Genomic DNA, 72,089 nt, shown 5'->3' on the forward strand with positions numbered 1-72,089 from the left:
GCGCAGACAGAACAGCGCAGTCGACCCCCCCGTCATGGCTCCCTTATTTGTAACCGTTGCCAGCAGCCTGGCCATATCGCGAGAGATTGTGATGGCCCCCGTGTTCCCCATGCACAATCTCCCTTTCTGGCACGGCGTCATTTGGATCAACAGCCGGAAAACTAATGCCCACCGTGCTGCAGAGCCAAGGCTCGGGGGGCATTCTTAGGCTCAACCAGTGCCCTTCAGGGTATGACGGATGCTCCAAAATTGATTGCATTGCAAACCTGATCACTCATGACATCCCCCTTTTGGATGATGTCCTGGTCCGACAGCGGTACCGCCGTATTCCTTCATTGGAGTATGAACTGGTTAAAGAACATACAAATAAGCTCTTGGAAGCACAAGTCATAAGAGAGAGCTTCAGTCCGTATGCTTCACCCATTGTCTTGGTCCGGAAAAAGGACGGCTGCATTCGTCTCTGTGTTGACTATTGCCAACTCAACCTTAAGACCCAAAAGGATGCTTTTCCACTACCTCGGATCGAAGAGTCACACAATGCAATGACAGGGGTCCGCTGGTTTTCCACCATGGATTTGGCCAGTGGGTACAACCAAGTCCATGTCGCAGAGAGCGACTGGCATAAAACCGCATTTTGTACTCCCTTCGGTCTATTCAAGTGGAATCGCATGCCTTTTGGGCTCTGCAACGCCCCTAGCACATTCCAACGCTTGATGCAACGAGTTTTTGGGGACCAGCAATCCCAGTCTCTCCTCCTTTACCTGGACAATATTGTTGTGTTTTCGTCCATGGTTCAGCAACATCTGGAGAGGCTGGGAGTGGTGCTGGGGAGGTTACAGAAAGAAGGGCTCAAGGCAGGAGGTGCATTACCTGGGCAATGTCATTTCGGATCAGGGAGTGGCCACGGACCCCGACAAGATCGAGGTAGTAGCAATCTGGCCTACACCATCCACGGCCTCAGAGTTGCGTTCCTTCTTAGGATTCGCAAGCTACTACCGATGTTTTGTTGAGGGGTTAGCTAAGCTGGCTGCTCCTTTACATCAAAGAGTTGTTGAACTGACTGGTAAACGGTCCAAGAAAAGGCCAATCCAGAGTGCTGCTGGACCCCGGACCACAGAATGTCAGCAGAGCTTTGATGCACTAAAGGCAAAGCTCACCAAGGCCCCATTGACTTCTCCCTCCCATTCATTTCGGAGATCGATGCAAGTCATGCTGGATTGGGGGCAGTGCTCTCCCAAGAGCGGCCTATTGCATACGCCAATCGTGGGTTGCGACCGACTGAGTGTAATATGTCGAACTACAGCTCCATGAAGCTGGAGCTGCTGGCTCTTAAGTGGACCATGACAGAGAAGTTCAGGGAGTACCTTCTAGGCCACAAGTGCGTGGTCTACACTGACAATAACCCCCTGAGCCATCTCTCCTCTGCAAAACTGGGAGCTGTAGAGCAGTGTTGGGCCTCCCAGTTGGCCTCTTTTGATTTTGTGCTGAAATACGGTTCAGGTAAGTGTAACAAATTCTGACGCCTTGTCTCGCCAGCCCAGGCCTTGGGTACATGTCTGCCAAAGCAGCTGCAGCAAATTCTTCAAGGAGTAGAAACACAGGCAACCCAGTCTGTGGTGACTGTTTTCCCAAATTTTGCCCCTGCTGACCTCCATGACCCTGTCCTGCAGGAGGTCCTGACTTTCTGGCAACAGAAACGACAGCCCACTCAAGAAGAGCGACTGGCCATCTCTCGCCCAGCCCTTTTAGTGCTGACCCAATGGCATCGCCTGGTTGAGGTTGAGGGGCTGCTGTACCGTCAGGTGTTTCGTCCTGATGGAGGTGGGGCCGTGTACCAACTCCTTTTGCCCAAAGCCCTGCTCAAGAATGTCCTCACCCAGGTCCATCAGGAACATGGACATCAAGGGATAGAAAGGATTTTGGCCCTGCTGTGCTCCAGGTGCTACTGGCCAGATATGTCCCGAGAGGTTGCTCAATGGTGCCAGGCTTGCAAACGTTGTCAGCATGCTAAAGATAGTCAACCAGTTGTCCAAATATAATGTGCCCAGAAAAAGTGCAGGATTTCAACAACGTCAGCTTATCCAGAAATACAGTGGTGCGGAGAATCAAGGACTTGTCAGCTAACTTTAAACTTCAGCTAAGAGACAAAGCGTGTGCTTTTGATTTTTACTCAATAGCATGTGATGAGAGCACAGATGCCGCAGACACCGCTCAGCTATTAATTTTTTTTGCAGGGAGTAGACGATAACTTTTGCTGTATGGAGGAGCTGCTTGACATGATGAGCCTAAAAGGCACAACCACAGGTAAAGATTATTTTTGAAGCTGTGTCAGAGGCAATTGAAAAAATGGGGCGTAAATGGGACAAGCTCTGGGGTGTAACAACGACTGGAGCTCCAGCCATGAGGGGCGAACGCAAAGGTATGGCGTCACTGTTGTGTGATAAGGTAAAAAAAAAAAGAGCGGCAGTGAAGCTGTTAAAATGCACTACATAATCCACCAAGAAGCACTTTGTGCCAAGATGGTCCAGCTGGGTGATGTGATGGACACTGTTGTAAAAACTGTCAACATAATTCGAGCTAGAGGACTACACCACAGAGAATTTCAAGCTTTCCTAGCTGATGTGGATTCTGAGTACGGGGATGCACTCTACCACTCTGATGTGCGCTGGTTCAGCCGCGGCTCTGTGCTCCAGCGGTTTTACATGCTGAGATCAGAAATCAATCAGTTTTTGAAACAGAAGAGCCGTCCTCTTCCTGAACTGAGTGACCCTCTGTGGCTGGCAAACCTTGCATTTTTAGTTGATCTTACTCATCATTTGAATACATTAAATAATAACCTACAAGGCAAAGAGCAGCTGGTTCCACACCTTTACGCGCACCTGAAAGCCTTCTGTGTAAAGATCCGCCTGTTTGAGATGCAACTACGGAGCTTTAATGCTGCACACTTCCCTGCACTGACTGAAATCAGATCTGCTTTTCCAAACGCGGACATTACTGCTAATAATGAGAAATATGTGTCTGTGATGGCATCTCTTATGATAGAATTCAACCAGCGTTTTCAAGATTTTTCTGTTATTGAAAAACAAATCAAACTTTTCTCGACCCCCTTCCTGGTGGATGCAGAAAAAGTGGAAAAGAGTTTGCAGTTAGAACTGATTGAAATGCAATGTGATGATTCTCTGAAAAGTCAACATCAGCTTCTCTCCCTCCCTAACTTCTATCAGAGTTTGGATAATGTCAAGTTTCCTCTGATAAGACGTCATGCAAAAAGAATGATGAGCCTGTTTGGCTCAACATACATATGTGAACAAACATTTTCTCTGTTAAATCAGAAAAAACTGACTGAGAACCAGAATAACTGATAGCCATCTCTGTGAAGTCCTCCGTGTCTCAACCACCAAATTTTCTCCTGACATATCAGCCATTCTTCGATCCAAAGGACAGCATCACTGCTCCCACTGAGTTCTTCACAGAGATGAGTTACAATTACACACTATCTTATAGTCAATATGCCTCCGCTATAGCATGCGGCCCGGCCCTTGGTTAATTTTTCTGTATTTGGCCCTCAGTGAAAAAAGTTTGGACACCCCTGCCTTAGGCTTAGCTTTTTATATTCTCCAGGTGAAATTCCTGGGGTGGTGCTGTTGGACATTTATTATTAAATTATTTAAAGTGAAGACTGAATCAAGGATTTGCTCCACCGCTCCCGCCACACATACACATGACATGTCTGAAGGCTCTGTCTCCATCCCAAACGAAACTCGTGGTTGTTCTACCTTTCTAACTGTAAAAGTTCATTATCATATGGGTGTGAAATAAAAGTCACTCTGCTTTGAAATGTATGTAGCATGGTCATTCTGGTATAAAATACTCATGACTTAGACTGGGGATTGGACTCAGAGGCTAGGAGGCTAACAGTCTGGGCCCTGTCCTGTCTGTATCTGCTGTAAGAAAGAATAAACCTTTTTTCTGTATTTCAAAACTCACTGAGCTTCCCAGATGGATTACTTTTCATGTTATTAATACAGAAAATTCCATCCAAAATGCAGAGACAATTTACCCGCAAGGAAAAGGATTTTCAGCATTCATTAAACTAGATGAAAGTGTATTTTTGTCATCAAACCTTAACTATTGTGTAAATTAGATGAACATTGGTCCTTGTTTACTCTAGGATTTCTATAGGCAACAGTTATGGAATTGCCTTTATATGTCCAACCAAGAGGTAAAATTATAAATCTCACTGGAATGGTCAAAATATGGAAAATGGTGTGATTTTGAATAAGGTTTTAAATATGGTTGTTAATGAAATGAGTAGTCTATCATATACTCATTTAATCTACCTGTGTATAGATCTTGGTGTATTTAGTCCTGATTCAGCCCTGTTTAACATTTTCCTTTAGTTTGCTTTTAACTCAATCTTCAAAGTCATTTTACATTAACTTAAACTATGAATCAGTCTCTTCTATAGTTGTGACTGTGATATCCCTCCTGCCAAGCATGCTGGTGTCGTTCTTTTGTGTTGGTCATTGAACACCACACAAACCTCTACAGATTCATGGCCAATCCACAATGCCATGTTCACTGCCTCTGCATCTCTCTTTACCTCTGTTTAAACTGGACAAAGAGCGCTATTGTGACTCCAGAGCACCCCCCCCCCACACACACACACACACACAACAGCCCCACCACCAGCCCTTCAATCAACGCCAGCCGCCGGACCCACATAACCCCTAACCAGGCTCCAGAGTGCTCAGAAGTCTGGACAAGAGAGCCCGGATTACAAACTATGACCATTCATGCTGTAGGAAGGAAGTTTGGATTGCCACTGCTTTAGGTTAATTGTGTTTTACCCAAATAGTTTAAATGTTATATTTTTGTAAGCTAAATCAGCTAAATAAAACAGCTAAAATAAAAGCCTGTTTTTTCATTTGGGATGTTTTTATTGCACTAAAACAAGCATATGTTCTTGGGCTTTTGTTACTGGACATGTTATTGGGCTCCACAAGCCCAACTCTTACTTGGCATAAGGGCATCCAACTGCTTGTCTCCATAGAAATGTTGTTCCTTTGGTTGAAATATTCTACAGTATGGCATTAAACTTCAAGAATGTTTCAATAATCCAACAAATGGTAGATGTTATTAGAATCAAAATCACAGTTTGAAAAGACACAATTATCAAATTCACATAACATTGTGTTGAGTTTACCTTCACATGTTTTTAACGTAGACTTGCATCCTTAATTGTGAGTTTGCATGTGAGGTTTTGCCGATCCACTCACAGTCAAAGTTGAACAAAATATAAATGCCAAATACAATGGAAACCGCATGTCTGGAAAATGCAAAGAGTTAATGAGGGTGTAAACATCATAAAAGTTACACAAAAACTCAACCAAACTATGGTTCCATTTTATTTATTCAAGTTGTACAGGTCGGCATAGGCAGAGATCATTTACACTGGAGCGTATGGTCTCTATTCTATTCAAAATGTGAGATTGTGCATATGCCCAGATAGGCTTTTTAAAGGTTGTATGATGTAAAATAACAAAATGTATTAGAATTGCATGGCTACAATCGCTTAATATCAGGACACAATTGATTTATGGATAACTCCCTTTTTCAACAGCTTTTGCCTCAAAGACCCAGTCAGCAGAACATTAAGTGTCGAACTTGATCTTTTATAATGAATTGGTGTTGTAACCTCAGATGGATGCAGATTTTTTTTTTTTCCATTTGTACCATTATGAAAAGTTAACACTTTGTTGTAGGCTTATAATAAAGGTCAGGACCTTGTTATAGGTTTATGGTTAAATTTAAGGTTTTGTGTAGAGTTAGAGTTAATTAGAGCCTTCTTGTAGGTTTAGGGCATAGGGTTGTAAAGTGTGGTTATGAGATTTTGAGTAACTGTACTCAGGGACAGTTACTCTTTCAATAGGTTGCATGCAAATTTTAAAATTTGATGGTGACAAAAGATGGATGGGCCTATGTAGCACTATGTGGGATTTACTGTTCTGAAAGAAATATCAAAAATAAAAATCTACAAACATTAAACCTTATCATTATTAGTTAATTAGAGAATAATGACACTTTTGAATGATACCACTTTCTGAAGTTATTGTGAAAAAAATATGAAAAGTGAAAAAAATTATGTCAAAGTGTGCTCTTTGACATAATAATTGATATCTTGTATCAAGATGACGCCACTGTGTATGGCTTGTCGTCTATCTCTGCTCCGTGTTTTGTTTACCGTTGTTATCACTCTTCGTGAAAAATATGTCACCTTTACTAACCTACGATCGCCAGATTTTCCTAAAAATGCGGGACTCCCTTCAATCCATGGCTTTAGTGGACAGTCAAAGACGCTACCACCACTCCTGACGTACATACCCCACTACCTGTGGCATCTACCTGCCCCGTTGCCTCGCAAAAGTCGCCACAGAAGACGCAGAAAAAGAAGCGGGGTTCTTGTCAGGTTGAGAGCCTACCTGTCCCGGTCCTCAGATTATTATCCTTGTTCCCCGGCGGAGCTTCCTCGGGAGTTCAACGGCTATGTTGTGCGGCATTCCTCGGAGTCACGCTGGCTCTGGTCAACTGTCCCGGACGTGTCAGAATCTGCAAACGGGGCTGTGTGAGGGAAAATCTTCGCCTGGTCCCTTCTCGGTCTCAGCATACTGACTGCCCTGATTAATACCAGGCAGCACGGTGGCTGAGTGGCAACACTCATGCCTCACAGCAAGAAGGTTTGGTTCGATCCCCGGGTCGCCCAGGCCTTTCTGTGTGGAGATTTGCATGTTTCTCCCCGTGTCTGGATGGGTTTCCTCCGGGTACTCCGGTTTCCCCCATCAACCAAAACATGAACGCCCTTCGAGACAACTGTTGTTGTGATTTTGGGTGTTACAAAAATAAATGAATTGAATTGAATACCAGATCGCTCACAAATAAAACTTTAATCCTAAATGATTTCTTCTCAACTAATTTTCTGGATTTTCTGTTGTTGACGGGAACCTGGACTAAACCAGGTGACAACACTGTGTTCATGGAGCTCCTCCCCCTTCGGTGCTCTTTCTTCAGCTCACCTCCAGCATCTGGCCGTGGTGGCGGAGTTGCAGCAGTCTTCAAGCAAAATTTTAAATGCAAGGTTTTACATGTTAACAATTACTCTTCCTTTGAAATGCAGTTGTTCACAATAGAGCTTGCTCGTCCTGTTTTATGTGCAGTAATCTACCGTCCACCTAAATATAATAAAGACTTTATTCAGGACTTTTCTGAATTTTTAGCTGTCATGGTCCCTAAATATGAACATACTACATAATACTTGGCTGTGGGGATTTCAACATCCATGTATGTTGTCCATCTGATCAGTTCGCAAATGATTTCAGACCCCTTCTGACATCTTTTGATTTAATTCAGTCTGTGGATGGACCTACTCTGTGGATGGACCTACTGCAGACAGGCAGAACCACGGTGGAAAAAGGAAAATCTACATGTTTCTCTGGATATACTGAGGGACAATCTTGCTCATTATCAGAGAGCTGTGAAAGAGGCTAAGTCCCAATATTTGTCTGATATTATATCTAGCAATGGTCATTCTCCCCGAGTGCTGTTCAGTACAATTGATTCTGTCGTGAATCCAGGCACCTTTCCTTTGACTGACGCCTCAGTTTCCACTTGTGAAGATTTCCTTTGCTCTTTTGTTAACAAAGTGGTGTCTGTTCAACAGCTAACTAGCTGCAGCATTAGTTTAGACCTGCCTATTGCTGCCGCTCATTCTGCAGTGTTTGACCATTTTGAACCGGTCTCACTTTCATTCCTCGCTGATGTAATCAAACATATGAGCACAACAAACTGTCCTTTGGACCTTGTACCAACCAAAGAAGGTGTTCAGCACTGTTGGGCCTTCCCTCTTGGTTTTAATCAACATTTGTCTTAGTTCAGGGTGCTTTTAAACATGCCATAGTTAGGCCTCTACTTAAAAAAACACATCTGGATCCTTCTGTTTTATCTAATTTTAGACCTGTTTCTAACTTGACTTTTATTTCAAAAATTCTTGAAAAAATTGTTTTACACAATTGCAGTCATTTTTAGAAGAAAACTCTATTCTAGAGAAATTCCAGTCCAGGTTCACATCATGCCACAGCACGGAGTCTGCACTGCTGAAAGTGCACAATGACATTACCCTTTCTGTTGATGCCAAATGTCCTGTTGTATTAGTGCTGCTAGATCTAACAGCTGCTTTTGATACAGTGGACCATTCGGTCCTTCTGTCCCGGCTAAACCACCATGTTGGCATTCGCGGTGCAGCACTTGAGTGGTTCACCTCGTACCTGACCAAAAGGATCTTTTCAGTACAGATAGGTGAACTATCATCCTCTACTGCTTCCCTGTTTTGTGGAGTACCCCAGGGTTCCATTCTTGGGCCTGGCCTGTTTTCACTTTATATGCTGCCCCTGGGGTCAATTATAGCCAAGTACAAACTTGCGTTCCACTGCTATGCAGATGATGTTCAGATTTATTTACCTGTAATGTCAAGGAAACATGACGCAGTTGAATCGTTGTTCGATTGTATTGCAGATATCAAGCTGTGGCTAGGACATAATTTTCTTCACTTAAATGAAGAAAAAACAGAATATATTTTGCTTAGTGATTCTGCCCCCTTAAATCTTGGCTCACTGTCCTCAAGGCTCAGACCAACTGCTAAAAATCTTGGGGTCATTCTTGACAACACTTTTAAATTTGACAAACAAATTGACAGCGTGGTCAGAGCAAGCTTTTTTCAACTACGTGTTTTAACTTTGGTCTTTTTAAATCCAGGCTTAAAACATATTTATTCAGACTGGCTTTCAACACTTAGTAATGTTGTGACACATTATCATTATTTATATTTTGTTGTATTAATGTATTTTATTTTAATTTATTCTCCTGTTTTACTTTTTTTGTATGATTTTAACTTGTTTTGAATTTGATTTTACTGGAAAGCACTCTAGTGTTGTAAAGCACTCTATAAATAAACGTTGACTGATTGATTGCTTTTTGTAGAGAGGATGCTGATCTTTCTGTCGGTTTTTGTTTTATGTGGATTGGCCCAGTAACTACAGCGATATTAACCATAAACCAGGTCAAATAAATCTGTAATCTGATAGTTAAACAGTAAATCCCACCATAGCTCCCACCTATCTCCAGCTCAGTGTTAAACTCTATAGCTTGCAGAATGTTGAACTGAACCTGTTGGTGGTTTTCACTCCCGTTGGAGGCCAAGACCCAGTTTTCCCTATTGATCACACTGTATTTTGTTATGAAATATCCAAAAGGTAAATGCACAAAGGTTTAACCTTATAATTTCTATTAGTATTCACTGTATTACAAAACAGAAATCAGCATTTTACCAATATTATTATATTAACTCCACCCATCTGTATAAAACAATATTAGTCTATAGAATGTTGTGACTCCATCTGAAACTCAGCAGTTGCTATACAAAGTACACAAGCCTTAACAAGAGACCTCAGTTTACAGCAACTGTCTGGCCTTGATATAAAATTGTAACATCTCAGCACGTTTCTCCCAAAGGCTACAATAAAGCTGCCACGCACGTTTCCTGTTGAAAATAAAAGAGGTCAGGCCATATGTGTGAGGAGGCTGTGCTGTGTCTGATTCCAGTTATTAGTCACCACCAAACAAATAAAAGGCTATTTCAGGGGAATGAGCCCTGAGGGAGCAGGCTATTTTCTGAATGAGTTCAGCAGAGCAGCATGTCTGAAAAATCTATCCAAGCGGCACAGTCTGGCTCCACATTTTGGGTTTGACAATTTAACAAGGTCTGTGTCCTGATTTGAAAAAGTTTACTACATTACATCTAGAAACTAAGTCTATGAAATCATATATAGATTTACGAGCAAGACTATGGTTCATGGCAAGTTCAAACTGGCCGAGCACTAAAGGTATTAAGTGAATATTTTCATACGAGAATGACAATGCTACATACATTTCAAAGCAGAGTGACTTTTGTTTCACATCCATATGATAATGAACTTTTACACTTAGACAGGTAGAACAACAATGAGTTTCCTGTGGGATGGAGACAGAACCTTCACACATGTAAATGTCTTTGATCAGAGATCAAATGCTTTTAAAGACACAACATGAATTTACTTAAATTTCCACCACAATAGCCATTACATGTAGAATTAAGCCTATTATCTGATCCAATACAGGTTATCAATTTATTGTAGCATTTGAGCACAATTGGTAGACATTATTCTAAGGTAATATACTTCTTCCACTTTTAGCCCTGATGTATCACACGAACAACCCTTACTGCTAAACTCATTACAGTATGTTATTCTCAGTCCCAGTTGTTGTTAATGGGCCTGTAAATGCTATATGCCTAATATCTTCCACACATATACATCTTATTTCACTAAAACCCAATGTAACAAGCAGCACTGCACTCATAGGTAGTTAAACTTACCCAGAGCAGCTGTAAAAACACTCAAACACCAGACCACAGTCCAGATGAAAGACTATGACACTTTTATGAATGAAATATGAGCCTAAACACAGATATAGTACAAAAGTACTATACTACTAATGTAATGGGTGTCAAATGGATACTAGACTAAAACACACAAGGAAATGGTCTAAGTTTACTATCAAGATCAGGAGCAATGAGTTTACATGAGTAGTATGACTTGTATTCAGAATTTTAATGGTCTATATTTTTGTGTCATGATATTTTTAATTGATTTTGGTATAGTTTGGTTATATCTGAATTTAAAGTCCCCAATAGCTAATCCAGAATACACACTTCTTCAATACTTTACGAAGATGTGAGTCTGGTCACCAGTGAATCTCCCAGATGGGCGTAATTGACAGGTAGATTAGCCAATTGGGGACATGCATGGTCTGGCGACATTGTAAAAAATAAAGGGGGAAAAAAAAAAAACATTGCAAATTTCTGCAGAATCAGTGAGCAATGCACTACACTCTGTTAATCTGAGGTGAGAGAAATGTGATTTTTTTTGTAAATTATAGGTGACCAATGAGCTCCTTTGTTTCTCATGTATCACTGAAAACATACATGATCACATTTGACTGAGCTTGAGGCGCAACGGAGGGCATAGAGACCAGACTGATATAAAAATATAGAGAGATATCATTCTGGATTTGCCAGGCAAGACATACCCTTTTAACCAAACCACTACTGAAAACTTCAGTTTCAGTTTCAAGTCATTTTCACCTACAGTGGTATACTCTTGTGGTTTCTACCATGGATTGTTTGGAGTGGGCTGCATTAAGAAGGCATTTAATATAAAAACTATGTTAACGCTCTATGCAAACCACTGCATGGAAAAAGAGAATACACTATGCTTACCACAAGTCTTGCCAATTGTAGCAAAGTTATTCCTCCTTAACTTCCTGACACCTCACACGCCAGCACACTGAGATGCTGTGTCTTTGTGTAATTGTTTTTGGTGAGATATTCTGCACTGTGAAACTGTCATGATCCCGGTCTGTCCTGCCTCATTTGTTGTCCTTTCCCCCTCCCTCACGTGTCTGAGTCTGGAGCTGGGCGGAGATCTTGGCTCCTCCCATGCGCACCTGGAGGCGATCACAATTAGCTGCCCCTGCTGAGGAGCCAGGACTCGACACTCAGCACCAGATGGTCCGCGTGTTCACGTGAATATACCTTGCTTGGCTCGGTTCATGGTTTTCCCTGCTTTTTACGTTGCTTACCGGATACCTTTTGCTCCTCACCAGATCCCGCTCCTTGGACCAGCTCCGCACTCCCGTCTTCGACCCTGCTTCCCTGTACCGGTACCGTTCTCCTCCTGTTAGTCCAGTGCATCTCACCAAGTTTAGATGGGCGTGATTGACAGGTGGATTAACCAGTCAGGGACATGCATGGTCTGTCTGTATCAAACCAAATGCCCGCTGTTTATGACAAAAAAATGCGTAAAAAATATCACAAGGGACTGAAAACCATATCAGAATTCTGTAGAGTCACTAAACTGTGTTAATCTGAGGAGAGAAATTTCATTTTGTTCAAAATGATGGGTGACCATTGCATTCCCTGGTTTCAGTCACTGAAATAAATCTGATTGTATGATTTGATGCTGGTTCGAGGCACGGCAGAGTGTGTGGTGACCAGACTGATATCTGTCTATATAAAAAATACAAAGAGATATCATTCTGGATTTGTCAGACAACTGAGGGTTTGTTTGAGCATGCTAAATTAAAAATGCTTTTTCAGTCCTGGCATTGCCTCTATCTTCTTGAATCTATTTCTTCAAACACACATTTTCCACTTGAATAACTCAAATCTCGAAGAATCCATTTGCCCTTTTCTGCACACTAAAAAATAATGAGCACCAGAGGCAGGTTGAAGTTTGGGGGAAAATCTGACTGAGCTGCAGCTGAATGTGTCTGAGCACATTGTGGTTTTAGGAAAAAACAACCCCAAAACATGACTACTCTTTTCACTAAACTCACTGAATACAGCAAAACTGGCAGTAAGAAAAAACAAGTAATGACATGGAGATTGATTAGTTTATTTCCTCCCCACCGCCCATATGACTGCGCCATTGATCTCTTGCCTTCCAGCCATCTCTATAACTTCTCCAAGCTGAACGGGGGACTATGGAGCAGTATATTCTGGATTCCCTGGCCACTGGCATTATCCGCCTGTCCTCCTCTTTTTCTTTGTTTTTTCTTCGTTGCTAAGAAGGATAAGACACTATGACCATGCATTGACTACAGGGGCCTCAACAACATCACCATGAAAAATGAATACCCTCTTCCACATATCGACTCCGCCTTTACGTCACTCCATGGAGTCACCATTTTCACCAAGCTTGATCTTGAGAATGCATACCACCTGGTGCGCATACAGGAGAGGGACGAATGGAAGTCTGCCTTTAAGACACCATTAGGACATTTCGAATGCCTAGTAATGCTATTTGGGCTAACCAATGCCCCAGCAGTCTTCCAGGCCCTTATCAACGACATGCTTCAAGACTTTCTGAACTTTTTGTTTTGTTTTTTGTGTACCATGACGATATTCTGATCTTTTCTCCATCCCCCCAGGAACACCAGCACCACGTACGCCAGATCCTCCAGCGCCTCCTAGAAAACAAATTTTACGTCAAGGCAGAGAAGTGTGAGTTCCATGCAGATAAGGTCAGTTTCCTGGGGTTCATCGTGGAGCATGGACAGGTGAGAGCTGATCCAGAAAAAATCAAAGCCGTTACTGATTGGCCTACCCTAAATAACAGAAAACAACTTCAAACAAAGATTAATCGGGTTTGCCAATTTCCACAGGTGGTTCATTCGGGACTTTAGCCGTGTCACCGCACCCCTTACCAAACTCACTTATCCCTGCAGACAGTTCAATTGGACGCCCGAAGCCCAGTGCACCTTCGACAACCTCAGCCCCGATCCTACGTCAGCCCAACCCCTCTCGCCAGTTTGTCGTGGAGGTAGACGCCTTGGACACCGGTGTTGGAGCTGTCCTCTCCCAAAGGTTTGAACCCCACAATCGTCTGTATCCCTGTGCTTTTTTTCTCTCGTCGTTTGTCCCCATAAACCAGGGTGTAATTGATTCACAGCTGATCTGCATGTGGCACAAAAAGATGACATCACATGCTACATGTTTATTTTTACTTTAGTTTACTTTAGTTTACTTTGTTTTTTGGTTGTTTTACAACACAACATATTTTTGGAAGGGAAAAGTTAGATCAACTGTTATCTAATCATTCAATTTTAAAAATAGACCTAACGTGTTACATTACTGCTTCATACTAAAAATGTAGCTGATCTAATTACGGTAGCACCTCACTTTGGATACATACTACCCAACACTGGCTTAGACCTGAAACATGAACTGGGCCCATCTTGAATCGCTGCGTGTTACACGTGTCACTCCTTACATCAATAAGTGGCGGCCTAATTAAGCCTTACAGTGACCCACCTGTGGTCCGTGCGCCGGAGTTTGGAATGAGTGACCGGAGGCGTGTCCGCCTGCCCCTGGCCCTACCCAAAGAGGCAGCTGCTCAGCGCGTAATAAATCCCCCTCCAGTGACTCCAAGCTGCGCCAGCCACACTCTCTCTACGCCTCTGCTGGCTCCAGTGATGGTCCAACACCGGGACAGGGCAGACGCGTTTCTCCACCAGGCAGCGCGAGTACGGGGATGAGAAACAGATCGACCGATGCTGAACAAACGAACCTTTACGTTTTAACGCATTTAGAGCGAGGCGCACAGACCAGCCGTAACTTGTAGCGGAATACAGCGGAGGTTACCCCGCTGAGAGGCACAGTGAGCCGGGTAGGGTAAGACAGACACACCGGCACCAACCAGCTGGAGAGAGGAAAAAAACCTTTACGACTATAGACACCCAGGCACAATAACAGGATTTTTTTCACATTTAATACGGAAAACTACGAAGCATAGATCAAGTACCGGAGTAGATCAACCAACTTTCCCAAAAGGAGCAACTGGAACCAGGAGAAGAGACGCTCAAGACAGAGCAGTGGTTGAAGCAAGAAATAGGCACAGGCAACGCAGTCCAAGTAACGGAAGAGCAGAGACCCAAATCGAGTCACTCTGAGCGGGGTTTAAAGAGACCGATCTGTGGGCTGGAACGCTGACCGTGGAGCGACTTTTCTTTGGGGGAGATGCAGTCTCCTTCGAAGAGATGGAGCCACTCTGTAATCTCGTAAGTAATATACCATTTCCACAGTAATTGCATGCATATTTGTGTGTTTTCTCCCAGAACGAAACTCTTATAGTTCTTATTTATTATGTTTATATTTATTATGTTTTCTATAGGCTCATTGACAGGTTGTTTTTGGCATTCTCTTAGCTAATGAACCAATGGTTTAGCAGACAAACCCCTGATATTCAAATCACTTCACTTAGGCTATTCATTAACACATTTACTTGCTATCTTGCTGTCCAGTTTTGGATTTGGATAGCTCTAGAGGGCTAAGTGGGCTTCTTCATTGGTTTCATCATCTGTCATCATCAATAGGGCAACATTTTGAGGACTTTTTGTCATTGAAGAGAAATAGTATTTTGTTTTAAATTGTAAATCACTATGGTGACAGTCCTAATGTTTCATCATTCTGGATGAATGATGAAAAATACTTTTCGTATGCTGTTTTCGTTTTATATTGTGTCTTTGAGAAAATCGTGGATTACGCCATATGGCAACAGGTAGGCCTGTATAGGGCCAATATTATGCTATGTCTACTCTGTTATAATGTTGTTGCGTTATCAAAAACGAACCTGGTGTTGTGTTTTGTTTCCTTCACACATGGTTAACACACAAATCCTGCTTATTTAGAGTTCCTCTTCTCAAACTGAAAACACTCTGTTCTACCTTGCGATGTCATGTGGTAATACAAAAATTGCTCCACAGTGTTTTTAAGGTTGAACAAAGCATTTTGAGCTTTGTAAGAAAAAAAAAAAAAGTAACGAACAGTAGTCTTAGCTGAAAGGCATATCAAGGAAGGAGGACATATGGGGTTTTATGGCTGTATGGAACATTGCAAAGTCCAGTTTTTACTAAATTGGTGGAAATGGTTATTCCCCACATCCATGTCCTTCATTCTGGGGAATACAACTTTTGCATTCACAGTTCAGAGGAAGTGTGAGGAAGCATATAGTCTCGATCTTTATGCAACTATATGTAGTAGTAGTCAGAGGTGGGGACTTGCAAGCTGTGACTTGCACGTGAGTAAGTCTTGAGTCACTATTTGAAGATTTGAGAATTAACTTAATAAAAAAGATTAACTTGAGACTTGACTCGGACATGAAAGCCAGTGACTTGAGACGACTTGATGATTATTTAAATTTTTTTTAAGAAAACACTTATCTCCGTACAGTTAATACTTAAAGGAACAAACTGGAACATGTCCCTCCCCACTTCTCTATTTATTACCAGGGATGTAACAGTTATTCTGATATTGTATTGTATTGCCTTACATCAATACTGGGGGATGTCACAATACATTGGATTACAAGGTCCCTTGCTTAAATGCGTAAAATAGAGGGAACTACATAAACCATGACCCTTTACTCCATTTCAGTGCAGATTAGATGAAGAAATAACTCTTATAAGAACTTTTAAATCTGAATTATTTGGATTATAACAGTAATCAGTGCATTTAAAAAGGAAAAAAAAGTAGCATTATCTATAATTCAGTTTGCCTCTCCAAAATATTGCAATAAATACTGTACCGTGAGGTTATTATCACATCCTTATTTGTAACCATGACTTTTTAAGTAGCACAATTTTGTTTACAAAGGATATAATATAAATGCCAAAAATACAAGCTGTATTCTGCAGTTTGTTTGGTTTGAAGAATTGAAATTACTTGAACCTCAGAACAAAGGACTTGGACTTGTGGGCCACTGATTCCGGACTGGACTTGGACCTGTCTGTCTTTGACTTGAGACTCGGAGTTGAGCCCAAAGACTTGAGACTTACTTGACACTTGCAAAACGACGACCTCTGGTAATAGCACATACTGTAATATTAAAGTCTATTGCATTATAAAGTAAAAATGTAATTCATTATTGACTTAGTACCGTATCATCTCTAATAATACTAGAAGTGGAAAAGTTGCGTTGCTTTTTAGATGCTACAGAGACACTACAGAGAACTGAATGATGTGATTTAACTCCCCTATGAGCCTTTTGCTTGTACCATATGGATACTGTGCCTGGCCATTCACTTTATTAAAACCGTCTTATGTTTTACCTTAAGTATTCTCCTCTTTCACATCTAAATGTCACATAAATCCCTTTTTATATTAGCAGCAGTGCCAGGCATTTTCAGTACATAACAGCCTAATGAAAGATGAATAATTTGACCTCCAGCTCAAATGAAAAACATTATCTTAGATGAGTTGTGAAATAGCGCCTCTTAACATTTAGGCTTTAATTAATTAATTATTTTTTTAAATCCTCCCTTTTTGGGTTACATTATGAAACGTGTTTTATTCATTCGAGACCATGCTGAGAGCCCATAGATAATGCATGCTTACTTCAAGGCTGACCTTGGGCAGTGATAGCTTGGGGGCTGATTTTGGACACGTCCTTAAATGTCGCTTTACACTGGAGTTTAACCACCTGCATGTCAGCACAGTGATGTAGTCACTGTGCTGACATGCACAGTGATGTAGTCAAGAATTTTTTTCTTTCTGGAATGCTCATAAAACTGATCTATTTCTATTAAGAATGTATGTTTTTCAAGATGTTATAATCAACAAAAATGCACAAACAATCAATTATATTATATTGAAAATGTATTTTTATATTTTGATATTTCATATGAAAACAACCAATCGTCAATAAGTAAAACTATCTCTAGCCGCCCAATAGAATTACATCATCACATTCTAAACCTACCCCATAAAACAACTGCTATGGAATTAATGTGTCGTACTGACAACTGACAAGTAGCAACACGTAGGTATGCATTATCCAGTTAAAGGAACCATATGTAAGATTTTGAATTCAATAAACGTGACTGTGTCCCCAGATAGGAGTTAAAAATGTTCAACCCTAACAGTTATTATGCTGAATGCCTAGGAGCAAAATAAGCCTCATCTGGGTCGCATTTGGGTCAGTTTCAGTGCTGAAATCCAGATTTTTTTAAACTTAAAATGCCTCTCTCTCTCATCTGAATGGTCACTACCTAAACCCCAACATTTGCAGCAAATCATTAAACAGTGCTAGTGAAGCCTCTGCAGCTCAGTGAGTAAATTCTGCAGGTTCTGAGCTTTCATATGAGACATGACCTATGCATATAATGAGAATGAGAAAAACTTGTATGTGTCCTCTGCAGGTTAAGGTGCTGGCAACCCAGAGTCAGTTGTCATTGCAGTAATTGTGATTGCTGTGACTGTAAGAGTGCAGATTGCATACTGCAGGCTACATACTGTCCCACCTAAATAGATGAGCTGGCAAGCCTTTTACTGTGCCAATATTCACAACACATTTAATCATTGTCAGAATATGAACACTAATTTCTGTAAAACCGTACTTATGTAGTTTAACTTGCCCATTGTTTGCTATCTATCTTTCTTTTCTGTTTGACTACTCATTTCCAATGCTTGCACTGACCTTGAGGGGAATTTTTTTTTTTTACTTTCCTTTTTGGTGCCATCTTCTTTACCTAGCGTTGATTACACTGCACTTTGTATTGGTTTATCAGTCAAAGAAGCAGCTCTTAAACTAGCACAACAGTTAATTGCAGTGTATGTGGCAAGAACCTAATTAAATCAGTTTGTGTTGTTGCATCAGTTTGTACTAATTGTATGAACCTTAAATTGCCAGTATAACTGACCAGATAAATGCAAGACAAAAAACCCCCCAAAAAAACAGGACCACCTGATGCGATCACATTGTTCGACTTTCTGATACAATCACATTCGACTTTGTTTTAAATTTCTTATCTATAGAATGTTTAACCCCCACTCTTGAAGTAGTATAAAACATTGGCGCAAGCTCACCTTTTTTAGACTCTGCATTAGACTGTTTAGACTCAGCTTCAGCCACCGCTTAGGACACTACTCACTTGACTCTGCTTTGAATTTTGGTGGACGCTGCCTTTAACCCAACTGTATTGCTGTAACCGAAATTAAAGATCTACAGAACCATCCCAGTGCCTCTGTGCCTGTTCGTCATGCAAGAAGAGAAACCGACAGGCCCATGTTACACTATTTTTTTTATCTATGTTATAATGTTGTTTCCACATCAAAAACATACATGGATTTGTGTTTTGTTTCATTCACACATGTTTACACACAGACCCTGCATATTTAGGCTGAGTTCATCCCTCAAATAGAAAACAATCTGATGATGTCATGTTTCATTTCATGTATTTACTAGGACAATGTACAATTACATTAGAAAGGCAGAGATGCTTGTACCAGATTCTAGCTTTACAGCTAATTTCCATCTGTAGTCCTGTAGTAATACAGGAAGTGCTTTACTGTGTTTTTAAACTCCATACAGCTTCACTATCATTTGAATGATTTCAGCCCTGGAACTTTCATTCTCAACTGAACAGTAGGTAAATGGTAGCTGTTAACTTGAAAACTACCTCTTGATGACATCACAAGGTGGAACAGAGCATTTTGAGCTTTGGAGATGTAGACAGGCTAATAATAAAGGGATACGCAAACATGTGTGAATGAATGAAAACATAACTCCAGGTATGTTTTTGATGAGGTAACAACATTGAAATATGGCTTAACGCTCACAAGAGTCAAGTTTGTTTAATATATGACCTTTAAAGTCATACAATGGAACTTTTTCTGGTGGAGAGTTTAGTTTGGACACCTGCTTATAGCCACATTTATCTCTATGGAAAACAAAGGTGCAGCCACTCAAAGTTAAAAGTCAGATCTGTGGCGGGAAGACCCCGGTCATAGTAAGAATGTATGAATTTCCAGCAATAAAAATACAGGTAATTGATTAAATGCAAGAGAGATAAGTTAAATACCATATTGTGGAACATCTCAGGCAGATGGTCCGCCACCTGCTTGTCTCCAGGGAGCTGTTATTGTTTTGTCTGGACTGTTCTACAATATGGCATTTAACTTATCTACTTCCATGGGTACAAGCTGGTGATGCCCTCAAACAAGTTATGGGTTAGATCTATGGAGAAACGACCCCACTCAAAGTAAGAATGAATATTTTTCATGGTATTTTTGAGTAATCAAAATACCTGAAATTAAATAAAAGCAAGATGTATGTTTAATGCTATACTGTGGACAGAGCAATAACATCTCCATGGAAACAAGCAAGTAGTGGTATCCCTTTAAATAGATATGATTAGCGCACAAGTAATAGAAACCATATCACAACAGCTAGTGTACATAATTTTCTCTCTGAAAATATCAATCTATGCATTTATGTATAGAGAACATGTTAGCTCTAGGAAAAAAAAAAATACAATTAATTAATTGATAGTAACTAGTATCGGAACTAGACACTCATTTTAGCAAGTATCGATACTGAAAAAACTTTAGCTGTATCAGAACAAGTATAAGACCACATAGACTAGTATACACCCATGAACCACTATGGAACCTACCTGAGGGATTACAAAGATATTAGGCCACATGGTAATATAAAAAAGTACTATTATTTAATGTTGAAAATCACATTCTATTTAATAATAATAATAATAATAATAATAATAATAATAATACATTTCATTTATATAGCGCTTTTCAAGACACTCAAAGTCGCTTCACAATACATACAAGAATAAAATATCACAAAATTTACAACATAAAATCAAACATTAAAAGCAATTTTGAACAGGTGAGTTTTGAGTTCTTTTTTGAAGGTGGGGAGGTCAGAGCACGGAGGGGTTTGGGCAGTGAGTTCCAGAGGGTGGGGGCAGCGATGGAGAAGGCTCTGTCCCCCCAAGTTCGGAGCTTGGTCCTACGGGGCAGGGACAGGAGGTTGGAGCTGGAGGAGCATTGTATTTCTAAAAAAATAATCGGTATTGAGTATTGAGTCTATTCCTTATCATCAAAGTAGTGTCAAATTCAGGTTGAAATTTTAGTATCGTGTCATCTACATACCACAATATCTATTAATTTTTGACTCTCAAAATATCAATTTTATATGCATTTGTGCTGCTTGTACAGCACAGCTCCAGTTTATTAATAGTGGTGAAAAATTATGCCTGGACATGGGAGCTTCATGTGACTCAACAACAGACGGGCATGCCTCCGGGTTCAGAAAATAAATTTAGATATTAATTATGACTCAGAGCTGCTCTATGTTTCCTTCAATAGAGTTGTAAGAAAGAAGTGACTGTACAAAACAAGGTTAACATGAACTGAAATGTCCATGGGAGCTGTATTTAAAGCTCCATTATGGAACTTTCCTCTTTTAAATAGGTACATTTAGTTTTACCTCCATAATGTGTACTTGTAAAAGAAGCAGTTTGTGACATAATCAAACCACTGCACACTGTTTGCATGTAATTGTTAAGCATTTATTGAGCCCAAACACATAATAAAGAACTGTGTATGTGGCTATGTTTTTCTTTGGGCTGAGATCTGATTGGTGGTCCTTCATGCTTTCACTTTCCCCGCTCAAAAAGCTGTTCTAAAGCTGCTCATGTGCCCAAAATTCATGCATGTGAATACCATCAATATGCCAAAGAATTTGTGAGAGCAAGGAACAACATTTAAATATCTGCTTCCTCATTTTAAAGGTACTATATTACACAAAGTTGACTCTTGAGAGCTTTAAGCCATATGTTACGATCCAGCTCGGCTAAGGAAAAGGGGAAGTAACAAAACAAGATGGAAAATTGTAAAGTTATAATTTATTTAAAAGGAATGTTACGGTAAAAACTAACAAGAGGCTCTAAACAGAGTAGATCAATGTGTAAATAACCACAGCTAACAAACAAACTACCAAAAGTTACAACTGCACAAAATAAACAGGTCTCAGAATTAACCAAAGAAAAAAAAATCTAGGAGGATCACAATTTCCAAGTCCAAAAGTAAAGAATCACAAGTTACAAAAGTGGCATGCTGTTCCAGCCAGAACCAAGCAGCCCGGAGTGGCAGGGGGCGGGTCCTTGTAAAGGGGTACTGCCAGAGGTGGAAGATCTTGATTGGCCAGGCTGGTAATTGATGCTCCAATCAGACGCAGGCCCTGCTGTCAATCAACAGCCAGCTGGAGGAGCACCACCTGAAGAGGTCTTTGAGAGATAGCCGAGACAACACATGGGCATATAGGAGCTAAAGGCCTAGGGTTGTAACACCATATTATGATGTTGTTACCTCTTCAAAAACATACCTGGAGTTGTGTTTTGTTTCATTCACATGTGAGTAACCTTGTATTATTTGACTGTCTACATCTCCAAAGCTTGAAATGCTCTGTTCCACCTTGTGATGTCATGAAGCGGTAGTTTTCAAGTTAACAGCTACCTTTTAACTTTAGTTCAGTAGACATAGGCAAAAGGCAATTCCAGGGCAAATTATCCTAGTTAAGGTGTATGGAGTCTAAAAACACAGTGGACCTCTTCCTGTATTACAGCATCACATTAGAGGTAAGATCTTAAGCCCAAGCCCGAGTCCGAGCCCGACCCGGCCCGAAATTCGGGTCGGGTCGGGTCTAAAATGTCAATCATTACGTTCGGGTTGGGTCGGGCCGGGCTTCTCTCTAGATGACTTTTTAAAAATAAAAATATGTTTATAAAAATGTATACTAAAACGATGTGTGGATACTAAACTTAGGAATACTTGTTATAAAAAAAAATAATTTGGATAAAACAGAGAAGGCGCTGTAAGGTAATTGCTATTTAACTACTAAACAGGAGCCCCAGAGCCAGAGCATACTCTGCGCACGTGAACGCCCCCTCTTCCCCTCCGCAAGTCCGCATCTATTTTGACCTGGTATCCCTGATATGGAGCAGCAAGAAGTAAAGGATAAACTAAAGACAGGGGAACAGGCAAACACGCACCGGCAAGAGTGAGGTGTGGAAATGCTTCAAATTGATTGTTGAAAATGCTACAGAAACTTGCGTTGGCTTCGCTGAATGTAGTCAATGTGGCGCTTTGCTTTCACACGAGAGCAAAAAGACTGGCACCTCGACGCTGAGCAGGCATTTAAATAGCTGTACTGGCAAAAGTGATGATCGTCAAACATCTATATTATCATTTGTCCCAAAGACTGCACCTCTTTGCGCTAAGCAGGCCATCACAGACAAGTGCGTGGACTTTTGCTGTCAGGACCTTAGACCATTTTCAGTAGTTAGTGGCGAAGGATTTTTATTAGTAGGCTTATTTTTACGCATGTTTAACTTTGTTTGGTTCTTTATTTTTTTTATTTATCCTCACAAATAAAATATGAAATTTCGGGTTTGCTTCGGGCTCGGGCCTGCAAATCAAGTTAATTGGTCGGGCTCGGGCTGGGTCGGGCTTTAATACCCGTGGGCCTGGGTCGGGTCGGGCTGGATTTTTTAGGCCCGATCTTACCTCTACATCACATCACAGAGTGTTTTCAGTCTGAGAGATGAACTCAGCCTCAGCCCTTTTGGCACAATCTCTTTACCTAGGTTTGATTACATAGTATTTTGTAATAGTTTATCACTGAGTGCAGCTGCACTTAAACTAGCAAAACAAAATGAATTACTCCCTTGTAATTCTTGAAGCTCTAACTCTGGCAATGACCCCATGAAATTAATTTGTCTTGCTGCATCAATTTGTATTAACTCTATGAACCTTCAATTGAATGCGGACTTTCTTAAATTAGAGAGATCAGAAATATGTCCCTAAAGCTGCACTATGTAACTTTTCTGGTGAAGGATGGTGGTGCTATCAGGCCATGGTACAGCTCAGATCTGTAAAGAGGCAACCCAGGTCACAACAGAAATGCATGTTTTTTAAGGTATATTTTCTTAGCCATAAGATACCTCTAACTGCATAAATGCAAGAGATTAAAATCATACTGAGGAACATTCTAGACAAACAATAATGTCTCCATGAAGAAAAGATTGATTACCATAAATCTACTTTCTACTTTTCATTTTTTGGTCATGTTAAATTATTTAGGTCATATTTTTATTAATTTATCATTATGTAAATTGCTACTTGTTGACCTTGTGGTTAATAATTATTTTTATGTATTTAAATTTGTTAAATCACAAAGATCCCACTTGGATCTTTCCGTTATTTTAATTTCACTGCACCTGTTTTTATTGATGGTATTTTGTGTTGGTGGAGTCAGGCTGACCTTGGCTCGGTCTGTGTCTAAACCACAGTGGATTTGGGTTTCAAACCCCAGCTCCTGTCCTCTTGGTGTAATGTAACGTGTAGACTTGTCTTTCATCCCCCTTCTCAACACAGCCCTATCAGATCCTCTGGCCACACCAGGCTCCACCAGCAGATTTGGGCTCAGATTTCTGCTCTCACACTGGCTGTGCTTTTAGAAGGTAATACTGTATGGAGGAATAAAAGATGAATGAGTGGTAAAAAACGCTGTATAGTTGACATGCGGAGGACAGCAGCCTACTTTGTATAATAGCCATTACTGGTTGACCTGAGATTGTAATGCCAGCAATGTCTCAACAACAAACACACACAGAGACACACACACATTGCGTAAACATTTCTTTTGAGGAAATTGAACCCTAGAATCTTTATTGTTATTAGCTGCAACAGCTTTGCATTGAGACATGTGAAGCCGATGACAATTGAGGATTATGATTGATAATAAATAAATAAATAAATAATTAAATAAATACAATAAATAAATAAATAGCTCTTTTGCAGAATGAATAGACCCATTTATAGACCTGCCTGCATGGGCCTGCATGGTTTTAGGTTCCTCATGATGCCAGATACTGTGCTAAAAATATCTGCACCAAGAGAAGTTGTTTAGATAAGGACTGAGATAAGAAATGCAAATACCCCTTAAGATCTAAACAGTGTGAGGGGATGTGGCCAAGTGTCCCAAATAGAACCCAATCTACACAACTGTGATGGTGCTTGTATGTCAAGTATGGACAATGATGTAAGTGTTGCCAAATATTTTAAGCATTGCGCATTTGCCATTCTGTCATTCTACAGTTGCATATTATAGGTAAAAATATGTTTATTTGTTGTCAAAACTTCACTTTCCTTGAAATTCCCATGGATTCAAGAATTCAACTTTGGCCAGACAGAACAATGCACAGGTCATGAGGAAATCCTAGGGCTGCATGTGTCCTGATAGCGTTTGCTCAATATTATTATATTATTATAAATGAATAATAATACAGTTGAGCACACTTCCCTCTTTTGTCTGTCACATATATAATGTTACCACACAAGACTCTGAGAGTGCTGACAACATGAACAATGGATCACTCCCAAAACTATTTCATTTTCCTCCTCAAGACAGAACGTGTAGAGGAAGAGCAGTATTCAGACACCATGTGAAACATTTGGTATTTTTAAATTCATAATAATTTGTTTTATATCAGATGTAAAATAAATAAATAAATAAATAAATAAATAAAGTCAGGGGATGCAAAGGAGAAAGATAACATACTCTTCCATTGTTTGACAGCAGAAATTAATACAAGAATTTCAAATTCTCACTCAAGGAGCAAATACTCAGACCATGTTGACACATCCTCATCTATTTTCAAGCCTCCACTCTGATAATTGCTGAACTACCTCATTATAACCTTAAATATACAAAGTAAGTAAAAAAAGTATAGTTCTCATAGACTGTGTAAAGAAGTAGACTAAGGGAGGGTGTGACGTCACCTATAGCGTTCGCCTCCACTCAAATGAAGCTCATTGAGGCTAGCAGTTATAGGGGTGAATAATGCCGAGTCTGACAGCAGCAGTTATACAGAGGGAAGTGATAGTCTAATGTAAAGTGAATTGGAGCCAATTGGAGTTGATGGAGTGCCCCATGCTCACTTCCTATTTGGAATGTGTTGACTAGGAGGTTAGCTATGTCCATTAATACATACAGTTTATGATCCAGTCTCCAAAACACCTGTGGGATATTGTCTTTTTACTATATCTCCTACATGGACTTTTATTTTCATATTGCCACTGTACCTTTGAACAAAACACTTGACTGTATATGGACTGTATTCATATCACATGATGATCTCTATTCATGGGTTTCAGGTTCCTGTTTATTTCATCATTGTTTCTCGCTATGGCAAGGGTGCAAATTTTTCACCATTCTGACTAAAACGTCATCCACTGTCCCTTATTTAAGTGCAGCCCCTGTATGTTAATATTGTGTATCGTGTGTTGTTACCGTAAATTTGTCCATGCATACATTAGTCACCATTGTTTTCAGTGTATAAGCTCTTTCCTCCACTTCCTCTGGTGATATTTCTAGCTGCAGCTCTGGAGACGGTGAGAGACGAGTCTTTTACACATCCTGGAAAAGTGTTGTGTCAAGGTGGGAGGCAGCTGGCAAAAGCATTTCCTCAAACACTGTTTTACAAGGCATAGCATCTCTTTAACATACATACAGATAGATAGAGATGGATCGACCGTCTCCACGGAAGAATGGATGGACAGACAGATGCATACTAGATAGAGGGATGATGGATAGATTTTTCGAATTCTGTGTGTATTCTAGTATCTATCATCATCTATCATCTAACTTTATATTCTTTTTTGAAAGATTGCAGCTTTGCAATAAGTTTATTCACTTTCTTTGTTTTTAATAATCTGTAATTACAAATATCCTCTATTCAAAGTTTTCATTTTTGTAAAAAAAACAAAACAACCCCTAGTAACCCTTAGTCTGTGCACTGGGTTTCCTTTTTACTCCAATTGAAAGTGCTGTTTAGATAGATAGTTAGATACTAGATAGATAGACAAATGAAATGTCTTCTATTCAAAGGTTTCATTTCTGTAAAACAAAAAAACCAAAAAATCATAAGATTAATATTGTAGCCTTTCTGTACATTTAAGCACAGTTTTGATGAAAAGCAGTGGCAGACATGATGGGGGAGGTCGGAGTCTTGTGCTCTGTGTACATACTGTCCATAAATATGAATGGGACACAAAGGCATAGTCTGAGAGAAGGCATGATTCCAGTTACAGAGCCACCATTCATCAAAACAAAGTGCACACTGTAGACTCATAACGACATGGAAAGCACCATTAAAACACATTCAGTTTCACATCACATCAGATTACATGAACAATTATATACTTGCACTTCATTATTGAGATATGACCTGTATTTTTATTTACATATTTGGAACACTTGGTCTAATGCATTTGAAGTGCCACTCACGATAATAAAAATGTCTAAAATCAAGGAATGCTGTAATCGAAGAAATTGTGACTTGTAAAATAATAATTTTGAGTTAAAGTTGTAAGTTATGTTTTAATGATATTTTGACATATTAAGAGGTTTTTACCTTGTTATAACAGAGTCTCCTCACCACAAACTTACCTTAAGTATTCCGATTGATTCATGCTTGTTCGAGTAATCCTGCATTGTCCTTTTGGGGCTTGTGTGCTCTGACAATTTCTGTTTTCACCTACCCCCTATCTCCACCCACTGGTACTAGTTGTGATTATTCCAGACATTCAGTCATTTTTCACCAATAAAAACCTTTTAATGAAAATCTGATGTTTGCTATGGTGAAATGACTCTATGAAGAATTGGGGCCCTTCAGTTTTGCAGTTTTGAACAGGAAGTCGGTGTACCCATTTCTAAATCAATATTGTGATTTCATATATGTATATATGTATATATGTGAGTGTGTGTGTGTGTGTGTGAAATATGTGTATGTATGTATGTATGTATGTATGTATATGTGTATGCATTCAATTTTGTTACAAGAAAAGTACAGATACCAGAGCAAAAAATACTCAAAAGTAAACGTATCACATGAAAAAAATCTGCTTAAGTCAATTTATTTAAGAACCCCTTTAAAAATTACTTAAATAGTAAAAAGTTAAAGTATTTTCTGTTGATTTTGAGGCTTCAAATGTAGTAATTCTGATACAGAATTGTGCAGAATTTGGCTCAATTTTTGAATTTTTTTCTTCCAGCTGCTTTTATTTGTATATTTTTGTTTGCTCAAATTATGAATGTGTTAAAAATAAACCGTCAGCCTTTTCTGCAGGTCTCAAATAAAAATGTAGTGGAGTAGAAAATACAGATACCTGCTCTCAAATTTAGTGAAGCAAAAGTAAAAAGTATCCACTTTCAAATGTACTTATGTAAAGTACAAATACCTAAAATTGAAACTTAAGTACAGTACTTTACTTTACTTTATGTTCTACCACTGGTCTTTAAGTAATAGTCTATCGTGTTTAGACAGCTTTGTATGTCATAGAGCAGATTTCAGGATTTGCACTGGGTCTGTGCACTGGGTTTCCGTTTTACTCCAATAGAAAGTGCTGTTTATTTATGTGGAAATAAACTGCATTATTGATGATATCTCACATTACTGTGTAGTTCCAATGACCACTTGTCCCTGTGTGAAGGTTATACTGTTGATTGTTGTGAGGTGCTGTAATGGAGGTAAGGAAAAATTTATATCTTGAGGACTCCTGCACTGTATTATAGCCATGCCCAGTCGGTTTATTTAAGATGATACTTCAGCAAAAAAGATCACTATTTTCAGAGGTTGTACTTATTTTTCCCCTCAACATTTTAATTATAAAGCAGATATTTTATTTTTCATCCCTTTTCATGAATCTATGACTCAAGTTAGAGATTATGATGTAACAGTAGTTCCAGGTTAGGTTTAAGGCATTGCTTAGAAAACGGTCCAAACCAAGTGATGCAATAGTTTGTCATGCTTCAGCTGATTTGAACCAAAAAACTAAATATTTTGGTGCAACCTATGACTTTTGTTTTTGTTTTTAATAAAAAAATATATATATATATAAAATAAAAAATACTTTACTTTTTTGTAGTCTTTTGGCTGATGCAATAATTATGCAACAACAAAAGTTCTCCATACAGGAGAGTTCTTATTAAGTCCAAGATCTTGGGCTGCTCTTGGTTAAGACAAGTCAAGTTTATTTATATAGCACAATTGGTACACAAAGTAATTCAAAGTGCATTACAAATCAACACAAATTATACACTCACCTAAATGATTATTGAACACCTGTTCAATTTCTCCTTAATGCAATTATCTAATCAACCAATCACATGGCAGTTGCTTCAATGCATTTAGGGGTGTGGTCCTGGTCAAGACAATCTCCTGAACTCCAAACTGAATGTCAGAATGGAAAAGAAAGGTGATTTAAGCAATTTTGAGCATGGCATGGTTGTTGGTGCCAGACAGGCCGGTCTGAGTATTTCACAATCTGCTCAGTTACTGGGATTTTCACACACAACCATTTCTAGGGTTTACAAAGAATGGTGTGAAAAGGGAAAAACATCCAGTATGCGGCAGTCCTGTGGGCGAAAATGCCTTGTTGATGCTAGAGGTCAGAGGAGAATGGGCCGAGTGATTCAAGCTGATAGAAGAGCAACGTTGACTGAAATAACCACTCGTTACAACCGAGGAATGCAGCAAAGCATTTGTAAAGCCATAACATGCGCAACCTTGAGGCGGATGGGCTACAACAGTAGAAGACCCCACTGGGTACCACTCATCTCCACTACAAATAGGAAAAAGAGGCTACAATTTGCACGAGCTCACCAAAATTGCACAGTTGAAGACTGGAAAAATGTTGCCTGGTCTGATGAGTCTCGATTTCTGTTGAGACATTCAAATGGTAGAGTCAGAATTTGGCGTAAACAGAATGAGAACATGGATCCATCAAGCCTTGTTACCACTGCGCAGGCTGGTGGTGGTGGTGTAATGGTGTGGGGGATGTTTTCTTGGCACACTTTAGGTCCCTTAGTGCCAACTGGGCATCGTTTAAATGCCACGAGTTACCTGAACATTGTTTCTGACCATGTCCATCCCTTCATGACCACCATGTACCCATCCTCTGATGGCTACTTCCGACAGGATAATGCACCATGTCATAAAGCTTGAATCATTTCAAATTGTTTTCTTGAACATGACAATGAGTTCACTGTACTACAATGGCCCCCACAGTCACCAGATCTCAACCCGATAGAGCATCTTTGGGATGTGGTGGAACGGGAGCTTCATGCCCTGGATGTGCATCCCACAAATCTCCATCAACTGCAAGATGCTATCCTATCAATATGGGCCAACATTTCTAAAGAATGCTTTCAGCACCTTGTTGAATCAATGCCACGTACAATTAAGGCAGTTCTGAAGGGGAAAGGGGGTCAAACACCGTATTAGTATGGTGTTCCTAATAATCTTTCAGGTGAGTGTAAATCACAATACAAACAAATCACAACATAAATAATCATCATAAAATTAACATGAAAAGAGAAGCCTGGATTTAAACATAGTCAAAGTAAAGGACTGTCTCACATCTTCAGGAATACTGTTTCAGGTTCCAGGAGGCCTGTCTCTGAAGTCCTCAGAGTGTGAGATGGTTGATATATGGCACTAACATGTTGGAGATGTACTTTGCTGCTAGGCTATGGAGAGACTTGTACACAAGCCGAGCTGCCTTAAAGTCTATTCTCTGAGCCACAGGAAGCCAGTGCAGAGCCCTGAGCACAGGACTTATGTGCTCGTACTTCCTGGTTCTAGCCAGGGCCTGAGCAGCAGCATTCTGGATGTACTGCAGCTGTCTTAATGCTCATTTGGAGAGGCCAGTGAACAGGCCATTACAGTAGTCTAACCTACTCGAGACAAATGCATAAATAAGTCTTTCCAAGTCTGGTTTTGACCATTTAGCTTTGATTTTTGCAATATTTTTGCAGATATTATGGATTTAATGTGACTGTTAAAGTTCTTTATTACAACTGATTTGAAGGTTTTAGAGAGAGAGACTGGAGGTGACTGTTGACATTTTCTGTGGACCAACGACTATGATAAGTCTGTTACATTTTATTTTATCTAGTAAAAGATGTCTGTGTAATTCCTCAGTCCTCTAGGTAGCTTCCATAGGTGTTTAACTGAACGGAACTTATTGTGCAAAAATGTTTTGAAATATCACAGTAGAAGTGTTATCATGATACAAACCATACAACATCTTCTTTCTCATAGTGCAACTCTACTCCAGTACTTCTCCTCCATCACTGGACCAAACCCATTAGGAGACAATGATGTGATGGTTTGAGATTCCTGGCATTCCTTTAGCCAAAGTAAATACCTGACGCTCTCCGTACCTCTGCTCCGAGTGTGGGGTGAAAAGTTCATGTTTGTGAAGAGGAGCAAAAACATGTGTCCTGGCCTATACACAACTTCTCTTGACTGCACCATAATAACACTGCCACACAGACATTACACAGGGATAATGCTTTGAAGAGAGCTATTCGAAATGGAGGCATGTTTTTGAAGTGTGCATGGATACTCACTTTACTACGTAATAGTATAGCTGATGTTTACCTTTTTAGTTGAGTTTAGAGGAACTTGTTTGAAAAAACTCCCAGATATTTTAGACTTAGAGAAATGTTTTTGATCCACAAGGGACATAACTTTGACACCGTGGCTCATTACAATACAATGACATTTATTTTTAAAAGAAAGAATTGTTACAACCTTAATGATTTATGTAGCAGTAGTAGTAGACATCACTGCCAGTCTATTAAGTCTTGGCTCATGATTGAGATTTATAGCAGTAGTAGTAGTAGCAAGGCCGGCCCTAGCTTTCAGGAGGCTCTAAGGTGAATTTGTCTCTGGGGCCCCTGACAACAGATGCCTCCTGGCTCATTTATTGGTGATTCACATTTGACAACATTATGACTGCTGCTCTCATCACCTTGACCAATTGTATTTGTATTTATATGACCAACATCAGACTGGGTCACGTCTGGTACGAGGAGGACTGGGCAGTGGTCGAAGACGGGTGTCTCGACGACCCGGTCCACAGACACAGCATCTGGCTGTAGGGACGTGGAATGTCACCTCGCTGGGGGGGAAGGCACCTGTGCTCGTGCAGGAGGTTGAGAGGTACCGGCTAGATATAGTCGGGTTCACCTCCACGCACAGCTTGGGCTCTGATACCCAACTCCTTGAGAGGGGTTGGACTCTCCACTTTTCTGGCGTTGCCCATGGGGAGAGGCGGCAAGCTGGTGTGGGCTTGCTTATTGTCCCACAGCTCAGCCGTCATGTGTTGGAATTTACCCCGATGAACGAGAGGGTGGCGTCCTTGCGCCTTCGGGTCGGGGACAGGTCTCTCACTGTTGTGTTGGCCTATGGGCCGAACAGCAGTGCAGAGTACCCGGCCTTCTTGGAGTTCCTGGGAGGGGTACTAGACAGTGCACCTACTGGGGGCTCCATTGTTCTCCTGGGGGACTGCAACGCCCACGTGGGCAACGCCAGTGACACCTGGAGGGGCGTGATCGGGAAGAACGGCCTCGCTAAATTGAACCCGAGCGGTGTTTTGTTACTGGACTTCTGTGCTAGTCACAGTTTGCCCATAACAAACACCATGTTCGAACACAAGGGTGTCGATCAGTGCACATGGCACCAGGACACCCTAGGTTGGGGGTCGATGATCGACTTTGTCGTCGTGTCATCTGACCGTCCCATGCCCTGGGGAAGACCCAGGACATACTGGATTGACTATGTCTCTTGGCTGGCCTGGGAATGCCTCGGGATTCTCCCGGAAGAGCTGGAGGAAGTGTGTTGAGAGGGAAGTCTGGGCTTCCCTGCTGAAACTGCTGCCTCCGCGACCCGGCCCCGGATAAAGCGGAAGAAAATGGATGGATGGACATCAGACTGAAAACATCCAGAATGTCACAACTACCATAGTCACAAGAACAGTAGACAAACATATAAGGGAGGTCAAGATTTTTTTCAATTCTAGACATTTCTTCTTAGTTTCTGGTGGATTTTAATGTGTTCCAGTTGGCGACAGTGGGCTTAAATTTACATTATAAAGGGTCCTTTCACTGGTGTAAATACATAGCTGCCTTCAACTATAGCAGGCTCAAAAACAAATGCTAAGGTCCTCAATGTTGATGCTCACTTAAAAAGTACATTTTAAAGCCTTTTAGCAATGGAGCATAACCCCAGCCCCTAACATGTACTTATTTAGAACATTTAAACTAAATAAGTTTAAATGTGGTTAGAGATTTATAAAATCTAATATGGATGTTGTTATTTTTTTAATGGTCTCATTTTGAAGGCTCTGTGGTTGGCATTTGAACATTTTTAAGTCAAAATTCAATACATAGCTGCCTTCAACTATAGCAGGCTCAAAAACAAATGCTAAGGTCCTCAATGTTGATGCTCACTTAAAAAGTACATTTTAAAGCCTTTTAGCAATGGAGCATAACCCCAGCCCCTAACATGTACTTATTTAGAACATTTAAACTAAATAAGTTTAAATGTGGTTAGAGATTTATAAAATCTAATATGGATGTTGTTATTTTTTTAATGGTCTCATTTTGAAGGCTCTGTGGTTGGCATTTGAACATTTTTAAGTCAAAATTCAATGTGCAAAGTGGGGCAACAATCTTTGGGGTGAGTTTTGGGAATGCATTGCCCATTCTAGGTGAGGCTAGTGTCCCCTCAAGCTCTCCCTGGTTGTAGTAATTGTAAAAATATTTGTAGTAGTAGCAGGCCCGTCAACAGAAATTTGGGGACACGGAACCAGAATATAAATGTAAATTAATAGGAAGCGGGTCCAATTCTGGGCCCCTTAGAAAACTGACATCTTTGACCCCGTTGAATGTATTAGTAGTAATACATTAGCAGTAATTGCTGATGTATTAGTAGTTATACATTAGCAGTAATTGCAGTAGTAGTAGCACTAGTAGTAGTAGTGATAATAGTAGTAGTAAAAGCAGCAGAAACTTTTTAGAGAATGTACTTTGTTGATCATCAGTTCTTTGGCACAAAGATCTATAGACGGGGACCAAGTTACAGTTTCTTTCAGTTGCTTTGACACTAAAGTCTACATTTCAGCACAAATTCCAAAACTTGCCACTTACTGAGCAAATACTCGGATCATGTTGGCACAACCTTATATCCATTTTCAAGTGTTAATTCTCATATCAAAGCGACAAAGTACAATTTACAGAACCTACAACATAACAGTAAACTATCTAAAACACTCTCTCTGCTTGTGTTTTAGTCTGTGTACTTAAATACTGCACACTCTTACAAAAGTGCATAGACCAAAGACACAAAAGTGACCACACAATATGAAGAGGTTTCATAGACAGGCACAGGAGCACTAAACACCACAACATAAAAGACATCTGTAGTAAAAACCTGTGTGAACCAAGTTTTCCAAGTGCCTCAACGATACTATAGTTCTCTACCTTAAGTGTTGTGTTTCTTGTGTAAATAGTGTTGCCAAGTGTGTGAAAGATTTGCCAAAGTCACAAAAAGTTCCAGGAAATGTGCCAATGCGATGGAAAACATTGTAATGTAGGGTAAATAATCTAATAGCTGACACCGTTTCTATCAACAATATTAGAAACTTAATACATCCTGTAAAATCTGTAAATATGAATTTTTACCATATAGATCTACATGCCCTGTATCTGTATATTTTCATGCTTCTTGTCTCGTGCTGAGGTCTATATTATTTAGGAGCATTTTTGGTTTCTGTCATGATGCCTGTTTTTTTTCGTCTCCCTGTGTGCGCTCCCCCTCCCCTCCCCTCACCTGTCTGAGCCTGGAACTGGGCGGAGTTCCTGGCTCCTCCCGCGCGCACCTGGAGCACATCAGCGCAATTACCTCCACCTGCTGCAGAGCATAAGTGGAGCCAGGACCAGACACTGGCCGTGTCTCAATTCGCCAAATGCACCTTTTGAAGGGACCCTTCGAAGTACTCCTCAAAGTGTAGTTTGAAACTTCCGGGCGAGAATGGGTAATCCTCAGTGTAGCTGCCATCTTGCTGAAATGGCACAGGCCTAAACCACGGACCGCACTTCCACTGCTGTCTTTGAGCGTACGATACGTAGCTTACGTAACGCCTACAAAAGGTGACGGCTGGTGATGAATTGGCTATACGCTGTTGATGTGTGACGTGTGGACGCTAAATTAATGATATTTTTATTTTTCATTGTTCATAATTTAATAGAAGAAGAGTTAAGGCGTTGTCGTTGCAGGCGTTCAGTTCTTTTTGGATTGAATGAAGTAAGTAAATCATGTATTCTGTGGAATATCAATAGGTAAATGTAAGGTTCCACGTGATTGTTTTCCCAATAGTAGCTCTTTCATACCTTTAACTAAATATACCTTGTTAAAATGTTAGAACAGAGACAGAGGTAACCAATATAATTTTTACATTCATAGTTTATAAACCAACACTTATTAGTTGTACAAAGTGGGATGTTGTGTAGTTTGATGCTCCGGTATTTGGGGCAGGTTTGATTTGATCCATCGCTAAATCACCTTAATACCAGTACAGGGCGCTGTTTACCTTCTGTGTCGCGCCAGTTAATGTCATCTTATTGTTGTTATTACTGTAATAATAAGTTCTAATGATAATACTGTATGATTTTTCTGGTTATTGTCAGGGAATAACTGCACATACCTTTATTGAATGTAACTGTTTGTTTCCCCAAACCAGCCCCGAAGAATATAATAAAATTTACCTGAGTGCGCCAGTGCTGGAAAGGTTCTTTAATCATGAAGACACACGGCCTGACTTTCGGCTGAGCAGGGAATCCTTGGCAGTGCTAATGTGCCTTCTGGAGCTGGACCGACGGTACGGATGGGGTGCTGAGCTTGAGGTCTTGGTCGTCCTCTTCTGGCTGGCAAGTGGAACATCATACCGGGTGGTCTCCCGAGTGTTTGGGATACCACGCTCCACTGTCCACTGCATCGTCAACAGGGTCACTGGGGAGGTGGTGGCCCTGCGTCACAAAGTCATCCACCTCCCTGCCAATGATGACTTTGAGGCAGTGACCCTTGGGTTTGCATGGCTGGCAAGGCACAAGGCCTTTAGGAGAGCAGCTGGGGCAATAGATGGCTGCCATGTAAGAATCAGGCCACCCAGTGGCCCTGATGGTCAGGGCTACAGAAACGGGAAACTATTTCCCAGCATCATCCTTCTGGCTGTCTGTGACCATCAGGGCCGCTTCATAGACACCTACGTGGGGTGGCCTGGTTCTGTCCATGATGCAAGAGTCCTTCGATACAGTCCTCTGTACCAGAGAGGACTGTATCCTCCTCCAGGGCACTTCATCCTCGGAGATGGAGGGTACCCCTGTCTCCAGCATCCACTCCCCCTCATCACCCCCTACAAGCGGCCAGTGCAAGGTGTGGGAGCCCAGCGCTTCAATTTTCATCATTCCAAGGCGAGTTCAGTTATTGAGCATGCCTTTGGAATGATGAAAACAAGATTCAGGGCCATCTTTTTTTCATGCGCTGGAGGTCCACCACACTTTTGCACCACATGTAAGTGAAATGTGAAATATTATGAAATATGTGATTATGAAAGACTAAATCATATTTTCTTGTCATAGGTCATCACTGCCTATGCTGTCCTCCATAACATCTGCCTTGGGGCAGGAGACACTGTGGCCCTGGAGGACGAGCCAGAGGAGAATGTAGTGGAGGACGAGGGGGACAATGAAGTGGAGGCCGTCGCTGGAGCACAGTGGCGGGACCAGCTGTCTGCTGAGGTCTCTGCCCTGGAGGAGGTGCCCATGGATCATGATTATATCTAGGTATTTACATAATAGCAAGTTTGCAATTGTTACAGAAAGTGTTTCATGGTGATTACCTGTAATCACTGCAACTGTAAATAGATGTGATGTAACATGAGCAGTACTATCAATATTCTTTCTGATTTCTCTAAAGTGACATGCCAGTCACCTATTGCCCCAGCCAGCCCTGCAAACCCAGCCCATGAACGATGCGGTTGACAGTGGATTAGCACCCGGTGTGAGAGCCCCACATACCAGCCAGAACATGGAAGACCTCAGTCTCAGCACTCTCGAGTCGGTCCAGGCAGAGAAGGTTGATTAGCACTGCCAAGGTCCCTGGAAGTGTGTCTTCATGATTAAAACCTGGCACTGGCACACTCAGGTTTATTGATTTGCACTTTGACTGTTACTTTAGTCTTTAAACCTCTTACGTTAATATATTGTAACTATAACTTTTTTTTCCTTTCATATGACAATGATTAATGTAAATAAAAAGTCATACATGTTTCAAAATTAAAGTTTTTATTGTTTGTCCACCAATTTCTCCAACAACCCAAATAGTCTGTCGAATCGCTCCACTTCCTTTTGGTCACGCTCCCTCTGCATTCTGAGGTCCACACGGTAGAGCTCCACCATTTCACTATTGTCCGACTGTCTTTGTTTGCGCTTCAGAGGTCGTGTTTTGGCCTGCTGCTGCTGCTCCTCCTCCTCGTCTTGCTGCTGCTCCTGCTGCTGCCGCTGCACCTCCTCGACCACCTCCAGCGGCTGCTGCCAGGCACGACTTGGCCCTCGTGTGTCCTCAGGGATAGAGGCAATGAGGACAGGGGGGTTCATGGAGGCCCTCTGCCCCAACACCTCATCCATGGGGACAAACCAGGGCCAAGTTTCAGCTGTGGCCTTCCCCGACACCCCTTCGCCACTTTTTGGATACTTGTAGTCCTTTGACAGAACAAATGACAATAGAAGACATGTGAAAACAAGATTAACACAATGGCTTATAAGTAAAAATGAGAAACGGTACACATTCAGATCATGTACATACTTTATATTTCTTTTGCAAGTTCTCCCACTTTCTTTTGGCCTGAAGGGGGGTGAACTTCCCCTCCAGGCCCATCTTCTGCAGTACTGTCCTGAGTGACACAGAAAAACATTGACAAGAGTTATTGGAAGCATTTGTTGGATTACTATGCAGCACATTCTATCATTCCATTTATGTATGTCATTATGTGTTTTTTAATATATTTTAGAGTCTTCTTAGGTAAAGAAGGTACTTTTGCTGATGATCAAATGAATAATTCCCACTTTTTTCTGATCAACAGTGTACTTAAAAACAAGTACGTTTAGTTCTCCACTCAGATAAGCATCTTCAGGGCCATCAGTTAGTAACCTCTTCTGTATTTCTGCTCACAGAAATACAGAGTGTGGATAAGACGCAAATGAAATAGGGAAATGCAGCTTAAGTCATTACTATCCACATATGTACAAATGTAAATGTATGAAATTTGCAGTAAGGGCAACTGTTATGTATTTATAGGGTTCTTCTTATATAATCTGGGAGTATATTGCAGTGTTTTTGCCCTTACTTCCAAGCCGCCTGTGCGGAGAATTTGGCACCTGTAAACAGGTGCGCATGTTCCTCCCTCAGGCGGATGAACTGCTCCGTCTGCTCCTTGCTCCCTAAAGACAAAAGAATATTCTTAAATCAAAAACAATATTAAACATAACGATTAATACACAAATATAGAAGTGTAAGCGATAATTTGCGCCTTGTTTGGTCAGTTACACAGCGATTACTGTAAACTCTATTTAACGGGACTTCACTAAGTTGAGTCGCCTCATACAGATCTCAATTTAATTCTAACAGTTTCATGTAGCTACAGTTTCATGTCGCACTGTTGAACCAGTTGAATCCATGTGAACCAGTACTTACATTTCAGCGTGTACTCCTGCGCGCTCTCCATTTCGTATCTTTTTGCGTAGGTGCGGTGCATGATGGGATATAGCAGTGCGCGAAGTATGCATGGATGCACGCTTCGGTTACGTCCGATCTCCGTGGAAACACTGGAAACGCAGGGCACATTTTGTTTTGCTAGTTCGTCGGGTGCATTGAAATGGGACAGCCCTTGTCGTGCTGGAAATTACGTTCTGCCCTTTGACGCACACTTCCAATGGTGATTCTAAGGCCATTTTGCTGAATTGAGACACGGCCACTCAGTGCGAGATAGTCTGCATATCTACATCCTGTCCAGTGCCGGTTCATCTGCGTATCATCATCCGGTATGCGTGTCCACATCCTGTCTCCTGCACTGCTCCAGCTCCTGCACTCCCGGCTCCGCTCCTGCCTGGCTTCCCCGACCTGGTATGGAACTGTTTCACCTTGTCTCCTGCACTCCATGCCCCTGGACCTCGCCCTGCACCCTGCTCCTTTCCCTGGCTCTGGTCTACTGGACTTTGCCTCTGTGGCCCACGTTCCCGGATCCCGGCTCGTCCTCTGCACCTTGCTCCGGTGCCGTACTGCGCGCTCTGCTGCTGGATCCTGCCCTGTACTCTGGCTCCTGTTCCCCGCTGGATTAATTATTGTGTTTGAACTGAATTTCACCATTTTGTAAATAAACACTGTAAATCTGCCCCGAGTCTGCACGTCTTTGGTCCTCCCAACCCCACCGGTTACGGCAGTTTCAGACAGTGGGCTATTTTAATGCGTTTGTGATGTGGCCCTGTAGCTCCCACATATTTGAATGTCTGCTGCTCTATCATATTACCTGTAACTGTAGATCTTACCCTGGCATTTGCTTTTCCTGGTTTATGATGGAGGATCACAGAGAAATCAAAACCAAGAGAGTGCCAATTCTATATTCATAGTGATCTACAATGATACTTTTACACAGTGTGAGCTGTGGTTGCAGGTTTGGTCCTGATTTGAAACCATAGTGCTGAAGGCTTGCTAGTCCTGGTGTAGTTCAGGGTTTAGTTCCATGTTTCATTCCAGGTTTGATTTGATGCCAGGTATTTATGACATTGTGGGGACTGAAACACATAATGGGGTCCTGCCTCACTTATGGGGACAGAAATCAGGTCTCCATGATGTAAACCATTTATTAATAGGTCTACAACATGGTTGAAAGTTCAGATATAGGTCAATTTGTAAAGATTATGGTTTACGTTATGGTTGTGCAAGTAGTAGCTACGGTTAAGGCTGTTAACAAGAGTGTAATTTTATCTACATTATTTGTGTTATTATCTGGCCGAACAACCTGGGAGACTGTGGATACTAAACTAGTCCTACATACAGTCCTTTCCTGAGGGCGCAAGTTTGGGTTTCTTTCCCAGCACCTCATTTACAAAGGCCTTCAGGAAATGAATCTAAATCAATGTAGTGTCCCCAAACGGCATGATAAAGCAACTTGTATGTGTGCAAGTGTGAATGCGTCAACTTGTTCAACATAAGAGAAAAATACAAAGGATACTCGTTCTCTTGTTTGCGTTTTTTGGTTTTCTTGCATTAAAGTATTTTCCCAGGTCCCCAAGTATCCATAAAAGCCCCAAGTAATGAAATTAGTGGACAACTCCAAACTGGGAGTGTGCTGACAATGCTTCAGTTACTTACTCCCAAATAACTCTTAGATGAAATCATAGCCTATTCAAACACTTATGGAATAAGTTAAGGTTGCTCCAATTCACTATACATTGGGAAACTGTCACCCCTCTCTCAGTAACTGCTGCTGTCAGGCTCATCATTTTGGTCTTAAAATGTTCCACAACCTTAACTTATACAGTAAGTGTTTGTGTTGCTCAAAAACATCCTGAAAAATATGCATACTTACTTTGAGTGGGATCACCTCTCCACAGATCTGACCTGTAACATAGCCTGGTGGAGTCACCTTCTTGTCCCCAAGTTGAATGCCATACTGTGGAACATTCCAAGCAAAGCAACGATGTCTATTAGTGCTGTAGTCAATTAAAGAAATTCTTGGTCCACAAAAAGCGGAGATGACAAAAGCTCTCAACACTACTGCATATTTCTATGTTTTTGACCCAAATTGCACTCACAAAGATACATCTTCAGGGGGAGTTCATGCTAAAACAACTATTTATACAGAAAACAACACAGGAAACAATTTTTATATAAAGACAGATTAAATTTACAAATCAGGAGTTTAATCTGCCTCTTTAGATATACATACCAAGCAATACCAAATCTTCAGGTAACTCACTCACTACAGCCTTGCTGTTGTCCCATATAAACCCTTATAAACTAAATACAATGATTTTACATCATCTTCAAACATTCAGATGCTTCAGACTCACAGGACACACCTTGAAAATGCCATCCATCCATTTTCTTCCACTTATCCGGGGCCTCCCAGGCTGCCCTCACCTCAGACACATCCTCCAGCTCCTCCTGTGGGACCCCAATGCGTTCCCAGGCTAGTTGAGAGACATAGTCCCTCCAGCATGTCCTGGGTCTTCCCCAGAGCCTCCTCCCGGCGAGACATCCCTAGGGAGGCTTCCAGAAGGCATCCTGAACAGATGCCCGAGCCACCTCAATTGGCTCCTCTCGACGTGGAGGAGCAGTGGCTCTACTCTGAGCTCCTCCCATGTGACAGAGCTCCTCACCCTATCTCTAAGGGAGCGCCCAGCCTCTCTGTGGAGGAAACCCATTTTGGCCGCATATATCCACAATCTTGTCCTTTTGGTCATTACCCAAAGCTTTTGAAAATGAAAAGCGTTGTTGTGGAAGTATATTAATGTTGTGTCTTTAAATGCATTTTATCTGTGTCGGTCAGACTCAAAACAGACATTAACATGTGTGAAGGCTCTTTCTTCATCCCACAAGAAACTCGCTGTTGTTCTACCTGTCTAAGTGTAAAAGTTCATTATCATATGGGTGTGAAACAAAAGTCACTCTGCTTTGAAATGTACGCAGCATTGTCATTCTGGTATAAAATAGTCAGAGCTCAGATGCTCAGGGTTTTTTTAGACTTGGACTTAGAACTTGGAGGGAGACTGGGGGAGACGTTGAAAGGCTGCCAGTCTGTGGCCAGGGCAGGCCAGGGCATTGTCCTGTTTCAAAACCCACGAGCTTCGCAAATGGATTACTTTTCATCTAGAACTGTAATTTATAATAAAACAGCCTCAAATGTTTGTACATGATTAATATTGTTTTACTGCACAATGCTAATGTTTGTTTTGTGTTGCAGTTGTATGCGAAGAGCTCTGTGCAGCCGACGACACTCTGTCTGGATCCTCCTGGTCTTGGTTTTAGTCTGCATCGCCTTCCAGACTTTTGTAGCTCGACAGGCCAGGTACATTTACACGCTGTTTATATACTGTACTATAGAGACATAGCACATTTGCAAAGCATAGACTGTATATATAAATGGACATAGCTAACTTGCTAGCCACCATGCTCCAAAGAGGAAATGCTCATGCCCACTTCTGGCTCCATCGGCTCCAATTCACTATACAATGGGAAACTGTCTCACCCCTCTCTCAGTAACTGCTGCTGTCAGGCTCATCATTTTGGTCTTAACATGTTCATACTAACCTGCTCTACATGATTCATCTACATGTTTTTTGTTACTGTGTGCTATGAGTCACATCACACTTTGAAGAACATATAATTACAATCTTTCAGTCCTATATTTCAATTGTTGTTAGACAGCTCAAACCTCAGCATCTTTATATTCATTTTCACTATCTCTCCCCTGTACTTGTCCAAACCTAAGTCCTCACTTCATCTACTTCATAGAAAACATAATGTAATGCAATGTATAAGTGCCATTTTTAAGCATAGGGCAGATTATATCAAAAGAAAAACAATGAGAAAAATCATTGCAGTTTCAGTGTTAAATACTACAGAACTACAGAAAATCAAATCAGTATTTGATGAAAGGGTGACAGTAGCTCAGTTGGTAGAGTATTGTGGCTGTGTCTTTGGACAAGACACTTAACCCACCCTGCCCCCCAGTGTCTGTGTACACTGTTGTATGAACGTGTGGCTGAATAGGGCAGTGCGGAGGCAAAGAGTTTGATTTGGAGACGCATCACTAAAGAGTCGCAGAGGCATTGGGATACTGGAGTTAAGGGCAGACATCTGTATCAAATTAAAAAAGAGGTGACAGGGCTCAGTGTGCAAGGGGGGTGCAGGAGGGATGAAATAGTGATCACAAGACTGAGGCTGGGACATTGTGCGCTTAACGGGACATTACACATGATAGGGAAGCGCGGGACTGGGCTGTGTGAGGTGTGTCACGAGGAAGAGACGAGCATGTGTCTTTAAGGTGTAGGGGCTACAATGTGGAACGGGAATCACTGAAGAGGAGGCTGGAAAAACAGGGGTGTCAAGTATTTTCTCTGAGGGGTGTTCTGGGCTGTGGTAGTAAGGACCAACTAGGAGCAGTGGTAGCCTTTTTAAAGGAGACCAGTGTTTATTATAGGATCTAGAAATAGTCTATATTATTGTATTGTATTTTATTTATTTACTTTCACATCTGATTGTGACCCATACTCTGGAACAGTAGGTGGCGGTAATACTCCTATACAATGGTTTCCAACCGCCGTAAAACATGAAGAAGAAGAAGAATGGGGCAGTGGTTCCTTGATGTAATGCACTTTGAATGCTTTGAAGTTGGAAAAGAGCTACCATAAATTTCGGACTATAGAGCGCACCTCAATATAAGCCGCACCAGCTAAATTTGAAAAGAAAATCAATTTTGTACATATATAAGCCGCAGGTTTTCATATTGTAAAATGAGATATTTACACAGAAAGACGGTGCACCGACACGCTTTTTTAAAAAACTGTGCCTGAAAATTGGCACCAACACAACATCAACACGGGATGAACACACCTGCAGGTTTAGAAAATAAAGCTGCACCAACACGGAAAATATGCTTTTATTTCCTCTGAAAATTTTTGTCATCTTTTTACATTGACAAAGTTTGATTCATTGATGCCGAGCTTACGTGCAGTGGCTCTATTTCAGGGGTCGGCAACCTGCGGCTCCGGAGCCGCATGCGTCTCTTTCAGCCTTATACTGCGGCTCTGCGTGGCTTGGGAAAATAAATTTTAAGTATTTAATTGAAGTGTATTTTATTTGTGTTAGCTCTTTTTTGTTGTAGTTTAAATTGGAAGATTATTATGATCTTAAAATAAAATTATATTTTCTTATTTTTCGTTGCTCAAAATAAGCGTCACACTCGCGGAACAATGTTCAAAACAAACACGTCTCACGTCTCACAGACACAGACACTGACACAGCTCACAGTCCTGTGTAAAGAGCCCTGATTTTCAGACGCTGTGCGCACAGGGGTCAGGAGCATCTTTCGCCTGTCCCTAATGACACACTAATAAGCTCGTCCGTAGATGTATCATGAAAATCCTGCTGGGAATCGCTACAGAAATCTATTTGATGTAGTAGCAAGTATATTATCTGCTCTTGTCTCCGCGATGACGTTTCACATATAACACATCAGACATGTTGCCCAAAAGTAGAGCCACAAGCGAGTGAAAATGAGCCAAAACAAAAGTCTTTAGAGAGCTTTTAACAAAGGGGAAAAGGACAACTGAGGAGCCAGAAGAGGAGACTACGATCTCCAAAGAAAAAAAAAAGAAAGATCAATTTAACAGACAATGCCTACTTAAAATCTGGGTTTGTCGCTACAGGTGACTCTCACGCACAGTCCGATCTGCATAATATGCAGGATAAGCAAATGAGGCAATGAAACCTTCAAAACTGCTTTGGCGCATGGAGAATAAGCACCTGGGATTAAACGATACACCTTTGGAGTTTTTTTTTTTTTTTTGAAAGAAACTGCAGAGCAGAGTAGACATAATCACATAATCAGCTCAGAGCTCATACTGATGCAGCGGTTTGGTGAGTTGTATTTTTTTATGCACTTAAGTTGTTTTTGCCATATTTATCTGCCACGTGTAGAAGGCTTGTCCGTGAAAATAAAACCTACATTATTCCGTTACATTATTATTGTTTCTCACTACAATAACACCCTCTCCTCCTGTCTTGACGAACTGGCCCCCACCAAAACTAAAACCATCTCCTTCACCCATACTGCCCCCTGGTACACCCCTGAGCTCCATCAAATGAAGTCCCGTAAGCGCCAGCTTGAGAGACTGTACAAGAAATCTGGTTTAACTGTCCATCTCCAAATCTACACAGACTACATACAGCAATATAAAGACACACTAAACTCTGCCCGGTCCAAATATTACTCCAACCTCATCCACTCCGGCTCCAATAACCCCAAAGCTCTCTTTTCCACAATAAACACACTCCTAAAACCCAACTACAACACCTCATCTTCCTTCACCACTGACAAATGCAATCAATTTCAATCCTTCTTTCAGTCCAAAATAGATTCCATTTACAGTTCAATAGACCTCTCCTCCTCCCACACTGCTCCACCTGATCCTCCTCCGCCCCTTCAACAGCTCTCTCACTTCACATCCATTTCCCCTGCTCACCTGACAAAACTTTTTTCCGGCATTAAACATTCTACATGCTCCCTGGATCCCATTCCCTCTCCTCTCATCAAAGCCTGTCTTCCTGTACTCTCTCCACTGATCACCCAAATCATAAACTCCTCCCTCTCCTCCGGTTCTGTCCCACAGTCTCTCAAGCTGGCTGCTATCACGCCCATCCTCAAAAAACCCAACCTTGACCCTGATAACTGTGCAAATTTCCGTCCCATATCCAATCTTCCCTTTCTGTCTAAAATCCTGGAACGTGTCGTCGCCGCCCAACTTCAAACCCACCTCACCTCAAACAGTCTCTATGTGAACCCTTCCAGTCCGGCTTCCGTCCCAAACACAGCACCGAAACAGCTCTGCTCAAAGTTACAAATGATCTCCTCCTCTCCTCCGACTCTGGCCACCTCTCCATCCTTATCCTCTTGGACCTCACTGCAGCCTTCGACACAATCAGCCACTCCATCCTCCTGTCCCGCCTCAAAAACTCACTCAGCATCACCGGCTCTGCTCTCCTCTGGCTCCAGTCCTACCTCACAAACCGGCAACAGTTCATTCACTTCAATCATTGCTCCTCCTCCATAGCCCCCCTGCAGCAGGAGTCCACCAAGGTTCGGTGCTTGGTCCTCTCCTCTTCATTCACTACATCCTCCCCCTCGGCAACATCATTCGTCATCACGGTCTCCGTTTTCACTGCTACGCTGACGACATCCAACTTTACATCTTCACAACATCCATCAACCCCACAATCCACTCCACTCTCACCCACTGCCTAACAGACATCAAAAACTGGATGAATCACAACTTCCTCAAACTTAACAGCGACAAAACAGACTTCATCATCATCGGTCCACACAACATCGCCAAATCCTCACAACACTTCACCCTCCACTTTGACAACACCACACTCTCTCCATCCTCACTCATCCGTAACCTCGGTGTGCTCCTCGACCCCACTCTTTCATTTGAACCCCACGTCAAGCACATAACCCGGACTGCACTCTTTCACCTCAAAAACATAGCCCGTCTCCGCCCATCACTCACCTTCTCTGCCGCTGAAACTCTCATCCACGCGTTCATTACATCCAGAATCGACTACTGCAATAGCATCCTCTACGGTACACCATCCAAAACCCTCAACAGACTACAGTACATTCAGAACTCCGCTGCCCGCCTCCTCACCCACACCCGCTCACATGAACACATCACTCCTGTCCTCCACAAGCTCCACTGGCTCCTCGTCCCTCAGCGCATCCACTTCAAAATCCTTCTTATCACATTCAAAGCTCTCCACAACCTGGCCCCTCCTTACCTCACAGACCTGCTCCACCACCACACTCCATCTCGATCCCTCCGCTCCTCCAGCTCCAACCTCCTGTCCCTGACCAAGCTCCGAACCTGGGGGGACAGATCCTTCTCCATCGCTGCCCCCACCCTCTGGAACTCACTACCTAAACCCCTCCGTGACTGCTCTGACCTCCCCACCTTCAAGAAAGAACTCAAAACTCACCTGTTCAAAATCGCTTTTAATGCTTGATTTTATGTTGAAAATTTTTGTGATATTTTATTATTGTATCTACTGTGAAGCGACTTTGAGTGTCCTGAAAAGCGCTATATAAATACAATTTATTATTATTATTATTATTATTATTATTATTATTATTATACACAGTGTTATCTTCATTTTAGATGTCAAAAAGTATTTGCGGCTCCCAGTGTTTTATTTTACGTGGAAAGTGGGTCCAAATGGCCGACCCCTGCTCTGTTTCCTTCTTTATCTTAAAATCTTCATCATATCCATTTCATGATGTGCAAAATGATCGTTCAAAATCAAAACTAGTGAATTCTTCAGAGCAGAAACTTTCCCCACGTCTGTCTCACTTTTACGTGTACAGCTAGAGAGCGCCCCCCGGTGGCCGTTATCCAGTAAAATTCTATAAATAAGCCGCACTGCTGTATAGGCCACAGGGTTCAAAGCTTGGGGAAAAAGTCGCAGTTTATGGTCCGAAATTTACGGTATATATATGTGACCATGGTTATGAAAATAGAGCCATGTGTTCAAGTACCCAGTTGCATTATAAATAATTAACTTGCCTTTAAGGGTGACCATGTAACTTTTCAAGAGATGAGTTTGCCACCTGTTTATCTCTATGTGGTACCTACAAAGTTCCATAGTTTGTCATTAAATTTGTCTATCTTCATGGAAACGAACAGATGACACCAGATGATAAAATGTTTTTATTGAATTTCTGAGCAAAGCAATAACATCTTCAAGGAGACAAGCAGGTGTTGGACCCTCCACCAGAAAATTTACATAGTCTACCATTAAATTTGGTCGAAAAATTTAAAATGTAACTCCTGTGCTCTCACGTATTACGAGTGTACACTGTGATCTCAGTTCAAACATGTATCACATTGCATCTCTCTCTTATCCATATCTATAGTTTTATATATATATATATATATATATATATATATATATATATATATATATATATATATATATATATATATACACATATATACATATATATATATATATATATATATATATATATATATATATATATATACATATATATATACATATATATATATATATATATATATACATATATATATATATATACATATATACATATATATACATATATATATACATATATATATATATATATATACATATATATATATATATATATATATACATATATATATATTTTTTTAAAATGAAATATTGATTTGTGCGGTAGCTCGTGTTTCTGGGTCAGCTCATGTCTAGACTAAGGCTGATTAAAGAGGGACAATGTTTCAAACACACCACTGTTCTGAGTATAGGAGAAATTACCTGTAGGAGGGGTTGATAATTACAGCAGGAAATGAACACAAATGGAGCAGTGATGACACTAACTTAATGCAGCTGATATGGCTTAATGTGATTTTTAAATCCCCTGTACCATTTTCCCCCCATGTATGTGAGCAAAGTATGTCTTGCCTAGAAGTCAAACTGTGTATTGCCTGCATCTAATTATAAAGTCTTTTGTTGTCCGAATCAGGAAGTGTGTAGTTAGCATGCTAGCTGTTGTTGCATTACCAGACACAAACTCCACTCTGGCCTTTGAAAAATTGTGAAAAGTGCTTATAAACTCATTGCGGTGGGTAATGAGGTAGTGAGTAGTAGTGAGGAATCCCAGAATCCAAGGAATAACTTTGGACCACTGTGTTTTCATATCCCAAACCCATCTTTGATATGATGTTTTACTTTGGCTAGTGCTTCCCAAATCATCAAATGAATTGTTGTCATTTGAAAAAGGTCACATGATCAGAAATGTAACATCATGATTTTTAAACTTTTAACTCCTGAATAGTAATATTGGAAGACAGCCCATTCCATGTTAAGCCTTACTTTTGAACATTATCCTTGTACCAATTAAAGGGCTCATATTACGCTATTTTCTGATCTATGTTATTATAACATTGTTTTCTCTATTTAGATTCTTCTCTCAAACAGAAAACACTGTGTTCCACCTTATGATGTAATGTGGTATATACCTTCACTAGAATCATTTGGAAAATTTCAATCCTGGGATTGCCAATTTCTACTGAACTAAGGTAAAATTTAGCTGTTAACTCAAAATTACTGCTTAATAACATCACAAGGTGGAACTGAGTATTTGGAGCTTTGGAGATTTAGACATGTACATGTTGACAAACATGTATGAATGAAACAAAATACAACTCCAGGTATGTTTTTGAGGAGGTAACATGATAACATGGCTAAAAGCTCGCAAGTCAGTTTTGTGTAATATACGACCTTTAAGCCTTTCTTTTCAACATTATCCTTGTTACCCTAATGTATTATTTCAATAATTAACACAAGTATCTTCTTATGTCTTGGTTTCAGACATGACAAAGTGTCCAGAGTGGCTCTCCATCAGTTCACTGTGAACAAACCACAGTCTTTTTCTCTGGACTACATCTTGGGAAACTTCTGGTCCAACTCTGAACTGAACCCTGAGCCACTGAAAACTGAAGAAGTCAACTCACAACTGCAAAACTCTGCCATAACAATCAGCCATTTCTCAACCAAAAGGAACAGCAAAAATACTGTCACAAAATCTAGATATACATCAACAAGCAAACATTTACCATTTTCATCTATTGACAGAAAATGCAGAGCAGAGACTCACATAGTTTTCCTGAAGACCCATAAAACAGCAAGCAGCACCATTTTGAATATTTTGTATCGTTTTGGAGAAAGCAAAAACTTGACTTTCGCACTGCCGTTGAACAAAAACAGCCAGTTGTTTTATCCTTTCTTCTTTGCACCTCATTTTGTGGAAGGAGTGAGCAGCCACCACTTCAGCGAGTTTCACATCATGTGCAACCACATGAGGTTCAGGAACTCTGAGGTGAGTCCTGGAATATGGCAGAGAACAAGGACTAAACCAGAACTAGATCTGGATTTAGTCACTATGGGAATTGGGAAACAGGAATACATTTAGTCATTCATGGGTTTCAGAATGATGAGAAATTAGGTCTGTTGGCCTAAACGATTGAAATCATTTACAAACTAGGTCTAGACTGGGATCTCAAACCAGGATTTAAACATAATTTAACCTGGACAAATTACAAACTACCATGCAGTAGTCCTTGACAACTTTGAAACTTGCCTCCACAAAAGCAGGGTTATATGAGGGCTACACGTTTACCATTTTCACCAAACAGAAACATGAAACAAGAAATGAAAGTCTTGTGGTTTGGATTAACACTAAAACTGAAACGATATAGTATGTGAAACAGCTGGGACCTCAAAACGACAAAGAGTGATGTTTTACTCGCACTTGGGACATGTGTTGTCATCGCCAGTGGAGGAGCCCAGTTCACCGAGCTATCAGACTGTTTTGTTTCAGTTCAGTTCAGTTCCTCAGTGAGGCTGCATCAGACAGCTGACTTTAAACAGCAGCAGAAGCAGAGCCAGTCTCGGCCACTGTACTCAAACCATGCCCACCCAGACACAAGTCATTGACCGGTCTCAAATCCACTTAAGCAAAAACTAAAATCTATTCAAAAATTGCAAGGACATGGTGTTTGTTTTCACCTCTAAATCTGTAAATAGTTTTGCATCAAAAAGCAATATCTATATTTCAATTAAACAAAATTCCAAAATAAAAAGCCAAGGTTTGAATGGTTTATTTAAATTTCAGCATTATCTAATTAAATGTAAAATCACGTCGACAGTTAAATAGTCCTAAAATAAAATGTGTGGTGTCAGATAAGTAAAAATACTTTATCTAGTATTCTACAAAAGATCATTTAATTAAACATTTTAAAAGCCACATTTTTTATCAACAGAAAGTGTCTAAATCAATCTTTACCACTTTAAATATTAATCACTGGCAGTGAAAGCAGAGAAGAGAGAGGAGATGGAGGGGTGAAAAGCAAAGACGAGAGACTCACGAGGGGCATGGCTCCTGGTCCAGGTGCAGGGCTCTGTGTGACCCAAACATTACAAAAGTTTTCTTAATAAATAAAATTCAAATCATACTTGAATTATACTTGTAATTATAAGACCTATTTCAGCAATTCACAAAAAGATGTTTAATTTGTGGCACAGACGGGACTGAAGCTAGCATAAACACAAAACTACTTCAGGTTTAGCGTCAGCTTGTTCTGCATTGTTTCACTTCTCTGTGCCTCTATGCTGCGTTCTAATCTCTCTTTCTGTAATGCATTGGGTTAGGCTCATGTTAGATGCATTATGCACTGGAAATATAATATATTCGATCTTTATAGGTGAGTGCCGTGCATCAACAAACTGCTGCTGCATTTGTGCTCTGTTTTGTGACACATATTGGCTCAAAATATAAAGTTTCTGTTCATATCGGTTTTGTCATCTTGAGTCTGTGTTCTCCTCTCCCTGAACTGCCATCTTACCGTGGTATAATCCTGTTGTCGGGGGCTTCATGTCCCTGGTAGGGTCACCAGTGGCAAACAGGTCCGGGGGATGGGTCAGACTAAGAGCAGTGCAGAAGCCTTCCATGATGAGTAAACGACCAAGGCCAGTTGCGTTGCCTGGACTGGCATTACCCACCCCGGCCTGACCCCACCCTGGAGCCAGGCCTGGGGTGGGTGCTCGCCAGCAAGTGCTCAGCCCAAAGGGGGGCCATCCACCTGTGAACCCACCACCTGCGGGAGGAGCCATGGAAGGCTGGTGCAAGGAGATCTGGGAGGCAGTCGAAGACATGGAGACCGGATCTCCAGACATGGACACTGGCTCTGGGGACATGAAATGTCACCTCACTGGAGGGGAAGGACCCTGGGCTTGTGCGGGAAGTTGAGCGTTACTAGCTAGATATAGTTGGCCTCACCTCCACGCACAGCTTTGGCTCTGGAACCCAACTTCTTGAAAGGGGCTGGACTCTCCATTTCTCTGGCATTGCCCGCAGGGAGAGGCTGGAAGTTGGTGTGGGCTTGCTTATTGCCCCACAGTTCAGCCGCCTCATGTTGGAGTTCACCCCAGTGAACGAGAGGGTCTTGCGCATTCCGGCCAGAGACAGGTCTCTGACTGTTGTGGTGGCCTACAGGCCAAACAGCAGTGCAGAGTACGTGGCCTTCTTGGAGTCCATGGGAGGGGTACTAGACAGTGCACCGATCGGGAACTCTGTTGTTTTCTTGGAGGACTTCAATGCCCATGACAGTGACACTTGGAGGGGCCTGATTGGAAAGAATGACCTCCCTGATCTGAACCTGAGTGGTATTCTGTTATTGAACTTGTGTGCTAGCCACAGTTTGTCCATAACGAACACCATGTTCAAGCACAAGGGTGTCCATCAGTGCACATGGCACCAGAACACCCTAGGTCGGCGGTCGATGATTGACTTTGTTGTCATGTCATCTGACCTCCGGCCGCGTTGTCTTGGACACTCAGGTGAAGAGAGGGGCAGAGCACCCGATCACCACCTGGTGGTGAGTTGGATCCGCTGGTGGAGGAGGAAGCCGGACAGACCTGACAGGGCCAAGCGTATCCTGAGGGTGTGCTGGGAACATCTGGCGGAGCTCTCTGTCAGTGGGGTCTTCAACGTTTTCAACTGTGGAAGGAATACGTTGAGGAGTATTGGGGATTCAGAGGCAGACTCGTCCATCACCCTGGCTGAAGTCACCAAGGTGGTTGGCAAGCTCCTCAGTGGCAAGGCCCCAGGAGTGGACGAGATCCGACCCGAGTACCTCAAGTCTCTGGATGTTGTGGGACTGTCTTGGCTGACACGTCTCTGCAAAATCGCGTGGCAGTCGGGTACGGTACCTCTGGACGGGCAAACAGGGATGGTAGTCCCTATGTATAAGAAGGGGAATTGGAGGGTGTGTTCCAATTACAGGGGAATCACACTCCTCAGCCTTCCTGGTAAGGTCTATTCCAGGGTGCTGGAGAGTAGAATTAGTCTATAGTCGAACTTCAGATTCAGGAGGAGCAGTACGATTTTCGTCCTGATACCCTAATTGTCCCTGACACAGTCGTCAGACTCTACCCCGATATGCCTAAAGGTCCTCCAGACCACTCTACACCATCATGTCAGGGTCACCTAGATGTAAAGATGTTCATTTTTGCAGCCAAAGATGACCATGAGTCTACAGTGTAAAGTCAGGAGGATTTATTGAGTCTCACAGAGATAGAGGTACCGAAAAAATAGGAGATGTGTGTGTTTACAGTTTTTATAGTGTGTATCAGTGCAGGTATGTGAAGGAGCTCCCAATCAATGGCAGGGCCACAGGAACTCACAGTCCTGTTCTTGAGTCTGAGCAACAATGTATTTTATTGTATTCTGTGTGTGCCACTATTAACTTTAGCATCAGTATACATCAAGATAAGTGTTATAGCAAAATGCATTGCTAAATATGGATACTTTATACCAACTTTAAATAAAATCACTAGCAACTGTATATTTACTGAACTCTTAACTAAAAGGATTCAATAGCTAAATAAAAATGTCATTCCTTCCACATTTGATGCTCATAATGTTACAGACATAATGTAAAATCAAATTTACACTGTCATTTCCTGTTTGTGCCCAGGTTGCCAAGGTGATGCCCCGCGACACCTTCTACTTCTCCATCCTGAGAAATCCCGTCTCGATGATGGAGTCCATATTTATTTACTACAAAAGCATTCCAGCTTTCCACGGCAAACGGTCACTGGACGATTTCCTCAACTCCAGCAGAACTCATTACAACGGATCTATTGTCAATAACCACTATGCACACAACATCCTCGCGTTTGATTTCGGTCTCAACAATAATGTAACTTTTGAGTCCCCAGATCTTAATAAGCAAGTTTTAAATGCTATTTCTGCCATTGAACGCGACTTCCATCTCATTCTTATTTCTGAGTATTTTGAAGAGTCCATGGTTTTGCTCAGGCACTCCCTCTGCTGGTCTTTAGAGGATGTTGTTTCTTTTAAATTGAACAGCCGAAGTGACCACACACGGCATAAACTTTCCCCGGAAACTGCAGACAAAATAAAAAAGTGGAATGCTCTGGATTGGAAAATTTACCTGCACTTTAACGCTACTTTTTGGCACAAATTGGACACTATAATCGGACAACAACAGCTAGAAAAAGAAGTCACTGAACTGAGAGCTCTACAGACTAAACTAGCAGGTATTTGTCTTAAAGATGGCGGTGCTGTGGATCCTTCGAAAATAAAAGACGCTGGTTTAAAGCCTTTCCAGTATGGAGCGGCAGTCATACAAGGATACAACTTGAATCCAGACATGAACAATCAAACCAGAGCCAAGTGTGAGCAGTTGATCAGGCCTGAATTGCAGTACACAGATAAACTTTACATTCAGCAGTTTCCAGAAAAGGCCCAGTGGCATAAACAGGGTCTCAACACAGGACATGTGTGGCCCAGAGACCACAGACACTTTGTGAAACGCAGATTCACTCATTTAAAAATGCCTCAAAGTGCCCTTAGTCCACACAACAAAACCACTGAGCCCTGAGCTGTAAGAGGACTTTAAATATTCAGTGATCAGACATAACATTATGACCACCAATCATTGCTACTTAATGCTTTTCTTAAATTGTGGTGCCAAAATAGTAGGCCAGAAAATATTTATTTCAGTTGGTTTGCTTTGGATTGGATTGGTGTGATCCATAAGTGTTTCCATTGTTCTAAGCAAACCGTACCGGCCTTTGTACCTTTCAAAGCAGTCTGGGCTCCGTGGTCTGCTTAAGCTAAGGAGGAGCTAAGAAGCTACATACATAGTACAGAAAGATGACTGGAAGAGATAAGGCAGACTCAGGCAAAAATAAGATGGCAAAAAACAGATATAAGCAGAAAATAATAATTTCTGAATCTAGCTAAAAAAGAGATGTTAAAAATTGAACAGAGACCTAAAATAAATGCAAAAAAGCTGATGATAAACCAGAAGTAGTCTTGTGTTCACTCTAGCTTTAGTCTCACAGCACCACAAACTTGGAATTACTAAATATCTTTTTATGAAATGCTTAGATTGGCCTTATGATTAAAAAGTATATTTCAGACAGAATTTAGATTTATTTTTAAGAAAACGTTATGAGTTGTGATCCAGAGCCATGTCGTGTAGACACAATTCAGTTGGAGGTGACCCCACCAAACTGGCCCAAGGCCCATCGAAACATGGCTACTGGATCAAAAATCTTATTTTTGGTAATGCTGTTGTCTTCACAATTGTGAGATAGGATCAGTGCCTTAGACATACACTGCCTTATTGTATGACTGCCTTGCTTTGTTTTTTTTCCTACAAATCCGAAAGAAAGACCACTACTTTTTACTGAATCTCCTCACCCAATGTTGACATCTACTTGCACATACACTGATGTTTGAGCATTTCAGTTGAAACAAAAGGTATTTTGAAAACAGTTTCTGAATTTTGAGGTGGTCAGAATGTATTGACTGAACAATGCAAAACTGCAGTTCCAAGTGTCTGTTTAAAGACATGTTTTTGGAAACATATTTGGTACTACTTTATAATAACTACACCTTAATTAGACTTAATAAAGCATCGACAAAGACTTAATTCATTTGAAAATATATTTAATTAAGAATTACTTAGGCTTAGTAAGTACTTAAAAATGATTTATAGTTAGTGTATTAATTTAATAGTTATTAAGCCTGAAAAATTCTTGCATTCTATGCAAAATTGATTTTTTTGAGTTATAACGACATTATATGTCATAATGTAATTCCCTCGTCAAAAACATGCCTGAAAAGGTTTTAGATGTCATCCATGTATGCTTCCCCGTGATACAAAATTGTACATAGCAAACTGACAAACCTGATGCAATGTGCAGTAGCCTCGTTATCAGGATACACGCTGATTGTGTTGTGAAAACGCTTTGAGAGAGAGTGACTTGATAACTTTGCAAAGGGAGGGAGACTCAGAACGTCAAAAACAAGAGTGAAACTTCTAAAACATGTTAATACATTAATACCTAGTATAGCATTTTCAAAACAGTGATAGGTAGCATGGTGATCTAAATACCAGTTAATACCCCATAGTAAGTAAAATACTCCCTCTTTAATAAACTATTTGTTCATTATGAATTCAATATTTGTTCATGCTTTATTAAGGCTAATTCAAGTGTAGTTATTAAGTGTTAACATATTTTGTATTTCTTGTGGCACTTGAAGGAAAACTATTTTATGTTTCATGGCAGCTCAGAACTAAACTATATATTCACCAAAGGAAAGACCAAATGAACTGAAACTCATTGCTTCAAATCCAAAGATCACTGCTCCACTTGTTACCTCTCATGGGTTTTTGTCCAATCTTACCACTTATGTTTTGGATTTTCTGTAAATTCTTGTATCATGTTTTATGTCTCAAGTCTTAACCATAGAGTTCTGTACACATTTTCACTGTGTTTTAGTTTGATTCAAGCTACTGTTAATAAATTATTTTAACCATTTTGTTGCGTATTAATTCCACTTAATCGTAGCATAATGCAGTTAAACATTTGGCCGCAAAATGGATTCGTTGCCCATTCAACTAGGCTTACAATTTAGCCAAAACACTTATGCCAAACATGTAAAACACTGACATCTTGTGTTTAAAAGTGTGATTTACAAGTGCATTGTAGACAAAGAAAATATGTTTAGGTTAAATGTATTGTAGTGTATCTGTAAAGAGAAAAGGCTCCAGTATTATAACCTTTGAATAAGAAATGATCTTGTACATTCTGAATTCAATTGTAACTTTTGTAATTCCATTAAGTATATCGGTGGACTGGCTCTAACTCACAATCACATTCAAATTCTGTGATAACACATTCATTCACTCTTGTAATTTCCACCATGTATATACACAGTAGCGATTATAGCTTCCAGAAAAGCATAATAGAATGGGAATCTACTGCCCCCTGGTGGGCCAGTGAATTCTGTTTAAGTTGATTATACAGTGAAACAAAAAGATTTATTATTTAATGAGAGGGGGGGAAAAAAAAAATAAAAAAAAGATTTGACTTCCATGGCCATTCAACCTCTGTCTGGCTACAGTTAAAAAAATGCCAGTTGACTGCACACAAGTATAGTATGACTGACAAGAGTCACAGATAATACAAAATGCCAAGCATGCGGCTTGTTCAGCACTTTGAATCCAGAAAATGAAATGCTTGTTAAATAAATGTGTGCAGCTGATGTAACTCACAGCAGCCAAAACTACTGTTCTTTTACTTATTATTATATTCTTCTATTATTTTATATCAACCATTCAGAATTCATAATAACCTTAACAGAATGCATTATCAAACAGTATACTTAAAGATGAACTATGTAACTTTTCTTGAGATGCCTGGAATGTTCCACAGTATAGCATCAAATATATCTCCACAGAGACAAGCATGTCACACAACCAGGCCAAATTACAAGTCAGATCTGCAGAGAGGCAGCCTGCTTACAGCAGAATGCATGTTTTTAAAACACCTGCATTTGATACTTACTGTGGAACAACAGTAAAGGCAAGACAAGACAAGTTTATTTGTATAGCACCATTTGTACACATGGGAGTTCAAAGTGCTTTACAGAATAAGAAAGACATTAAAACATAACTCAACAAATCAATACATAAATAACCATAAATAATCATCATACAATTTACATTAAAAGAGAAGAGTGCAAAATAAAAGCCTTTCAGTCAAATGCACAGCTAAACAGAACCATTTGAGCATGAATTTATACATTGTCAATGTAGAGGCCTGTCTCACATCTTCAGGAAGACTATTAAAACTGAAAAGCTGATTTCCCATGTTTAGTCCTGGCTCTGAGCCCCAGCAGGAGACCGGTTCCTGAAGTCCTCAGAGTGTGAGATGGTTCATACGGTACTAACATGTGGGAGATGTACTTTACAAAATAAATTCTGCCATGGAACTTACCTGAATGACTGAGGAATTACAGAGACATCTTAGCTTTAAAATTACATTTGAAAACTCTGACTCTTGACTAACTCAAAATGTCATAATCATCATGCTTTTCTTAAAAATATCTGAATTCTGCATACCTGTATTCTGATTACAATATGCAAGTTCAAGATTTGGTACACAACGGACAGTTTAAACACAGCCAGGAGTGTCTACATTAAATGCTAACAAAATCTCATTCATAGTTTAATGAATCGGTTTTGTAAACAATAAGAGACTTGATATTTTGTTATTTGCAGAATAAGTTACATGCCTAAAAAATGTTGATACTCATTCCTGGAGCTGTAATCTAAGTAATCATCTCCACCTTTCAATTATAAAGAAATCATTGCAGAGATTGATGGGCTCCAGACACTGATCAAGCCTGTCCTGTTTAAAGCGCTTACTTATGAAACACTCAGTAAACTGTGCTCTACAAGTAACAAGAACAAGAAGAAGAAGAAGAAGAAGAAAAAAAAAAATGTCTAGACGCTAAAATCACAAGCAGTTCCACAGATGCCTTAAAATGACAATTGACCAACTGCTTTTCAGGGCCAGTCAAAATATCTCCCAGATCATGCTAAACCTTGTAGCTGTTTATAATAGTAGCATTAGCAACATAAGGAACTGCACTGAGACAGGTCTTTAGGACATTGGGAATATATTATGGTAATCTTCTTGGTCCTCATGAGAAAATGTGTTGTCTGCAGTGGATCCAAACGTCTATATCACAGGATGATGAAATATTTGGACCATTGCCATAGCAATTAACAATTTAAAACAAAATCTCTGAATGGGAAAAGTCATCAAAATGTTGCATATAAACAGTGACACCCATGAAAAGTACAGGCAAAGCAAAGTCAAAAGCAGCATCAGGATTCTCCATTATTATGGTTGAGTAGCTGGATACCAAACTCTATTGTTTTTTAAATATAAAAATCAGCAGTGTGATTTTAAGGTCTTTGTCCTTGAAGGGGAATTGATCCTCTGCATTTGACCCATACAAAATGACCAATTATTAGTATCACATAATGGTATGACTAAAAGTACTACTGACAGTGAGAATACCTTTTCAAAGCAAATGTACTAGTATTTTGTTTGGTGCTTACAGAGTCACTTTTTCCACTAGTTGTAGTTGGTTTAACTGTAGATTCTGAGTTCCTCTTTCTGTTAGTAAACACTCTTTGGCTGCACATGAGGAGGCAGTGAAGTGGAGTGTTTTTATCTGGATTCGAGTAAACAAAGCTGTGTCTATCCACAGCAGGGACACAGCACAGACGACTGGACCATCATATATAATACACAAAATACACAAATGTATAACTATAAATACTATATAGTGTGTAATACCTCTTTAATGTTTCACATTTACATTTCACCTGTAGCAAAATAACAGAGAAACAAACCACTTTCCATTCAGAGCCTTGTCTGTGCTCCCTGTGTTTAGAGTCCTCTCTGCAGCTGTTTGTGTAACCACCACTTGTGATGCTGGAAATGTTTTGGAAAGAGATGAAGAAAAATCCCCAAAAATAAATGGGATTGTAGGTTTATATATATATATATATATATATATATATATATATATATATATATATATATATATATATATATATATATATATATATATATATATATATATATATATATATATGCTGAAATTGTAAGAAATACATACATAAGTATGAGTTCTCAAAGAAAGGTTCAATAGCAAAATATGTATTTAAAAAGTATAATATCAAAATAGGCCAGTCCTTCTGAGTCCTGTTTATGCCACTTATTGTAATGCATGCTCTTTTCACTGGGATAACCAGGGTTAGACTAAGGAAATCCACTCAGATCAAATGTGCAGACAATGCACAGAAAAGCAGCATGCATGTCCAGTAATTGAACTTACATCCTTCTTGCTATCAGGTGAGAGTGCCAACCACTAAGCCACAATGCTAAGATTTCAACAGAAACCTGACATTGCTTAGACTGGGAGTAAATACAGAGTAGTCTGAGCAGCAAAGCATAATTTCAGCTATTAATGTCTTGTGTTTTGATCCCTTGAAAACATTGGGTTTCACGCTGATCTTATATAAGTAAGATCATACAATTTTATACTCAATTATACCGTTAAAAAGTTATCAAAACCATTTTTATTTGTCATTCCATGAACAAAGCCTATCCTTAACTTGTTCACACCACCCACTGCTGTGTCATCTCTCTCCACCGGGAGGCACTGTGTCCCTTTGTTACTGCATAGGAATTCCTCGCGAAATTTTTCATGGTATTATGTTTCTGGATAAAGACCACGAGGAGCCCATCTGAATATCTGCCAGAGGAGCGGCCAAAATGTGAGTCCAGCCCATTCCGACCCGATGACGTCATTACGCCGCCGTGTGGTCCAGATATGTTGTAATCTTTGTCGTTTGTTGAATTCTAATGTGCTTATTCGTGTGCGGTAGGCCAGCTGTAACGAATTTGGCACCCGCATTTTCCATCTAAACCAAGCTGTTCAATAAACTGATTGTTGTAATTAATTAACGAAGAAAACAAAATAACAACTTGGTCAGCACACAAGCTTTTAACTGCATAAATGCTTAGAGACACATCTTATCCTAGGTGGACTTTTTGACCTTAATGTATACAACATTACCTAATTAATTTGAATAGCAGCCAAAAATGCACTTTTAGTTTCTTAATGTGCTGAACAAAGGAAAACAGAAAGCTAACTACATAGTGGCAAAACATACTATATGGTAATAGTATGTTGTTGTATGTAATGTTGAATTTTATGGCACAAAATGACTCTTGTGAGCTTCAAATTATGTTCGTTACCTCATCAAATGATAACCTGGAGTTTTGTTTCATTCACACATGTTTGAGTAATCTTTTATTATTAGTCTTTCTACATCTCCAAAGCTCAAAATGCTCTGTTCAACCTTGTAATGTCATGAAGTGGTAGTCTTCAAGTTCACAGTTACCTTTTACCTTTAGTTAAGTAGAGATTGGTAATTCCAGGTCTGAAATTATCCAAATGATTCTAGTGAAGATGTATGGAGTTTAAAAGTACAGTGAAGCACTTCCTGTATTACCACATGGCATCACAAAATGGAACAGAGTTTTTTCTGTTTGAGAGAAGAATTCACCCTAAATATGCAAGGTTTGTGTTAAACGTGTGAATGCAACAAAACACAATTCCATGTTTTTGATGGGGAAACAGTGTTAGAACATAGATCAGAAAATAGTGTAATATGAGCCCTTTAAGTTGTGTGGTGGACCATAACATCTTTTTGCAGAGATGGGTAGAGTAGCTAAAAAAATGTAGTACTTTGTTACTTATATTACTCAAGCAGAAGTATAAAGTAGTGATCCAAGAAATTACTCAAGAGTAAAAGTAGTTGGGGAAATAAGAGAGTAATTATCTGAAGGAAACATTTTTAAATAATAATAATAATAATAATAATAATAATAATAATAATAATAATAATAATAATAATAATAATAATAATAATTATTATTATTATTATTATTATTATTATTATAACAATAATAATACATATAATTTATGTAACTGGACAAAATATTGCACAAATCTTTTAGTATATTTTCAAAGGATAGACCACAAAAATAGTAGTAAATGTTATCTGAAGGAGCGGTGCAAGAAACACAAATCTTAATATTGTCAACATAAAGCACTTATGTCTTACTCATCGTGGGAAGAGTAACCAACAATTTTACTCGCGTAAGAGTACTATTACACTCTAAAATATATTACTCAAATAGTAAAAGCATGGTGTCTGAAAACTATTTGAGAAGTACAAATTAATTGAAAAATACTCAAATAAATGTACTTGAATGAATATAACTGAGTACAATCCACCGTATTTAGTGATCAAAAAATGTAGTGTCTTATGGTTAAACTCACCGGGAGATACATTTTCTGAAGAAGTCTGCACTTTTCTTCCATTTTCTCTGAGCTAGTTCCTGTCTGTCTTTCCAAATCCGCCATGGATCACAGTGAGACTGTCTATATGTGGCATTGAACAAAGCATTTCAAAGTGGAGCAGACAATAAAAAGCGAACAAGTTTCTTATTATGACAAAGGAGAAAGTAGCAGCAGAAATGGATGAGCGAATCTACAAAACTGCTCTTGTGGTGTCCCCAATTTGCAGTGGCCAGCAAACGGTAGTACACATGGGTATTGATTTGAAACCTAGCTCCTTGTGCAACAGATGGCAATGCAAGGTTTATTTGTATAGCGCAGTTCAAGCAATTCAAAGTGCTTTACAAAATAAGAAAAAAACATTCAAATCACAATACAAACAAATAAAAACATAAATCATAAAATTAACATTAAAAGTGAAAAGTGCAGAATAAAAACTTTTCAGTCATATGCACAGCTAAACAGAACCATTTTGAGCCTGGATTTAAACATTGTCAAAGCAGAGACCTGTCTCACATCTTCAGGAAGACTGTTCCACGTTTTAGCCACATAAAACTGAAACCCTGATTCCCCATGTTTAGTCCTGACACTGGGCACCGGCAGGAGACTTGTCCCTAAAGTCCTCAGAGATGATTCATATGGCGCTAACATGTGGGAGATGTAACTAAAATGGCTAATTTTCATAGTAATAATAGTGTCAGAAGACACCGTGTGCTTTAAAGGGCCTATATCTGATTTTTTCATCATGTATTTGCACAAAAAACTTGTCTTGCCCCAGTAAAGAAATACTGTATGAGCAGCTCTTGAGGTTAAAATATGCCCACTGCCTGTTGTCTGCATTTAATTATAATGCGTTTATTGTCTGATAATCAGGAAGTGTACATTAGCATACTAGTTGTTGCTTATAAACTTGTTGTGGCAAATAATTAGGATTCTTGGGCCATTGGGGCCATTGCATAAACTAGTTGTGTTTTTCACAACTGTAAAAATCAGGCACAGTGACTTTAATTGCCCTACTGTGAATTGTCACTCAGGATTGGCAGTTCAATTTCTGCTTTGACCAGCTCATATGGTTGTGTCTTTGGGCAAAACATTTAACCTACCTTGCATGGATGAAATTGCTGTGAGAATTTGGTGATTCGTGCATATATAATTTAATAACTAGTCTATTGTTTTGTCTTGACTGACCTCTTGGTATTGGGATGTCTTTACTCCATCCCCAGTACCTAACACTATGGCTCTTTTGTATCTGTCCAGTTTGGTTCTGTTCCTATTTTCTCTCAAAGTAGTCCAATCTTGTCCCCCTTTAGTCCCATCTTGTCATGACAAATCGATGTTCACTGATACAATCCTGGTAAAGGTCTGCGAAAATGATCTCTCCAAAAGCCCCTGTTTACGGACCGGCCACATCTATTCAAGAACTCAATCAACCCTGAGCTCCGTTTCAAAGCCAATCGACCTCCACGTGGGACACAAAGGCGGGACTGAACCTGATAAGTGCAGAACGGGGTGACAGCTGTCTGAGAGGTGGGTGTCATGGCAACGGGCACAGCCGACAGAAAACCTTATCTTAAATTTATGATAAAAAGTGCAGGGACAGGCCAAGCAGAGGATATGAAAAAGCAGGACACATAGAGATAACATATACTGAAGAATGGTGGTGTTATCAGAGTTTAAGGCATGCACAAGATACAGAATATGAATGAAAAGAACAGACAAGGGTCAGAGGAATGCTTAACAAGAAGCCTCTTACCAACTGCCCAAAGACTGTAAAAGTAACTGACGTCAACTGAACAGAAACTATAGTATAGACACCGAAAACAATCACATAAATTGGACACAACTGGACCTTTCCTGAATAGTTTTAGACACCACACAGCAATTCTAAAGAAACTATTATTATTGTGTGTTGATAGTTACATTCTTAACCTTAACCCAACCTAAACCCTAATCTGTATGGAGCCTGCATGCGTTGTCTGTGTCTGGGTGTTGTTTGCCTTATTGCTCTGAGTTCCCCTTCAACCCAAGTTATGCCCATTGTATACACATCCATCAGCTGGCTACCCTTGATTAGGTCTCCCACAGCTCCTGACAGGTTTCCCAACAACACCGGTTCAATGGGTCAAATGCAGAGGGCAAAATCTTTGATTCTTGGCAAAATGTAATATGACATGCAAGATTTTGTTACACTGTAAATTTGTGCACTTGCATAAGCCCTAGTCCAGGGGTCACCAACCTTTTTTAACCTGAGAGCTACTTTATGGGCACTGAGTCATACGTAGGGCTACCAGTTTGATACGCTCTTCTGAAATAATACATTTTCTCAGTTTGCCTTTAGTTATACATTATTAATAATGATAAATGATAATCGTCTATGTGAAGACACTGATCATGTTGCAAGACACTGATCACATTAATGATTTCTCAAAATAATTATCAACAATGAGCAAGGAGGGAAACAGATATCAGTATTCAGCACTTTAACTTTACTAATCTTAGTAATTGTTAAATTTCCAGACGACACTTACATCACTACATCTCACAGGAAAAGTATCCCATTTTCACTATCCATTGACAAACCTTTTTAACAAAACATAAATAATATACATTGCACCATGTTTCATAAAGTTATCAATTATGTAATGTTAAAGAAAAATAAGCTTACATATTTTTAAATAAATCTCGGTTGCGTTGTTTGACTTTTTCACCGGTGTCGTGAAAAAAAGCCTGTTGTTTACCCAAAGCTGCGTTTAGCTCTGGGCTTGTTCTGCCCATAGTGTGCGCCCCCGTGGGGAGTGCGCGTCCCCGTGGGTAGTTAGTGTGGAGCTTTGTGAGACGTAGTGAAGTGTCCTTCCACATTGTGCCGCTTTGCCGTCACCACAGTCGCTCCGCTCGAGATACGCGCAGGTTTACGCGCAAGTTTCTTTTATAGTCTTAAATCGTTGTGAAAGTGATCTCTTTATTTTCTACCATGTTTTGGAGTAAGAAACTGCTTTCAGCGCATCCTCACAGCGCTCGCGAGCGGAGCACCGGTTTTGTCACGCGCACAATACTGACCTTTGAAGTGAGTAGGTCAAAGTTCACCTTACCTTATCTAAACTTCACGTATAATGAACATATATTTAAGATATTGTCATTTTTAAATCTATATAAACGCAAGGGTGATTTAAAAAAAAAAAAAAAAGCAACAGAATAAAATTAAATTTTAGATGTAGCTCATTAGTGAGTTGTGCTATTTTTAGAACCGGTCTGCGGGCGACTCATGTGGGGCTTGGGGGCGACATGGCGCCCGCGGGCATAGGGTTGGTGACCCCTGCCCTAGTCTAATACTATAACATACTATTCTACATCTATATCCAGAAATAGTCATGCAAGGTTCTTATTAGCACTTAAAGCGTTTCATATTATTCTGGTGTAAAGAAACATGCAAAATTTCTTCTGGTTGTTTATTTCAACTCATTAGAGCCAGTTTCCAAAACAGACCAGTAACTGACAAATGGAACAGAGGTTCTATTTGTCAGTTACTTGTCAAAGTGGAGCAGACAATAAAAAAGATTGCAAGTCTCGTATTATGACAAGCAGCAGCAGTAGCTGTAAAAATAAGTGAGGGAATCTACAAAACTGCTCTTGTGATGTCCCCAGTTTGTAGTGCTTAGCAAAAGGCAGTACACATGGATAGTGATTCGAAACCTGGTTCATTGTGCAACAGATGGTGACTAAAATGGTTGATTCTCATAGTAATAATTATGTCAGAAGGTCTTTTTTTCACCATGCATTTCAGCAAAAAGTGTCTGGCCCTAGCACAGATATGTTGAGGTCAAAATATGCCCATTGCATGCTGTCTGCATTTAATTATAAAGCATTATTTTTGCCCAATAATCAGGAAGTCCATGTTAGCATGCTAGTTGTCAGCATAGCACCCAAGTGTCACATACCAAAGCAGTTACATTAACAACACATTTACAGTTAGAATTGTTGCATTATTGTCAACTGAGACATGTCTAGACCATCCAGTTCTGATAATGTTTAGTTTATAATTTATTTCATACAACAAACTGTCTTTCGATATTCACAATGTACCAGCTGACTGCTCAAATGTCAAGAGTGTAAATATGTAAACAGATAATTAGTCTCTAAACAACAGTTTTAATTACCATTTGAACCACTGTTAATTTCATTTCAAATAGATGTGAAAGCAGCAATTCAAAACTATTTGTTGAAAATGTACCTTATTCAAATGTGTTAGTGGATGATGATTTCGTCTTCCACAGCTTAATCTTTTCACTTCATAACTTTGCTCCTACCAAATTTATTAGACTTTAATGTCCAATGGTGTCACCAATAAAAATGTTTCCTCATGTTTTAATAAAGTCAGGGTGTTGATTATGGTCACCGTGGATACGGGGGTGTTGGTTATGGTCGAAGCTAAGTTCATTAATGTTGTGAGTAGAATCCCGTGACATGCCGCTCTCGATGCCATTAAAGTAAAGTGCTCTGCAGAGTGTGGATCTCATGGGCAGCTTTGGTCTTTAATAAACACTGACAGAGCTTTATATGGCTCCGAGGACAGCATGGGATTATGGGTAATGTCCGACAAGTAACCATTAAACACAATGACTAATGGAACAAAGAGCATATTCAACCTTTGCCTCTTAAAGGTACGGTATGCAGCCTGCTCATACTGGTTTAAAAGAAATGTAATCACACCTGAGCCTCAAACTGCATATAGAGAACACACATTTTTCCTCAGTATATGGGCAGGCCTCATGTGAAAGCTCAGAACCTCCAGAAATCACTCACTGAGTTGAAGGTGCTGTAGTCTACAATACATACAATACAAAAAACATTATGAGCTGCAATAAATAAATAGCAGAATAGAATACTTTAGTAGGTGGTTTGCATCTGTAATGAGTGGTAGATGTTAATAATTAAACCTTTTATGGCTTAAATCTTATCATATAGCCAAAAAATTACCAAACATTTCACAATAGTGCAAAGAAAATGTACATGCGAAAAATCCTGACACCCCAAAAATATTGCTCCTGCTTTCATATATTGAACGACACGTCGATATAGTGATATATGATATAGTTATCATGACAGGCCTAGTTCCAACCCTCTCCCATCAGCAATAAAACCATTGGCAACCTCAGCCTGCAATTCCTCTTCTTTGTCATATTTGAAATATCTTTACCCAGCATGATCTACCAACTGAAAGTCTTAATGCCACAATTCAATCAAATCTATTCTCTTCCTTTTTGAATTAAGTGTGCTTGAATTTTAAGTTTCAAATAATTTATTCTATTTTGTTCTATTTCCATACCACTATAACATTCCCACTGCAAAAAAAACAAAAAAAAACAACCCAAAACAAAAACAAAAAAACAAAACAGTATTTATTTTTTTTCCCCCATATTATTGAGAAAATGGACCAATATTCTTTCTTTATGTAAAAAACAAACAAAAAAAACAAACAAAAACAAAACACCAGCCCCTCTCAAGCAACAACATGGAATCTACATTTTCTCCATAAATGTAACATAGTTTTTATCTTGGTCCCATTGGGTGGAGGTCTTTCATGGCCAAGGCCCTGACAGTTGATGAGGTGTAGTCATTACAGGAGCGACAGAGCAGAGAGGGTCCCTGTGTCCCACCCTAATTCTTCTAATAACTCTGATCAAGTCGTGATCACTTTTCATTAAAAACCTTCTGGGTCATAATGGAAAAATAGTGCTTTTCGTGTAGCGATTAATGTAGCTTACAACACGCAATCACGGCTCAAAGCCTGCAGATAAGTGCAGGAAGTCGTAGTGAAGTTAGTCATCATTTTAGACTTGATCAAGTCAAAAATCCTGGACAAGTAAATATTAGTGAGTTGATATTAGTAGATTAACACAATATCAGTTCCATGTCATATGTTAACCTGATGCTGCACAGTTAGGTTTGACCAAAGGTGAACAGATCTGTAGTAAACTAACCATTACATTGGCTGAAAGCAGCTCAGCTGGTAGACTGTTTGTCCACTGATCCAAAGGTTGGTGGTTCAAATCCTGCTCTTAACATAAACATTACTGGTTGAGGGGTCAGATCCACTGGCCCACAGGTTGGTAGTATGATTCCAACTCCCACAGATGCATGCTACTATTGTGTCCTTGTGCAAGACACTCTGCATCCACTGGTGTATAAGTATGTGTGTGAAAGTGCATTGATTTGACTGCCTTGAAAGTGGAAAAGCTATATAAAAATGTGAGCTGCCCTAGGGTAGACTGACGGAATCTGTGCTGTCAGCGCCTCAGACCACCACTAATCCCTTCATATTCAAACTAAGCAAGGTGGATGAAGTGTGTGGCCTAAAGACACAACAGTACACACTCCCATCAGCAGTAAAACAATTGGCAACCTCAGTCTGCATTTCCTCTTCTTTGGCACATTTGAGATATCTTTACCCAGCATGATCTACCAACTGAAGGTCTTAATGCCACAATTCAATCAAATCTATTCTCTTCCTTTTTGAATGGAGTGTGCTTGAATTTTAAGTTTCAAATAATGTATTCTATTTTGTCACTGTAACATTCCCACTGCAAAAAAAAACAGGATTCATTTTTTTTCACATATTACTGAGAAAATGGACCGACATTCTTTCTTTATGTGAACCAACTATACCTTGTCACTGTGCTTTATCAAAAATGAAGCAAAACAAAACAAAACAAAACAAAAAAAACACCAGCCCCTCTCAAGCAACAACACGGAATCTACATTTTCTTCATAAATGTAACATAGTTTTTATCTTGGTCCCATTGGGTGGAGGTCCCTTATGGCCAAAGCCCTGACAGTTGATGAGGTGTAGTCATTACAGGAGCGACAGAGCAGAGAGGCTGCTCTAGGGTAGACTGACAGAATCTGCGCCATCAGCGCCTCAGGCCACCACTAATCCCTTCATATTCAAACTAAGTAAGGTGGATGAAGTGTCTTGCCTAAAGACACAACAATACACACTGGTGCAAGTCGGGGTCAATCATCTACATACTCTAACTTTCACATTATAAGGCATTCACTAACCAATGAGTTGAAGTTTCGACTCCAGATTAAAATTGTCATTATGAAAACAATTACATTTTTATTTTTTGTATTATTTGACATTGACAGCTGGTCTCACTCTCAACAGAAAACAATATGGCCACAAACAGTAAACACTGGTGGCCACTAAGTTCAAATAGATCAGTGTTTATCCACTGATCCAAAGGTTTAGTGGTTCAAAGCCCACTCTTCACATAAACTTCATTGCTTTAGCGGTCAGATCCACTGATCCACAGGTTGGCAGTGCTATACCAGCTCCCACAGATGGCAGCTGCCGTTGTGTCCTTGGGCAAGACACTTAACGCACCTCGCCCCCAGTTTTGCATACACTGGTGTATGACTGTGTATGAATGGATGAGTGGTTCCTTGATGTATAGCGCTCTGACTGCCTTGAAAAGCACTATATAAAAATGTGACCATTTACCATTTGCGTGTTTAAGTCAGTCAAAGAGTCTGTGTTCAACTCTGCTTAGAAAACCCCAGTACCAACAGGGTTTGACTGGAGTTCAAAGACCTATCCTATAATGCATTGTTTGACGTTTATTGTTGCAAGCAGCAGACCCACCTCCCTCAGAGTGCCTTACCATTTCAAAGACCAACAGGACAGAGGTGGAGTTGGTGCTGATTAGATTTCTGGCCCAATTATCACTTCAATAAAGCAATTACCCAGTGAACCACAATGCCCAGGCTCCAACGGCAACCCCACATACTCCCACACTCCCTCGGGCAGAGCATAGACCCCACCCCCATCACCCCATCTCTGTACAGATCAAAATGAGCCCACACACAAACCAACCTCTGCATTCATTTACACATTCATTTGCTAATATTTAGAACTGATCATTCTAATTGAATTTTGACCCTGAAGGGCTATCATCGTGAAGTGAATTTTGAATCTCACAAACTATTAGTTAACATTAAAGCAGTGAAAACAACACATGCTACCTGAGATGTACAAATTATGAATGGAAGTCTATACAGTTATAACAATTACTAGTAAAGCAATGGAGATTTTAAAGAGGACTTATGCAAAATCAACTTTTCAGAGCTTTTAACCATATCATATTTCTCATTTAGTCTCTTGAAGTAGTATTTAGTGTGATTCATGCATGTCTGAGTAATCTTTATACTCCTGTATTTAAGGCATCATTGCTCCCTACTGCTCTGTACTTACTTCGTCCTCCAATTTTATTTCCTTAATCGGTGATACACGTCACAAGGTCAAACATTGTGTTTTGGTCAACAGTAGCAATGCAAATAAATCGGTTTCTTAAATTTTCTCATAAATTTGGTGTATTTATTTTTGTTTGCTCAAAGCTGAACCTTGAACTCGAAAACTTTAGTCAGGATATTACCACGAACATGGTAAAAATAACCCCTCAGATCATATAAAAAGTATGTTTTACTTTCCAGTCAGTTCAAAAGTTAGTGTAGTAGAAAGTACATAGACCTGCTCCCAAATGTAGTGAAGTAAATGTAAAAGGCATCCAATGGAAAATTTACTGAAGTGACGCACAAATACTTAAAACTTCTACATAAGTTTTACTTACTTAACTTTACTACTTATACTTTGTTACCTTCCACCACTGATTATTACATATGTTAAGAGAGTTGTTAGTGTTTGCAAATACAATAGTTGTGAATTGTGAACTAATCAAGATAGATTAAAATTCATAGAGCCTAGTTTCAATTTGAAACAAGAAATGCAAGGTGTCTCTCATCCAGAAACATTTGCTGGTATTTTATCATTCGGTTTGAGCCTAAAAATCTATTTAAAAAGTCTATCTACTCCTCGTTGTTGATTGTTAGTTTGAACTCACATTTATACAGAGCTGTATTTTGATGGTAAGTAATAGTTATAATGTTACTTATAGAACATAATTTCACTTCATAATTTCTCTTTCCATATCAAAATTTTCCATACCAGTGCAGAGAATGCCAATTCCAGTATTTGATTAATGTTAATGAATGTTGTTGAAATTCCTGATAAGTTTTAATGTTCTGTCTCTTATTTGTCTCACTTGTCAATTATTACATTTACATCTGAAAAGGTTTATGAGCAGATGACTCAGGCTTTTCTTGGACTGAGCTGATCAAATGTTTGGTTTTGGCCAAACTTTCACATCCACTAGCACTATGTTTATAGCTGTACAATGGATACATACTTGCTTGAAAGCTAAGTATCAACATAGTAAAGATGCACTATGGAGCTTTTCTGGAGGGGGGTACATCACCTGTTTGTCTGCCTGAGATGATATTGGTTTATGTGTAGTGATGCCGTGCTTCACCATATAGTATTAAAAATTCCAGTTTTTATTGCTCAAAAGTACCTTGAGAAACAGGAATTCTTAGTGTGGATGGGATTGCCTCTCCACAGATCTGACCTAAAACTTGGCCTTGGAAATAATTAAGTTTAATGGGTGACAGTAGCTCAGTTGGTAGAGTCTGATCCAAAGGTTGGCGTTTCAAAACCCGCTCTCGACACAAAATCATTCTTAGAGTGGTCTGGCTCCCACAGATGAATTCTGTTGTTGTGTTCTTGGGCAACACACTTAACCCACCTTGCCCCCAGTGTCTATGTGAATGTGAGTGTGAATGGGTGTGGTTCCTTGATGTAAGTGCCTTGAAGGTGGAAAAGCGCTATATGTGACCATTTGCCATCACCACTTACTATTTAATGCCGCACTGTTGAACATTCCAAACAAAACAATTCAATTCAATTGATTTTATTTTTGTATTTTTGCAAAATCACAACAACAGTTGTCTCGAAGGGCGTTCATGTTTTGGTTGATGGGGGAAACCGGAGTACCCGGAGGAAACCCATCCAGACACGGGAGAAACATGAAAAACTCCACACAGAAAGGCCTGGGCGACCCGGGGATCCAACCAAACCCTCTTGCTGTGAGGCATGAGTGTTGCCACTCAGCCACCGTGCTGCCTACACACAAAAACAAAACAACAGGAAAAATCAGACAAAACAAGAAAAATCGGCCAGGCGAGGAGGAGGAAGACCAGACGAGGAGGAGGAGAGTAGGGCGAGGAGGATGAGAGCCAGGCGAGGTAAACACCTAAGGTAAGTAAGTTTATTTTAGACTAACTTCTTTTGCTGTAATGTCAATACTTCAAAGAGAAAAAGAAAGTCAGCAGTTTCGTCTGAGATTGAACCAGTGTATACTCTTGTTGTGTTCATGAGCTACACACTTCACTTAGTTTGCTTATATGTACAAATGCGGTGTGATTGTGCAGTGTTCGGAGGAGCTGATGGCACAGATTGGCTGTCACTTCCCCCAGTCTACGTCAGGGCAGCTGTGACTCAAAGTGAATGACTTATGCAATGTAAACTGTCATTGGGTGTGGACTCCATTATTGCTGAACTAACTTTACCTCTCCTCCAGGTGAGTGTTTGAACTCTTTATGTAGGTTAATGTTGAGGAGAGTCTGAACTGCAGACAAATGTGACAGTTTCAGAACAGATTTCACACAGAGGCAAACAAACCAAATCTTTGAGGATCAGAGTGAGCTAAAAGTAGAAGAAAAGTACACACACAGCAAAAACCTCCTCTTCACGACAACTCACACTCATCCAAACTTTTACCATTGCCTCCTCTGTCACACCATTGGTTCATACACGTCTCACAACAATCACATTCTTGTACTTCCAGGTCAGAGGTTGTCTGAGGCTAAATACTGTAGTGGCATTGGCCCTGAACTCTGGCACCATGAGTGAACAGATGGTCCACAGCTGCTCGGGACAGCCCCCTACAGGTTGGGCTCACACCTGCGGCAGGTACCACCTGTACATCACACTCATCCATTTCAACCATGCCAACAGAGATTAATGAACCAGACCAGATGCACAACAATAATTAAATTCAACATATAAATTATGCACCACATCAATTATATAACTAAAGAAAAGGCTCCCATATATAGTGGCATATTGTAAGTGGAGTAAAGTCTATTACCCAGGCACACA

General features: G+C 40.2%; 1 protein-coding gene across 1 annotated transcript; it reads left to right on the top strand.

Annotated features, from left to right (window-relative positions):
• The first annotated feature begins 14,603 nt into the window (after positions 1 to 14,603).
• gal3st2 (galactose-3-O-sulfotransferase 2) lies at positions 14,604 to 55,610 on the top strand. The gene is made up of 4 exons (XM_033976557.2): positions 14,604 to 14,709; positions 41,387 to 41,491; positions 48,577 to 49,084; positions 52,743 to 55,610. The coding sequence occupies exons 1-4, from the start codon at positions 14,669 to 14,671 to the stop codon at positions 53,670 to 53,672; spliced, it is 1,584 nt and encodes a 527-aa protein (XP_033832448.2). The 5' UTR covers positions 14,604 to 14,668; the 3' UTR covers positions 53,673 to 55,610.
• Positions 55,611 to 72,089: the final 16,479 nt, after the last annotated feature.

This window comes from Periophthalmus magnuspinnatus, chromosome 13 (assembly GCF_009829125.3).
Source record: "Periophthalmus magnuspinnatus isolate fPerMag1 chromosome 13, fPerMag1.2.pri, whole genome shotgun sequence".
Classification (NCBI taxonomy): domain Eukaryota; kingdom Metazoa; phylum Chordata; class Actinopteri; order Gobiiformes; family Gobiidae; genus Periophthalmus; species Periophthalmus magnuspinnatus.

Coding starts and splice junctions, on each gene's coding strand:
- gal3st2 (XM_033976557.2), top strand. CDS start 14,669: ATGCAGTCTCCTTCGAAGAGATGGAGCCACTCTGTAATCTC. Junction 14,710..41,386: donor TGGAGCCACTCTGTAATCTC/GTAAGTAATATA, acceptor TTTGTGTTGCAG/TTGTATGCGAAGAGCTCTGT. Junction 41,492..48,576: donor TTTGTAGCTCGACAGGCCAG/GTACATTTACAC, acceptor TCTTGGTTTCAG/ACATGACAAAGTGTCCAGAG.